At 44.1% G+C, this 72,089-nt stretch overlaps 1 protein-coding gene and 1 long non-coding RNA gene across 5 annotated transcripts; both read right to left on the bottom strand.

Moving 5' to 3' along the window:
* Positions 1-25,754: 25,754 nt before the first annotated feature.
* On the bottom strand, positions 25,755-59,857 carry LOC148148872 (uncharacterized). 2 transcript variants are annotated; one of them, XR_015758702.1, is made up of 3 exons: positions 57,685-59,857; positions 54,414-54,469; positions 25,755-25,850 (listed from the first exon to the last, which is right to left on the bottom strand). It is a non-coding gene; the product is annotated as an uncharacterized LOC148148872 (long non-coding RNA). The 2 variants fall into 2 exon arrangements; XR_015758703.1 differs by lacking the exon at positions 25,755-25,850 and adding an exon at positions 32,065-33,005 and having other exon boundaries at positions 54,414-54,474.
* A 139-nt stretch (positions 59,858-59,996) lies between these two features.
* Positions 59,997-66,103, bottom strand: LOC122557060 (interferon-gamma-inducible GTPase 10-like). 3 transcript variants are annotated; one of them, XM_043704315.2, is made up of 2 exons: positions 66,052-66,103; positions 59,997-62,041 (listed from the first exon to the last, which is right to left on the bottom strand). In XM_043704315.2, the coding sequence occupies exon 2, from the start codon at positions 62,032-62,034 to the stop codon at positions 60,826-60,828; it is 1,209 nt and encodes a 402-aa protein (XP_043560250.2). In that variant the 5' UTR covers positions 62,035-62,041; positions 66,052-66,103; the 3' UTR covers positions 59,997-60,825. The 3 variants fall into 3 exon arrangements, with proteins under 3 accessions (XP_043560250.2, XP_087848402.1, XP_087848400.1); XM_087992276.1 differs by lacking the exon at positions 66,052-66,103 and adding an exon at positions 65,712-66,010; XM_087992274.1 differs by lacking the exon at positions 66,052-66,103 and adding an exon at positions 63,952-64,841.
* Between the last annotated feature and the right edge of the window lie 5,986 nt (positions 66,104-72,089).

Here is a 72,089-nt window from a genome sequence, read left to right as displayed (position 1 = left end):
CCCTCTAATTTTAAGGCTGTGCCCATGGGTCCTAGTCTCCTCGCCTAATGGAAACAATTTCTTAGCGTCCACCCTTTCCAAGCCATGTATTATCTTGTAAGTTTCTATTAGATCTCCCCTTAACCTTCTAAACTCCAATGAGTACAATCACAGGATCCTCAGCCGTTCCTCGTATGTTAGACCTACTATTCCAGGGATCATCCGTGTGAATCTCCGCTGGACACGCTCCAGTGCCAGTATGTCCCTCCTGAGGTGTGGGGCTCAAAACTGGACACAGTACTCCAAATGGGGCCTAACCAGAGTTTTATAAAGTCTCAGTAGCACATCGCTGCTTTTATATTCCAACCCTCTTGAGATAAATGACAACATTGGATTTGCTTTCTTAATCACGGACTCAACCTGCATGTTTACCTTTACAGAATCCTCGACTAGCACTCCCAGATCACTTTGTAGTTTGGCTTTACAAATTTTCTCATCGTTTAGAAAGTAGTCCATGCTTGTATTCTTTTTTCCAAAGTGCAAGACCTCGCATTTGCTCATATTGAACTTCAACAACCATTTCCTGGACCACTCTCCCAAACTGTCTAGATCCTTCTGCAGCCTCCCCACTTCCTCAGTACTACCTGCCTGTCCACCTATCTTCGTATCATCGGCAAACTTTGCTAGAATGCTCCCAGTCCCTTCATCCAGATCATTAATATATAATGCGAACAGCTGCGGCCCCAACACTGAACCCTGTGGGACACCGATTGTCACCGGCTGCCATTCTGAAAAAGAACCTTTTATCCCAACTCTCTGCCTTCTGTCAGGCAGCCAATCCTCAATCCATGCCAGTAGCTCACCTCAAACACCATAGGCCCTCACCTTACTCAGCAGCCTCCCGTGTGGCACCTTATCAAAGGCCTTTTGGAAGTCTAGATAGACCACATCCACTAGGTTTCCCTGGTCTAACCTACTTGTCACCTCTTCAAAGAACTCTAACAGGCTTGTCAGGCACGACCTCCCCTTACTAAGTCCATGTTGACTTGTTCTAATCGGATCCTGCTCTTCCAAGAATTTAGAAACCTCATCCTTAACGATGGATTCTAGAATTTAACCAACAACCGAGGTTAGGCTAATTGGCCTATAATTTGCCATCTTTTGTCTTGATCCTTTCTTGAACAAGGGGGTTACAACAGCAGTCTTCCAATCATCCAGGACTTTCCCTGACTCCAGTGACTTTTGAAAGATCTCAACCAACGCCTCCGCTATTTCCTCAGCCACCTCCCTCAGAACTCTAGGATGTAGCCCATCGGGGCCAGGAGATTTGTCAATTTTAAGACCTTTTAGCTTTTCGAGCACTATCTCTTTTGTAATGACAACCATACTCAACTCAGCCCTCTAACTCCCTTTAATTGTTGGGATATTACTCATGTCTTCCACTGTGAAAACTGATGCAAAGTACTTATTAAGTTCTCCTGCTATTTCCTTATCTCCCATCACTAGCCTTCCAGCATCAGTTTGAAGTGGCCCAATGTCTACTTTTGCCTGTCGTTTGTTTCTTATGTATTAAAATAAACTTTTACTATCATTTCTAATATTACTGGCTAGCCTACCTTCATATTTGATCCTCTCCTTCCTTATTTCTCTCTTTGTTATCCTCTGTTTGTTTTTGTAGCCTTCCCAATCTTCTGATTTCCCAGTGCTCTTGGCCACTTTATGGGATCTCTCTTTTCCTTTGATACATTTCCTGACTTCCTTTGTCAGCCATGGCTGTCTAATCCCTCCCCGGATAATCTTTCTCTTCTTGGGGATGAACCTCTGTACTGTGTTTTCAATTATACCCACAAACTCCTGCCATTTTTGCTCTACTGTTTTCCCTGCTAGGCTCTGCTTCCAGTCTCTTTTCGTCAGTTCCTCTCTCATGCCCTCATAATTATCTTTATTTAACTATAACACCATTTCATCCGATTTTGCCTTCTCTCTTTCAAACTGCAGACTGAACTCTACCATATTATGATCACTGCTTCCTAAGTGTTCTCTTACTTTAAGACCTTTTATAAAGTCTGGTTCATTACATAGCACTAGTTCCAGAATAGCCTGCTCCCTTGTGGGCTCCATGACAAGCTGTTCCAAAAAGCCATCCTGTAAGCATTCCATGAATTCCCTTTCTTTGGATCCACTGGCAACATTATTTACCCAGTCCACCTGCATATTGAAGTCCCCCATGATCACTGTGACCTTGCCTTTCTGACATGCCTTCTCTATTTCCCGGTACATATTGTGCCTCTGGTCCTGACCACTGTTAGGAGGTCTGTACATCACTTCCATTATGGTTTTTTTGCCTTTGTGGTTCCTCAATTCCACCCACACAGACACCACATCATCCGACCCTATGTCATTGTGTGCCATAGATTGAATTTTGTTCTTAACTAACAAGGAACAGGAGAATCGACGTTTCGGGCATAAGCCCTGAAGAAGGGCTTACGCCCGAAACGTCGATTCTCCTGTTCCTTGGATGCTGCCGGACCTGCTGCGCTTTTCCAGCAACACATTTTCAGTTCTGATCTCCAGTATCTGCAGTCCTCACTTTCTCCTCTTAACTAACAAGGCAACCTCGCCCCCTCTGCCCACCTCCCTGTCTTTTCGATAAGTTGTAAATCCTTGGATGTTTAACTGCCAGTCCTGAACCCCCTGCAACCACGTCTCTATGATGCCTACCACATCATAATCATTCACAATGATCTGTGCCGTTAGTTCATCTACTTTGTTACGAATGCTACGAGCATTCAGGTAAAGTGCCTTAATTCTAACATTCTTATCATTCGAGATATATTGGAAGTCATAAGATGTCCTAAGTTATCCTTCCTTTTTGTTGCATTCCTAGTCTGCCTCAAGCTTAAATCCACCTGCACACATGCTATCCTGCTGCTTATCTTTCCATTTAACTCCATACTCCCTGTCGCTTTCACTTTCCCTTCCTCCCAACTCAGACGTTTAAAGTCCTACTGACCAGCCGATTTATCCTCTTCGCTAGAACATTGGTACCTGATCAGTTCAGGTGGAGACCGTCCCAACGGTACAGATCCCCCCGTTCCAAAAATGATGTCAATGCCCCATGAAATGGAACCCCTCTTTCCCACACCAATCCCTTAGCCACATGTTTACTTCCCTAACTTTCTTATCCCTATGCCAATTGGCACGTGGCTCGGGCAGTAATCCGGAGATTATGACCCTTGAGGACCTGTACTTCAATTTCCTTCCCAGTGCTCGATAATCCCCAAACAGGTCCTCCACCCTAGCTTTGCCTATGTTGTTAGTCCCAATGTGGACCACAACAACTGGATCTTCCCCCTCCCGCTCCAATATCCTTTCAAGCCGGTCAGAGATGTCCCGCACCCTGGCACCGGGTAGGCAACACACCAATGCGAGACTCCCGATGCAGCTTGCAAAGGATACTATCTGTCCCCCTAATTATAGAATCCCCTATAACAACTACTTGTCTTTTTGCTCCCCCCTCTTGAATGGCCTTCTGCACCATGGTGCCGTGGTCAGCTGGCTCATCCTGTCCAGAGCCCTTTTCCTCATCCGTATAGGGAGCAAGAATCTCATATCTGTTGGACAAGGTTAAGGGCTGAGGCTCCTGCACTCCTGAACTCAGGTTCCCCCTACCTGCCTCACTTACAGTCACACTCTGATGTCCCTGATCACTAACTGAATGTGAATTACTTAATCTCCCAGGTGTGACTGCCACCTGAAACAAAGTGTCCAGGTAACTCTCCCCCTCCCGGATGTGCCGCAGTGTTTGAAGCTCAGATTCCAGATCATCAATTCTGATCCGGAGTTCTCCCGCTCCTTCTCCGCTGCTGCTCGCACTTAAAATGGCCGTTGGCGTCGAAGGGTGAGTATTTATACTCACTGCTTACCTTCCCGGCTACCCCTCTGGTCCCCGTCACTTCCTCCACTGCTCCTGCTCCTTCTATGAAAGAGAAAAACACCGCTCCCCACTACCGGTAAGTAACTTTAATAAAAACTGCATTACCTTATCTGCAGTCTTCCGAGTTCGTCCTATCTCCGCTGCTGCTTGCACTTAAAATGTTGATGATGAAGATGTAAACTGTTTTCAGGAGGACTTACACAGGCTTGGTAATGAGGCAAGAAGCGACCATGACAAATGGAAAATAACATAAAGTTATCTACTTTGAGGGGGAGAACAGATGTCGACAGCGTTCCTTAAAAGCTGAGAGTTTGGAATTTTGAAACAAGTTGAATTATTTCAAACCCTCTCTGATTTTAGACTGGTGCTCATTTGAAGATTATGAATAATTATTAATGTTTTGGAGACATATTTTCCCTTCTCGTTAATTGATCACTGGTCCACTCGAGTACCCCCGATGGGTTTCTAAAAAAGAATTTCTCCACTGACCACCGGGAGACCTTGGACCAGTTAAAACACTGATGGTGAGACCATCAATACACAGAACAGGACAGGCCAGGGGGTTGTTTCTGCATGAGCGGCTACATGGAAAATAAAATCCACAGAAGCTTAACGATTGATTAGTCATTTGCAACAATTTCAAAATATACAGAATTGCAGAATAGAAATAAAGAAGATATAACAGAAAGGACTTGCATTTCTGTTGCACCTTTCATGGTTTTTGGCCATATTTAAGTGCATTGGAGTCAATGGAGAGCTTTTGAAGTATATTAGCGTAGAAAACATCAGTGATTATTTTTGTCACTGAATCATCCTGGAGTAGGAGAATCAATGAAATTAATTTCACTTTAATTTTACATTGAATCACATCCTGGTCAGTTTACAGACTATTCAATTGCTCAGTGTTACTTGGTTATCTGACTGGCGTTATACTGACACCCACTGTTCAGAATGTGATCGTACAGATTAAACAAATTTTACTAACATTAATTTTCTCAAGAAACAAATTAACTGTCAGAGTTTCCTGCGGGTACACATTTCTCCCTTTGTCTGATACATCCTCCATATTTTCAGAATGGAACAACCTGATTTCTTTGTCAGTGTCCATTTCAGAGCAGACCTGAGAATTTCAATAGCGACGTCAATTATAAGTTATTTACACTTTTAACTTTCCTCAGCTTTTGTGATAGCTTACCCCGCTGAAACATTAATTTTCACAACATCATAGCACCAGGTACTGATCCATGCTCTAAGTTTATCACTTTTATTCCTGATACTCCTTGCGCTAAAGCAAACACACTAGCTGGTCTACCTCTTGCTATTGCCTCATCTGCATCAACTCTCACCTCTGGTATACAGCTCAGGTTCCCACCCCCCTGCCATACTAGTTTAAACTCTCTCGAACTAGTCGAGCAAACCTTCCACCCAGGACATTGGTCCCTTTCCAGTTCAGGTGCAACCCGTCCTTCTTGTACAGGTCCCACCTTCCCCAGAAGGCATCCCAATTATCTACATATCTGAAGCCCTCCCTCCTACACCAGCTGCGCAGCCATGTATTAATCTGCACCCTCTCCCTGTTCCTCGCCTCGCTATCTCGTGGCACCGGTAGTAAACCCGAGAACAATACTCTGTTCGTCCTGCTTTGCAGCTTCCATCCTAACTCCCTGAAATCACTTTTTATATCCTCGATCCTTTTCCTGGCTATATCATTAGTGCCAATATGTAACACGATTTCTGGCTGTTCGCTCTCCCCTTTTAGAACCTTATACACCCGATCGGAGACGTCCCAGACCCTGGCACCAGGGAGGCAACGTGCCTTCCGGGAATCCCGATCCTGACCACAAAGTCTCCTGTCGATTCCCCTAACTATCGAGTCCCCTACCACGAGTACTTTTCTATTCTGCCCCCTTCCCTTCTTTGCCACAGTATCAGGCTCAGTGCCAGAGAACTGACTGCTATGGCTTTCCTCTGGTAGGTCATCCCCCCCAGCAGTATCCAAAATGGTATACTTACCCAGCAGTATCCAAAATGGTATACTTATTGCTGAGGGGAATGTCCACAGGGGATCTCTGCACTGTCTGTCTGTCCCCTTTCTCCCCCTAACTGTAACCCATCTATCCTTGTCCTGAGCCTTAGGAGTGACCAACTCCCGGTAACTCCTCTCAATTATACCCCCTCAGCCTCCCAAATGATCTCGATTCTGATCTCCAGCATCTGCAGTCCTCACTTTCTCCTAGTCTGCTTCCAGATGTTCAATTTATAATTAACTATACAGAAATTGGCACGTTTAATTGGCAAAGGCTTTGATGTTCAAGGCTAATGTTTATTTGATGTTCAATGAGATTTCCAACTGACTACAAACAAAAACTTGGACTCTTTTATAAACAGACATCTGTGCTTACCATTATTACTGTATTGTAGGATTTGCATCCAGCAGCATCTTTATACCTTTGCAACAATACTCAAGTTGCTCCATAACAAAATAAGCAGAGCTGGGTAATATGATACTGGAAGACTCAACAGACAATAATATATCACAGGCATGTCAGTGTTTGGGGTAACATAGAGATATTTGGAACAGTCTTTTAACAGCAATGTGATCCAAGTTAAGGCTGAGTCTGAGTTAAGGCTGAGTCTGAGACCTTTATACCCTCAGGTAACATGGTATGATTTGTTAGTGATATCATAAGTATGAATTTTTACTTTATCCTGTATTCTAATTGTGAGACATAATAGATCCACATTTGAAAACTTTCATTCTGCCCCCACACTGCTGAGTCAACTATGATAGAAGGTCACTTTGTTCTAAAATATGGTTAGGAACCATTGAAATTTTGGGGTCTTTGATCATTTATTTTACTCTGTTGCAAAGACAGAAGTTGAGAAGCTGATTTGGTTCAGTTGTTTGTCTCCATGTGATAACATTGCACAATTGCAACACAACTTGTTGTACAACTGACTAATTACATTTGAAAGAAAGTGAGGGCTGCAGATGCTGGAGATCAGAGCTGAAAATGTGTTGCTGGAAAAGCGCAGCAGGTCAGGCAACATCCAAGGAACTGGAGAAACGACGTTTCGGGCATAAGTCCTTCTTCAGGAATGAGGAAAGTGTGTCCAGCAGGCACCTTCCCCTGCAACCGCAAGAAATGCAAAACTTGCGCCCACACCTCCCCCCTTACTTCCCTCCTAAGGCCCCAAGGGACACTTCCATATCCGCCACAAATTCACCTGCCCCTCCACACACATCATCTATTGCATCCGCTGCACCCGATGTGGCCTCCTCTATATTGGTGAGACAGGCCGCCTACTTGCGGAACGTTTCAGAGAACACCTCTGGGACACTGAACCAACCAACCCAACCACCCCGTAGCCCAACACTTTAACTCCCCCTCCCACTCCACCAAGGACATGCAGGTCCTTGGACTCCTCCATCGCCAGACCATGGCAACACAACGGTTGGAGGAAGAGCGCCTCATCTTCTGCCTGGGAACCCTCCAACCACAAGGGATGAACTCAGATTTCTCCAGTTTCCTTATTTCCCCTCCCCCCACCTTGTCTCAGTCAAATCCCTCGAACTCAGCACTGCCTTCCTAACCTGCAATCATCTTCCTGACCTCTCGGCCCACTCCGGCCTATCACCCTCACCTTGACCTCCCACCACCTATCGCATTTCCAACGCCCTTCCCCCAAGTCCCTCCTCCCTACCTTTTATCTTAGCCTGCTGGACACACTTTCCTCATTCCTGAAGAAGGGCTTATGCCCGAAACGTCGATCCTCCTGTTCCTTGGATGCTGCCTGACCTGCTGCACTTTTCCAGCAACACATTTTCAGCTAATTACATTTGAAGTGTAGATAAACACAGCAGCTGATTGATACGTAGCAAAACCCCTCAAAAACAACTGAGATGAAACACTAGTTAACAATTTGTTAGTGATGTTGATTGAAGCATGCATGTTTTTCAGGACCTTGAGCGAGCTACCCTGCATCTCTTTGAATCAAGCTAAGGGTATGTTTTGTCCATTCACAAATCAGCATTTTGAAGGGCATTTCCAATAATGCAGCAGTCAGAAAAATAGTAACGTTCCTGTCTAGACTATGTGCAGTAACTCCACTCCTATTGCAATTTGCTTTTCTCTCCATTTCACCCTCTAGAACATTCTGCATTTCTCTGATCAAAGTACTGTATTTATCTCATTTCAGTAATGTGGCAGGTTCCCAAGTGCTTAGGCATTTCCTTTACAAACAGGCCATGACAAGAGAAGTTGTTATATATGTACCTTGTTTGATTGTATCCTGAGTGTTAGTCACCTTTAAGCAGATATACTGACTGCAGACATCCAGCAAATCCGGCAAACCCAGTTGATAATAAATAAACACCAATATAAATAGCTCAATATGTATTTAAGACAATGGCACAATCGCGAAAAACTCAATTGGAGCAACTATCCAGAATGAGATCCAATTCAATTTTAGATGGTCACGTTCGGTCTATTCAAAATTTTCTGTCGATGAATGCAACCAGACTGTTAAAACAGCTATTACAAAACAAACATAATTTTTGATATATTGAGATTCAGAGGGTCCTGAATCTCCAGGAAAATGCCCAATTTAATAGGAATATTTATAGCTATCCACAGATTTAGTCATTCCTTTGTTAAGATGGAAGAGCAAGCAAAAATATCTATAGCATTCTATCCTTTCTGATCCATTGTGGATAAAGGAATCATCAAAATACAATGAAAGTTAGATGAATGTGAATGTTTTCTGATGACCTTTTATTGTACTAAGATGTTTTCACTGATCCAAATATTGACAAGGGACATCATATGGCATCAAATTAAAGCACAGAATGTGTAATCAACATGCCATCTTTTCTTGGGAAAAGCGCTTTGAAAATGTCAAAGTCATATTTACTTTTCTTGCTTACTGTTAAAATGTTGGCAAGAAGCTGTTGTAAAAAGACAGAGTTACACCAGAAAACCATCAGACCAACAGTAAACCATCTGATCTGCAAAGGTAATAAAATCTGATCTGTAAAGGTAATAAACAAAAATATCTTGAAAGTGGAAGAAGGCATCCTCCCAATTTTGTTCCAATATCAAATTCACCTCAGAAACTCCCACATAGGATTTCAAAAATGATTGGTCTTGAACCTTACTGCAAAGCATTTGCTTTGGAAGACCTTCACATTAATATATACACATCTAGGAAACTTACAGGCCTGCACTGAAAGGAACTGAAATAATTGTAACTAGTAATCATATGGTTTCAACCTCACATTCATCAAATATTTTGTCTGATAGGGCCTATGAGACAAGTGAGGGAGATATTGCATTTTAAGAATCATTGATAAGTCCAAATGATCCCATAACACTATTTTAAACATGAAGTAGAGTTGCAGGTAGATAGGATAGTGAAGAAGGTGTTTTGTACGTTTTCCTTTATTGGTCAGAGTATTGAGTACAGGAGTTGGGAGGTCATGTTGTGGCTGTACAGGACGTTGGTTAGGCACTTTTGGAATATTGCGTGCAATTCTGGTCTACTTCCTATCAGAAGGATATTGTGAAACTTGAAAGGATTCAGAAAAGATTTACAAGGATGTTGCCAGGGTTGGAGTATTTGAGCTACAGGGAGAGGTTGAATAGGCTAGGCTGTATTCCCTGGAGCGTCAGAGGCTGAGGGGTGACCTTATAGAGGTTTATGAAGTCATGAGAGGCATGGATAGCATAATAGACAAGGTCTTTTCCCTGGGGTGGGGGAGTCCAGAACTAGAGGGCATAGGTTTAGGGTGAGAGGGGAAAGATATGAAAGGGACCTAAGGGGCAACATTTTCACGCCGAGGGTGATGCATGTATGGAATGAGGTGCCAGAGGAAGTAGTGGAGGCTGGCACAATTACAGCATTTAAAAGGCATCTGGATGGTTATATGAATAGGAAGGGTTTAGAGGAGATATGGGCCAAGTGCTGGCAAATGGGATGAGATTAGGTTAGGTTATCTGGTCAGCATGGATGAGTTGGACTGAAGAGTCTGTTTACATGCTGTACATCACTATGACTCTCAGTAGTTTGAAAATTTAATGGTGGTCCTGGCATGGAGGATGACTTGCTGCTGTTCTTTAGGAATTCTTTGGGAATATTTGCATACACCAGCAGGGGAAGACAGGGCAACATTCCCTCAGTACTGCACTGCAGTGGTAGCATAGATTTTTTTGTGTCATTAACTGGAGTGGTCCAAAAATTCACAACTTCTGCCTCAGGGCACAGTCCTGGCTGAAAGGGGAAACTATAATGAGTGAATCTTGAACTTCCTGGAAGACTAACTGAGTTAAAAATATCCTTCACGACATTTCTGTGACTAATAAATGGGACCAGTTGTCAGGCTCTTGATCTACATTTCCACCCTGTGGAGGTAGCTGAGTAACTTGTTATTCATTTCTTATTGCCTTCTGTGAAGGTCTTATTCGTTGCTGACCATCTGTACACGTGAAAGTTGAAAATTGCAATAGAAAACCACAGATTCACTCAAATCTTCACTGAATGAAAAGCATTAAGAGCTTTAAAAAGATAAAAACACTGGGATGCGAATAAGCTGATTAAAACATAGAGTCTTGTGCATGGTACACACCAATGTCACTGTATGTGGCAGATTGATCTGTTCCCATTAAACATGCTGCTTTGTTCTGATGGTGTTAAGTTTTTAAAGAGATGTTAGTGCTGCAATCCTCCAGGCAAGTGAAGAGTAGTACATCACACAGCAGGTCTGGAAACATCTATGTAAAAAGAATCAGTGGGCAGCACTTTCACCTCCCAAAAGAGAGTTACGAAAAAGTTGGTAAGAAAATGAAATAATTGTGTGACTTGGCCCTATTGAGATACTTAACCCTTCTCAATTCCTCACCAATTAAGTTCTTGCAAGAAGGTCCATTATGGACTTCATTGAGCATCCATCATTTAAGAAGCTTAACTCATCAATTAATGGTCACAAAGTCCTCAATTCACCATCATTCTGATTACCTGCCTTACCCACAACAAAAAGTAGCTATTGGCTCTATCTCACTGAATTACACAGCAATCTATCCTGATGCATTACTGGTTGACTAACAGGAAGCAAAGAGTGGGGATAAATGAGTGCTATTCTGGCTGGCAATCAGTGACTAGTGGTGTGCCTCAGGGATCGGTGTTGGGACCACAATTATTCACAATTTATATAGATGATTTGGAGTTGGGGTCCACGTGTAATGTGTCAAAGTATGCAGATGACACTGTGATGAATGGAGAGCAAAGTGTGCAGCGGACTGTGAAACTTTGCAGAGGAGCATAGATACTTTGCGTGAGTGGGCAAAAGTCTGGCAGATAGAATACAATGTTAATAAACATGAAGTCATCCATTTTGGTAGGAGTAACAGTAAAAAGGACTATTATTTGAATGGTAAAAGGCTGCAGCATGCTGCTATGCAGAGGGATCTGGGTGTCCTTGTGGATGAATCAAAGAAAGTTGGTCTACAGTTACAACAAGTAATTAGGAAGGCAAATGGAATTTTGTCTTTCATTGCTAAAGGGTTGAGTTTAAAAGCAGGGAGGTCATTTTGCAGCTGTACAAGGTGCTGGTGAGGCCACACCTAGAGTACTGTGTGCAGATTTGGTCTCCTTATTTGAGAAAGGATGTACTGGCACTGGAGGGGGTGCAGAGGAGGTTCACAAGGTTGATTCTGGAGTTGAGGGCATTGGCTTATGAGGGGAGACTGAGTAGGCAGGGATTACATTCTTTGGAATTCAGAAGAGTAAAAGGGTAATCTTATAAAAGCATATAAAATTATGAAGGGAATAGATGAGATAGAAGTAGAGAGGATGTTTCCACTGGTGGGTGAAACTGGGACAAGAGGGCATAGCCCTGAAATTAGTGGGAACAGAGTTAGGCCTGAATTGAGAAGGAACCTCTTCACCCAGAGGGTTGTGAATCTATGGAATTCCTTGCCCAAGGAAGTGGTTAACACTATTTAGAACATAGAACATAGAACATAGAAGAATACAGCGCAGTACAGGCCCTTGGGCCCTCGATGTTGCGCCGATCCAAGCCCACCTAAACTACACTAACCCACTATCCTCCATATGCCTATCCAATGCCCTCTTAAATGCCCATAAAGAGGGAGAGTCCACCACTGTTACTGGCAGGGCATTCCATGAACTAACGACTCGCTGAGTGAAGAACCTACCCCTAACATCAGTCCTATATCTACCCCCCCTTAATTTAAAGCTATGCCCCCTTGTAATACCCGACTCAATACGCGGGAAAAGGTTCATACTGTCGACCCTATCTAACCCCCTAATCATCTTGTACACCTCAATCAAGTCACCCCTAAACCTTCTTTTCTCTAGTGAAAACAGCCCCAAGTGCCTCAGTCTTTCCTCATACGATTTTCCTTTCATACCAGGCAACATCCTGGTAAACCTCCTCTGCACCCGTTCCAATGACTCCACATCCTTCCGAAAGTATGGCGACCAAAACTGCACACAATATTCCAGATGCGGCCGTACCAGAGTCTTATACAACTGCATCATGACCTCAGGACTCCGGAACTCAATTCCTCTACCAATAAAAGCCAGTACGCCATATGCCTTCCTCACCGCACTATTTACCTGGGTGGCAACTTTCAGAGATCTGTGTACATAGACACCAAGATCCCTCTGCTCATCCACACTACCAAGTATCCGACCATTAGCCCAGTACCCCATCTTTTTGTTATTCTTCCCAAAGTGAATCACCTCGCACTTAGCTACATTGAATTCCATCTGCCACCTTTCTGCCCAGCTCTGCAGCTTCTCTATATCCTGCTGTAACCTGCCACATGCTTCCTCACTGTCAACAACTCCTCCGACTTTCGTGTCATCCGCAAACTTGCTCACCCAACCTTCTAACCCCTCTTCCAGGTCATTTATAAAAATGACAAACAGCAATGGTCCCAAAACAGATCCTTGCGTAACACCGCTAGTGACGGCACTCCATGAAGAAACTTTGCCATCAACTACTACCCTCTGTCTTCTTCCATCCAGCCAATTCCTAATCCAAACCTCCAACTCACCCTCAATGCCATATCTCCGTATTTTCTGCAGTAGTCTACCATGGGGAACCTTATCGAACGCCTTACTAAAATCCATATATACCACATCTACCGCTTTCCCCTCATCAACCTCCTTCGTCACCTTTTCAAAGAATTCAATAAGGTTTGTGAGGCACGACTTGCCCTTCACAAAACCATGCTGACTATCCTTGATCACATTATTCCTATCTAGATGTGCATAAATCCTATCCCTTACAATTCTCTCTAAGACTTTGCCCACAACAGAAGTGAGACTCACCGGCCTATAGTTACTAGGGCTATCCCTACTCCCCTTTTTGAACAAGGGAACCACATTTGCTATCCTCCAGTCTTCTGGGACTACTCCTGTAGACAAAGAGGACATAAAAATCAAGGCCAATGGCTCTGCAATCTCCTCCCTTGCTTCCCAGAGAATCCTAGGATAAATGCCATCAGGCCCAGGGGACTTATCTATTTTCACCTTTTCCAGGATTTCCAACACCTCTTCTCTACATACCTCAAAGCCATCCATTCTACTTATTTGTGCCTCAGTATTCTCATCGACAACAATGCCCTGTTCCTGAGTGAATACTGAAGAAAAGTATTCATTCAGTGTCTCCCCAATCTCTTCCGCCTCCACACGCAACTTCCCCCGACTATCCTTGACTGGACCTATTCCTACCCTAGTCATTCTTTTATTCCTAACATACCTATAGAAAGCCTTAGGGTTTTCCCTAATCCTATCTACTAAGGACCTTTCGTGTCCCCTCCTTGCTGCTTTTAGCTCTCTCTTCAGGTCCTTCCTGGCTACCCTATAACTCTCAATCGCCCCAATTGAACCTTCACGTCTCATCTTGAGATAGGCCGCCCTCTTCCATTTAACAAGGGATTCCAATTCCTTATTAAACCACGGCTCCCTCGCACGACCCTTTCCTACCTGCCTGACAGGTACATAATTATCAAGGACACTCAATAGTTGCCCCTTGAACAAGTTCCACATATCATTTACACTCTTGCCTTGGAGTCTACTTTTCCAAGCCACACATCCTAAGTCATGCCTCACCGCATCATAATTTCCCTTACCCCAGCTATAATTCTTGCCCTGTAGTACACACTTATCCCTCTCCATCACGAGTGTAAAAATCACCGAATTATGGTCACTATCCCCAAAGTGCTCACCTACCTCTAATTCTAACACCTGGCCTGGTTCGTTACCCAGAACCAAATCCAGTATGGCCTCACCTCTTGTTGGCCTGTCTACATATTGTGTCAGGAAACTCTCCTGCACACATTGAACAAACACTGACCCATCTAACGAACTTGAGCTATAGCTTTCCCAATCAATATCAGGAAAGTTAAAGTCCCCCATAACAACCACCCTATTACTGTCACTCATCTCCTGAATCACCTTCCCAATCCTTTCTTCAATGATTCTAGGACTATTAGGAGGCCTGTAAAAGACTCCTAACAGGGTGACCTCACCTTTCCTATTCCTAACCTCAGCCCAAACTACCTCAGATGGCAAGTCCTCATCCATCGTCCTTTCCACCGCTGTAATACTATCTTTGACAAGCAATGCCACACCTCCCCCTCTTTTACCCCCACCTCTAAACCTACTAAAACATTTAAATCCCGGAACCTGCAACAGCCAATCCTGTCCCTGTTCTAGCCATGTCTCCGTAATAGCCACAACATCGAAGTCCCAGGTACCAACCCACGCTGCAAGTTCACCTACCTTATTTCGTATACTTCTTGCATTGAAGTATACACACTTCAAACAACTTCCCTGTTTACAGGCACCCTCCTTGGAAATTGATGCCATGTTCCTCACCTCCCTACACTCCAGGCCCTGCACCCTGAAGCTACAATCTGGGTTCCCATGCCCCTGCCGAGTTAGTTTAAACCCCCCCCAAGAGCACTAGCAAACCTCCCCCCAAGGATACTGGTTCCCCTCAGGTTCAGGTGTAGACCATCCTGTTTATAGAGGTCCCACCGTCCCCAGAAAGAACCCCAGTTATCCAAAAACTGGAACCCCTCCCTCCTGCACCATCCCTGAAGCCACGCATTTAATTGTTCTCTCTCCCTATTCCTCGAATCTCTATCACGTGGCACGGGTAACAAACCAGAGACAACAACTCTGTTTGTTCTAACTCCAAGCTTCCAACCTAGCTCCCTGAAAGCCTGTCTAACATCCTCAGCACTCCTCCTACCTATGTCGTTGGTGCCAATGTGGACCACGACTTCGGGTTGCTCCCCCTCCCCCTCCAGGACCCGGAAAACACGATCAGAGACATCACGTACCCTTGCACCTGGGAGGCAACATACCAAACGTGAGTCTCTCTCGTTCCCACAAAACCGCCTATCTGTGCCACGAACTATCGAGTCCCCAATTACTACTGCTCTGCTCCTCTTCACCCTTCCCTTCTGAGTAACGGGGACAGGCTCCGTGCCAGAGACCTGAGCCCCGTTACTTACCCCTGGTAAGTCATCCCCCCCACAAGTATCCAAAACGGTATACTTGTTCTTGAGGGGAATGGCCGCAGGAGGTCCCTGCACTGGCTGCTTCCTCCCAGTCCCCCTCACTGTAACCCATCTATCTGCCATCTTTGGAGTTACTACTTCCCTATAACTCTGATCTATGACCCCCTCTGCCTCCTGAATGATCCGAAGTTCATCCAACTCCAGCTCCAGTTCCCTAACACGGTCTTGGAGGAGCTGGAGATGGGTGCACTTCCTGCAAGTGTAATCGGCAGGGATGTCGATGGCATCCCTCACCTCATACATGTTGCAGGAGGAACATTGCACTGCCTTCACTGCCATCCCTCTAAAGCTAACTGTTTAAACAAAAACTGTGTCTAAATAATACAAGCAAAATTCAGCACTTACCTGCTTGCCACAACAGATGTTATTATTAGGTTAGAGGAGGAGGGCGGGTGGGAGGCACTACCCGTGTAGTGCCTCGGGTTCCTCTCCTTCACGCTTTTAAAGGGGGAAAAAAACTAACCCAGCTAAGCTTACACTAACTGCTTCCGGGTCTCGGCTGCCCCTCTGCTTGCCGTCACTTCCTCTGCTGCTCCCGCTCTTTCTGTGAAGGAGAGAGAAAACAAAACACCGATGCCCGCTACAGGTAAGTAATTTTGAAAAAAACTCTTACCTTAGCTGTAGTCTCCCGGGTTCACCTCAACTCAGTAAATAATTTTAAAGCTAAGGTAGACATTCTTTTTGAGCGATAAAGGAATTAAGGGATACGGTCAGAGTACGGGTGCATGGATCTGAGTCCACAAAAAGATCAGCCATGATCATATTGAATGGCAAAGTAGGCTCAAAGGGCCGGATGGCCTACTCCTGCTCCTAGATCGTATGTTCTTATTTACACGACATTTTGGTTACTTTAATCTGAATACAGATTTGGCAAATCAATCAGTAACCATGATTTAGAGCCGGAAATCTTGGAGTGCATACAAAATAGTCTTCTGGATCAAAACATTAAGAAACTAACTAGAGGACTGGCCATACTAGACTAGGTATTGTGTAATGAGAAAAGAATAATTGGCAGTCTGGGGGACCCTTGGGAAAGAGTAGCTACTATATGGCAGAATTCTTCATTAAATGGTGAATGACGTCGTTGATTCTGAGTCCAAGGTGAAGTCAGTTAAATCTAAGTAGAGGAAACAATGATAGTTTTGTTTTATTCATTCACGGGTGAAGGTGTCACAGGCAAGGCAACATTTATTGCCCATCCCTAATTGCCCAAAAAATCTGTCGTCACATGTAGGCCAGACCAGGTAAGGATGGCAGTTTCCTTTCCTAAAGGGCATTAGTGAACCAGATGGCTTTTTCCAATAATTATCAATGGATTCATAGTCATCTATAAACTCTTAATCCCAGATATTTTATTGAATTCAAATTCCACCATCTGCCATGGCAGGATTCAGCTCCATGCCCCCCGGAACATTAACTAGGTCTCTAGGTTAGCAATCGAGCAATAATACCATCAGGCCATTGCTTCAATCTTGGTATGAGGTTTGAGCTGCCTATGACAATTTGGGTCAAATTAGTCCAAACGATAACAGTGGATAGACAATGGCAAACATTTGAAGAGTGAATGGGTGAACTGCAGCAATTGTTCATTCCTGTCTGCTGCAAAAATAAAACGGAAAAGCTGGCCAAACCATGGCTTATAAGGGAAATTAGAAAGCATGTTAGACCCAAGGAAGAAACATCTAAATTGGACAAAAACAAATGACAGATTTGACATGGGAGCAGCTTAGAATTCAGCAAAGGAGGACACAGTGATTACCTAAGAAAAGGAAAATAGTGTATGATGGTAAGCTTGTGCAGTACATGAAAACTGATTGTAAACACTTCTCCAGGAATGTGAAGAGAAAAGGATTATTGAAGACAGATGTGGATCATAGTTAGAAACAGGGAGGCTATAATGGTGAACAGCTACCTCATTAACTATCTATTTGGGTTCTATTCTTACAAAGGACACTGACAATATCCCAAAAATGTTGGGGTACATCTGATCCAATGAGAGAGAGGAACTAAAGGAAATCAATATCAGCAAGGAAATGGAATTGGGAAAATTGATGTCACTGAAAGCAAGCAAGTCCTAGGTAGGGGCCAGTAATCTACATCCTAGAGTACTTAATGAAATGGCCATAGAAATAATAGATGTATTATGTCATATTTTAAGATTTAATAAACTTGGAATAGTTAATGTAAATCCTCTATTTAAAAAAAAGGTTATCATTGACTAGAAACTGGTCAAGTCATATCAACCCTGTGGCTACAACAACAGGTTAGGTTCAGAGTCCTGCAGTGATTAAGTCACCTCGACTCTAGAAGGCACAAGTCAGAAGTGTGATGGAATATTCCCCACTTGCCTGGATGGTTGCAGCTTCAACAACCCTCAAGATCCTTATCACCATCCAGGACAAAGCAATCTACTTAATTGGCACCAATCCACAATCACTCACTCTTTTCCCCTTTAACACACACTCTTATGTACCATCTACAAAATGCATTGTAGCAACTCATCCGAGATCCCGAGTCAGCTCCGTCCAAATCCATAACCACTGCCGTCTAGATGGACAAGGGCAGCAGATATGTGGGATCACCATCCCCTGCAAATTCCTATCCAAGCAACTCACCATCCTGACTTGAAAATATAGAATCACACAGTACAGAAGAGGGCCTTTCGATCAATAAGTCTGCACCCGCAAAGCCAAGTTAAATCTAGATTGCTCACACATTTCAAATGCTCATCCAAATACTTCTCAAAAGTTATGAGATTACCTGCCTCTATTATCCTCCCGGCAAGTGCATTCTGGATCCCCACCAACTTCTGGGTGAAAATACTTTTCTTTAACTACCTCTAAACCTCCGCTCCCTTCAATTAAAGTGGACAGCTGTTTTATTTCCACCCTGTCCATGCCCTTTAGAATTTTATACACCTCTACCAGGTCCAGCTCAACCTTCTCTGCTCCAAAGGAAACAAACCAAGCTTATCCAGCCTCGCTACACAGATAGAATGCTCCATCCAAGGCAAATTCCTGGTGAATCTCCTCTGTGCAAGCGCATCCTTTATATAATGAGGAGACCAGCACTGCACATAGTACTCTGATTATGGCCTAATCAAAGTCCTAGACAGGTTCAACATGACCTCCCTGCTCTTAAAATCCATGCCAAGACTTATAAAAGCTATATAGGGCTTATATTTCTATATCACTGTGTCGAAATCCTGGAAATTTCTCCATAACTCAGTTGCGGATGCATCTATAGCAAAGTGTAATTCTTAGATTTCCTACAGTGTGGAAACAGGCCCTTCAGCCCAACAAGTCCACACCAACCCTCCGAAGAGCAACCCACCCAGACCCATTCCCTTACATTCACCCCTTCACCTAACACTACAGGTAATTTAGCATGGTCAATTCACCTAACCTGCACATCTTTGGATTGTAGGAGGAAACCGGAGCACCTGGAGAAAACCCACACAGACACAGAGAGAATGTGCAAACTCCACACAGAAGTGGGAATTGAACCCGGGTCTCTGGTGCTGTGAGGCAGCAGTGCTAACCACTGAGCCACCATGCCACTGTGCAACATTTCATAAACATACGTACAATTTAATATTATTTGTTGCAAGCTTTGTTTCGAAGTGTTCTAAATTAAATATAAGGTTTGAAGTTAACAATTTATTAAAGTAATAAAATTATCTTTGAAAAAGAAATTCTTATTTTAGTTTCAGACCAAAGTGTGCAAGTATAGTCAGTGGAAAAGAGGTGAAGTTACTTTGTTTTGAAATTTGATTAAAAAGGAATTGAAGATGTAACAGAGATGGCTTAGTGAACAGTAGATCTTTAGACATTGGTGTCAGGAGTGAGTCAATAAGTTGAGTGATTTTTGTCGTATTCATTTTGGACTCAGTTTGAGAAGAATGGTGATTGCACTTTATTTCTGTCCTCTGGCACACAACACAGGCATCTGACAGTGTGGCCCTGTGTCTTCGGAATGGACAGAAATTGTTGTGGGCAAGCAACGGCGAGCACATTGCAGCAGTGGGATGTTGTCTTGCAGTGGATGAGGACAGGCAGTGATCTGATTGTACCGCTGCCTCCGCCAATAGTATGGACAATAATTCCCTCACTTTAGATTCATCTGCAATTCCGAGAGCATGTGATGGTGAAGCTATTGCAGTGGAAGGTTCCCTTAAACCAAAGGTAGATGATGAGTCTGTGGCATGGTCAGCTCAGGATTGACCATCCCACCACGACAGGGTCTCTGCTAGATCCATGGCAACAGTCTTCAGGCTAATGCAGAGCTCCTTCAACCCATGTATGCAAGTTTTGGTCGACGATGCCCTCCACCGCATCTCTTCCACTTCCCGCTCCTCCGCCCTTGAGCCCCGCCCCTCCAACCGCCACCAGGACAGAACCCCACTGGGGCTCACCTACCACCCCACCAATCTCCATGTACAGCGCATCATCCGCCGTCATTTCCGCTACCTCCAAACGGACCCCACCACCAAGGATATATTTCCCTCCCCTCCCCTATCAGCATTCCGTAAAGACCACTCCCTCCGTGACTCCCTCGTCAGATCCACACCCCCCACCAACCCAACCTCCACTCCCGGCACCTTCCCCTGCAACCGCAGGAGATGCAAGACTTGCGCCCATACCTCCCCCCTCACTTCCCTCCAAGGCCCCAAAGGAAACTTCCATATCCGCCACAGATTCACCTGCACCTCCACACATATCATCTATTGCATCCTCTGCACCCAATGTGGCCTCCTCTATATTGGGGAGACAGGCCGGCTACTTGCGGAACGTTTCAGAGAACACCTCTGGGACACCCGGACCAACCAACCCAACCACCCTGTAGCTCAACATTTCAATCCCCCCTCCCACTCCACCAAGGATATGCAGGTCTTTGGACTCCTCCATCGTCAGACCACAACAAAACGACGGTTGGAGGAAGAACGCCTCATCTTCCGGCTAGGAACCCTCCAACCACAAGGGATGAACTCGGATTTCACCAGTTTCCTCATTTCCCCTCCCCCCACCCTGTCTCAGTCAAATCCATCAAATTCAGCACCGCCTTCCTAACCTGAGATCTTCTTCCCGACCTCTCCGCCCCCACCCCAGTCTGACCTATCACCCTCACCTTGACCTCTTTCCAACTATCACATTTCCGACGCCCCTCCCCCAAGTCCCTCCTCCCTACCTTTTATCTTAGCCTGCTGGACAAACTTTCCTCATTCCTGAAGAAGGGCTTATGCCCGAAACGTCGATTCTCCTGTTCCCTGGATGCTGCCTGACCTGCTGCGCTTTTCCAGCAACACATCTCCGGCTCTGATCTCCAGCATCTGCAGACCTCACTTTCTCCTGCAAGTTTTTGATAGCAGGCAAACAACTAGAGATTATTCAGCCTCATTCTAACCAACTGTTCATGAATTGTGAACAGACCTGATGTGGTCTATCCAATCTGTGGCGTAGCACAGTAGCAAAATTGGTTAGCACTGCTGCCTCACTGTGCTAGGGACTCGGGTTCAATTCCACCTTTGGTCAACTGGGTGACATTTGTACATTCTTCCTGTATCTGCATGGGTTCTCTGGTTTCCTCCTACTGTCCAAAGATGTGCAGGCTAGATGAACTGGTCTTGCTACATTGCCTCATAGTATCCAAGGATGTGCAGGCTACATGGATTAACCATGGAAATGCACAATTACAGGGATAGGGTAGCAGGATGACTTTGGATGGAATGCTCTTCCAAGGGACGGTGTGGACTCAATGGGCCGAATTGCCTTCTTCCCCACTGTAGGGATTCTATAACCCCTTACATGGCGACTTCAACAGACGAATAGGCAGTTTCTGCAGAGGCATCAGACTCAGCTTAGGAGTAGGTCCAAGACAGTTTCTGGCTGGAACTTCAACAACTGCACCATCTGATCAAAAGTGAATCCTTGTCGCCTCTAACCAGATATAGCCCAAAGTAGAGATAGACTCATAGAGTCATAGAGATGTACAGCATGGAAACAGACCCTTCGGTCCATGCTGACCAGATATCCCAGCCCAATCTAGTCCCACCTGCTAGCATCTGACCCATATCCCTCCAAACCCTTCCTATTCATATACCCATCCAAATGCGTCTTAAATGTTGCAATTGTACCAGCCTCCACCACTTCCTCCGGCAGCTCATTCCATACCCATACCACCCTCTGTGTGAAATAGTTGTCCCGTAGGTCTCTTTTATATCTTTCCCCTCTCACCCTAAACCTATGTCCTCTAGTTCTGGAAACCCTGACCCCAGGGAAAAGACTTTGCCTATTTACCCTATCCATGACCGTCATAATTTTGTAGACCTCAGCCTCAGCCGCTCCAGAGAAAACAGCCCCAGCCTGTTCAGCCTCTCCCTGTAGCTCAAATCCTCCAACCTTGGCAACATCCTTGTAAATCTTTTCTGAACCCTTTCAAGTTTCACAAAGCGATAGACAGCAATTCTACACAGATATGTCCTGTCCAGTCTGTTTACAGCAAGCTGCATTTCCTGTTGAAACCAACTGTGGTCACCTGTTTTGTGGTTCCTGTATTGACCAGATATCCCAGCCCAATCTAGTCCCACCTGCTAGCATCTGACCCATATCCCTCCAAACCCTTCCTATTCATATACCCATCTAAATGCCTCTTAAATGTTGCAATTGTACCAGCCTCCACCACTTCCCCCGATAGGAAGGAGACCAGAATTGCATGCAATATTCCAACAGTGGCCTAACCAATGTCCTGTACAGCCGCAACATGACCTCCCAACTCCTGTACTTAATACTCTGACCAATAAACAAAAGCATACCAAATGCCTTCTTCACTATCCTATCTACCTGCGACTCCACTTTCAAGGAGCAATGAACCTGCACTCCAAGGTCTCTTTGTTCAGCCACACTCCCTAGGATCTTACCATTAAGTATATAAGTCCTGCTAAGATTTGCTTTCCCAAAATGCAGCACCTCGCATTTATCTGAATTAAACTCCATCTGCCACTTCTCAGCCGATTTGCCAATCTGGGCATGATCCTGTTGTAATCTGAGGTAACCCTCTTCGGTGCCCACAACATCTCCAATTTTGGTGTCATCTGCAAACTTACTAACTGTACCTCTTATGCTCACATCCAAATCATTTACGTAAATGACAAAAAGTAGAGGACCCAACGCCTATCCTTGTGGCACTCCACTGGTCATAGGCCTCCAGTCTGAAAAACAACCCTCCACCACCACCCTCTGTCTTCTACCTTTGAGCCAGTTCTGTATCCAAATGGCTAGTTCTCCCTGTATTCCATGAGATCCACACCCCCCACCGACCCAACCACCACTCCCGGCACCTTCCCTTGCAACCGCAGGAGGTGCAACACTTGCGCCCACACCTCCCCCCTCACTTCTCTCCAAGGCCCCAAAGGAAACTTCCATATCCGCCACAGATTCACCTGCACCTCCACCCACATCATCTACTGCATCCGCTGCAGCCGGTGTGGCCTCCTCTATATTGGGGAGACAGGCCGCCTACTTGCGGAGCGATTCAGAGAGCACCTCTGGGCCACCCGGACGAACCAACCAAACCACCCTGTAGCACAGCATTTCAACTCCCCCTCCCACTCCACCGAGGATATGCAGGTCATTGGACTCATCCACCGCCAAACCACAACAACGCGACGGTCGGAGGAGGAGCGTCTTATCTTCCGACTGGGAACCCTCCAACCACAGGGGATGAACTTGGACTTCACCAGTTTCTTCATCCCCCCTCCCCCCACCTTGTCTCAGCTGAATCCCTCCAGCCCGGCACCGCCTTCCTGACCTGCAGTCTTCTTCTTGACCTCTCCGCCTCCATCCTACTCCGACCTATCACCCTCACCTTGACCTCTTTCCACCTATCACATTTCCAACGCCCCTCCTCCAAGTCCCTCCTCCCTACCTTTTATCTTCTCCTGCTGAACACTCTCTGCTCATTCCTGAAGAAGGGCCTGTGCCCGAAACGTCGAATCTCCTGTTCCCTGGATGCTGCCTGACCTGCTGTGCTGTTCCAGCAATAAAGTTTCAACATGAGATCTAACCTTGCTAATCAGTCTCCCATGGGAACCTTGTCGAACGCCTTACTGAAGTCCATATAGATCACATCTACTGCTCTGCCCTCATCAATCCTCTTTCTTACTTCCTCAAGAAACTCAATCAAGTTTGTGAGACATGATTTCCCATGCACAAAACCATGTTGACTATTCTAAATCAGTCCTTGCCTTTCCAAAACCATTAAATCCTGTCCCTCAGGATTCCCTCCAACAACTTGCCCACCACCGATGTCAGGCTCACTGGTATATTGTTCCCTGGCTTGTCCTTACCACCCTTCTTAAACAGTGGCACCACGTTTGCCAACCTCCAGTCTTCCGGCACTTCACCTGTGACTATCAATGATACAAATATCTCAGCAAGAGGCACAGCAATCACTTCTCCAGCTTCTCACAGCGTACTAGGGTACATCTGGTCAGGTCCTGGGGATTTATCCACCTTTATGGGTTTCAAGACATACAGCACTTCCTCCTCTGTAATATGGACATTTTGCAAGATGTCACCATCTATTTCCCTACAGTCTATATCTTCCATATCCTTTTCCACAGTAAATACTGGTGCAAAATACTCATTTAGTATCTCCCCCATTTTCTGCGGCTCCACACAAAGACCGCCTTGCTGATCTTTGAGGGGCCCTATTCTCTCCCTAGTCACCCTTTTGTCCTTAATGCATTTGTAAAAACTCTTTTGATTCTCCTTAATTCTATTTGCCAAAGCTATCTCATGTCCCCTTTTTGCCCTCCTGATTTCCCTTTTCAGTATTCTCCTACTGTCTTTATACTCTTCTAAGGATTCACTCGATCTATCCTGTCTATACCTTACATATGCTTCCTTCTTTTTCTTAACCATACCCTCAATTTCTTTTGTCATCCAGCTTTCCCTATAGCTACCAGCCTTTTCTTTCACCCTGACAGTAATATACTTTATCTGGATTCTCGTTATCATGTCTAATCCTGAGCTTGCATTCAGGACTGAGGAGGTCTCTTCACAAAAAAAAAGAGAAAGATGTTGGGAGATCAAGGCTTCATGTCAATTATAACATCCCACAGCATAATGCTGCTGCAGCCCACTCCCCTGTTGACTATTGTTACAAGAGGAGAAAGTGAGGACTGCAGATGCTGGAGATCAGAGCTTGAAGGAGGAAGAGAGCTTCTTCAAGGAAGGCATCCTGAAGAAGGGCTCATGCCCGAACCGTCGATTCTCCTGCTCCTTGGATGCTGCCTGACCTGCTGCGCTTTTCCAGTAACACATTTTCAGCTATTGTTACAAGAGGGATATTTTATCTATTTCCATGTCTTTACCTTTTATTTTGAAGCCAGCATTTGACTGTAGGTTTAGTGTTAGGTAAAAACAATGACTGCAGATGCTGGAAACCAGATTCTGGATTCGTGGTGCTGGAAGAGCACAGCAGTTCAGGCAGCATCCAAGGAGCTTTGAAATCGACGTTTCGGGCAAGTGTTGTACTTTTTGGTCTCAGGATTCATTCCCCTGAAGGTATTATTCATCAAGGAATGTTTCAAAGATTTGCATTATGCCACATTATTCCCATTTATTGTTCTGTGTTATCAGATGTAGCTGTAAAATAATTCTACATTTCTGTATTTAGATCATGACAGTTCAAATGTTAATGACCCACTTCTGCATTGCTTTGTAAAGTCTAATCAATATTTTTATTTAACATCAGTATTGACAAAGATGGGAATCTGTTAACTCAGTTGGCTGGACAGCTGGCTTGCGCCACAGATGCCAATAGTGCAGGTTCAATTCCCACACCAGCCGAGATTATTGTGAAAGTTCCTCCTCTCTAGTTAAACCAACACCAGTTATCTTTCTTTCTAATGAGAGTGCAGCTCTATGGTATGATAGGACTATTGTCTTCCCACTTTATTGTCAAAGTATCACAAATAAATTACAGAGAGTTGTGAACACAGCCCAATCCATGATGCAAACCATCCTTTGACTTCATCTATACTTCCTACTGCATCAGGGGAGCAACCAACATAATCAAAGATCCCTCCCACCCTGGTTATATTCCTTTCCACCCCTCAGACAGAAGATATAAAAGTTTGTAGACACATACGAACAGATTCAAGAACAACTTCTTCCCCGCTGTTATCAGATTTTGGAATGGAACTCTTTCATGTTACTATTTATCTCTTTCTGCACTTTCTTGGCTGCTGTAACATTGAATCCCATGCTCTGTTCTGTTATCCTGATGCACTTGTATTGTATCGTATGTTCTGCCTGTAAACACATAAGACAACACATTTCCTTGTACCTCGGTAAACATGACAGTAATAAATCATCAAATCAAATAAACAATATGGGTAAGACATGACATACAACATGACTACCTCTGATAATGTTTCTATTTCTAACAGATGTTCAAATATTTATCAGCTGGCTCCTATTCATTCTGGGAAAGAGAGTGATGTTCACAGGGATAAGGGACAAAGGGAGGGAGGGAGGGAGGGAGGCAGCGAGATACACAGAGCTGGAGAGAGGGCAATACACAGCAAAAAGCACAGAGAGAGAGGGAGGGACATACACAGAGAGGTTGGGACAGAGTTAGAGAGGGATGGAGATACAACATTCTGGCAGATTCAAGGCGCACACACTGTAGTAACCAGGCAACCTTCAGTGGCAGAAGCTTGTTCCAGCAAGGGGCATCAATGCATCGATGACCATGTGCTGTTCATGTACTTTGTCAATTTGCTCTTTCAGTTTCTCATCAGGGTTAAGAATGGAGTCAGTGTTGGAACAGTAAAGGTGTGCAATGTACAACATACAACCACAGTCCTGGACACTGTACTATGGTGAGGACTATAAGGTATCTCCTGACCTTTTCAAACAACAGAAGTGTGACCGGAACAACCCAATTCTCCTCTGCACCACTTGGGGCATTGCTGTATGAATGATGTTGTTACACTCCTGCCGCTCAAATGATCTTGGAGTGTTGCTCTAATTTGTAAGTAAAACAGAAGCAGAAATTCTGATAAAACCATTGATTGCAGCGCAAGCTACAGAGTTTGTGAGACCCAGGAGATACAAGCGATGAAACTACAACTCGGTTTTGCAATGTGATTGACACCAAGAATATTCTGGAAGAATGTTGCATGTTATCCTTATGATATGGAATATGTAAAAAATGATATTTTGAGATGTATATGGCAAAGAGCCTCTTTTTTATAAACATTTTTATTGAATAGTTTTTAAAAACCATTTACAAAACACTTATATATAAAGAAGAAAAAATAACACCGTCAAAACAGAAAAAACAGTACAAAGACCAAGGCCAAAGCATAGAATCAATGTTAATAAATAACCCAATATTCTACCAAAACAAACATATCTACTTAACTAAAACTAAACTAATAACATATTAAATAAATACTAGCTTAAGCTACATTCAAGTAATTTAAATTAAATAATATCTCATTACTTAATTCTATCTTACTCACCACATCTCTACTGAGACTCCCATCCCTGGGAGTACTCACTACAGTACCCATATTCTTTTCCTTCCAGTCCCCTCCTTCCGGGGCCCCATGGGCGCCCATAAAGATTCCTATGGCTATACCACGGCCCTGATTAATATTGCCGACAAGTCAGTTTCAATATAATTTAAAAAGGCCCATCACATCCGATAAAACTTTTCCGTTTTGTGGTGCACCATATTTGTGAGGTAATTTGGGGGAGATGCTCCATCACCAGCTTATGCCACCCCATAGGACCTAGTGGTTTTTCTGACATCCAGTTCAGTAGAAAGGATATTACATAGTCTCTTCCCATGTTCCTCCAGAGAGAGCAAATTTGGCAACCCCAAAAGAAGAATTACTGGATCCACATTAGTTTCAATCCCCAGTATGTCCTTTAACTCCCTTACTATAGCACCCCAATATATTTGGATCTTGCAACAAAATAAAAATGTGTGAGAGTGCCCATATTAATTTTACATTTGGAACATTCTGGTTACACTCCTCTCTTAAACTTAGCTAGCCTCTTTGGTGCTATATGAGCCCTGTGAAAGATCTTCAATTGCATAGTCTGTGCTCTGTTACATACGGAAATTTTCCTGACATTCCCCCAGATATCTTCCCATATCTCTGGTGAAATGTCCCCTCCTGACTCTCTGTTCCATGTCTTACAGAGTCCTTCCATATCCTCCAGAACATGGCTTTTCTGTAAATGATATAAAGTACTAAGTGAAGGATTATCTGTACACCGCAGTACTTTTTTCTCCACATCTGATTTATAACATTGGGCCAGGAGTGTGGTCTTCCTCTGTATATAGTCCATTATCTGCAATATTGGAAAAGGTCCTAATTGTACAATTTCTGACTTAACTGACTGAATGACATCAGCTCCTCTCCCTCGAATAAATCTCCCAAACATAGAATTCCTTTGTTCTCTCATGTCTTAAAGCCAGAGTCCATTGTCCCAGGATTAAATCCTTGTGCTCCCACCAACAGGGTAAATGGCAAAGTCTTATTCCAATTGTCTTCATCTTGCCTCATTATCCTCCAGGCTTTCACCGTATTCAAGATAATTGGGCTATTGCATTGCTGGGTCATAGATTTCGTCTTGTTCATAAAAAATAAATTAATTAGAGGACATTTCGACTGTGAGGCTTCAATATCAAGCCATATCGACTCTGAATTCCCACATACCCAGTCACCAACATATGTTAGTGAATTTAATTAGACGACCCCTATGGCACCAAATAAAGGATCCTAGCCAACCATTAATCCTCCGTAATACTTGTCTAGGTAACAATAATGGGAGCAATCTCATTAGATATAGCCGTCGGGGAAGGACATTCATCTTAATCAGGGCTATTTGGCCCAGCCATGATAACGGTAACCCCTCCCATCACTGCAAATCCCGTTTTACCCTCTCTAGTAGTTGTACAAAATTAGCCTTATGCAGCTGGTGGAAGGAAGGGGTAATAAAAATTCCCAAATACAGAAAACCTTTTGGTGACCATCTAAATGGGAATTGCACTTTATCCTTCAAGTTAGGCACCTCCACTAATCCCCCTACCGGCATGGCTTCCGATTTTGTGAAATTGATCCTATAACCTAGAAAGACTACCTTATGATTTAATTGTTTGGATCAGTCGGGGAACAGACTTCTCCGGATCGGCCAAGAGTAAAAGGATGTCATCAGCATATAGGGCGATCTTATGTTCCCCCATTCCCACCTTTGGTGCTACTATTTCAGAGTCCCTTCTGATAGTTTTGGCTAACCGTTCAATCGCCAAGGGAAATAGCAGCGGTGATAAAGGACAACCCTGTCAACTACCTCTTCTAATATTAAAATTATTTGACTTAACACCATTTGTAATGACTGCCACCTTAGGATCCTTAATACAGTACTGCTACCCATCTGGCAAAGGAACCCCAAATCAAAACGCTCTATAACCTCAAATACGTATGGCCATTCTATCCGACCAAAGGCTTTTTCTGCATCTAAGGGGACCACCAACCCCAGAATCAATCTTGCTGGCATACCTGTACTGTATTTGGTCCTCTCCTGATATTGTTAGAGGAGATATGGCCCTTAATAAAACCTGTCTGGTCTTCTTTTATATAAGGGGCAGGACCTTCTCCAACCTCAGAGCTCGCATCTTCGATAAAATTTTAAAATCTACATTCAGTAGCAAGATTGGTCTATATGAAGTACATTCTTCGAAGTCTTTCCCTTTCTTTAAAATGAGGGAGATATTAGCCTCACTAAGAGTGGGCGGAAGACAATCCTCTGTATAAGAGTATTTGTACATCCCCAGAAGTGGCTCCACTAACATGCTTATGAATTCCTTATAGAATTCAGTTGGGAATCCATCTGGTCCTGGTGCTTTGCCACCCTGGAGATGTCTTATTGTTTCCTGCACTTCCTATACCGTTATAGGCACACACAAAAAGGAAGCCTGCTTCTTACTTACATTGGGGAGGTCGAGATTTTCAAAGAAGGACTGCAATCCCAATGTACTATGTTCGCTCCCCTCCGACCGATATAGCTATTCAAAATATTCCTTAAACCGAACATTGATCTTTTTCAATTCACGGGTAATCGTACTAGACTTCTCCCTAATAGAGGTAATAGATTGGGAGGCTTTTTTTCTCTGAGTTAAATAAGCCAGATATTTGCCAGGCTTATCTCTGAAATCAAACAGTCTTTGTTTGGCAAAGGAGACCTCTTTTTTAGCATAACCCTTTTTAGCAACCTTCGCATAAACCAAATCATCCGCTAACATTTCCGTTACCTCCAAACGGACCCCACCACCAGGGATATATTTCCCTCCCCACCCCTTTCCACCTTCCGCAAAGACCGTTCCCTCTGTGACTACCTGGTCAGGTCCACGCCCCCCTACAACCCACCCTCCCATCCTGGCACCTTCCCCTGCCACCGCAGGAACTGTAAAACCTGCGCCCACACCTTCTCCCTCACCTCTATCCAAGGCCCTAAAGGAGCCTTCCACATCCATCAAAGTTTTACTTGCACATCCACTAATATCATTTATTGTATCCGTTGCTCCCGATGCAGTCTCCTCTACATTGGGGAGACTGGGCGCCTCCTAGCAGAACGCTTTAGGGAACATCTCTGGGACACCTGCACAAATCAACCACACCACCCCGTGGCCCAACATTTCAACTCCCCCTCCCACTCTGCCAAGGACATGGAGGTCCTGGGCCTCCTTCACCGCCACTCCCTCACCACCAGACGCCTGGAGGACCGCCTCGGAACAATTCAACCCCAGGGCATCAATGTGGACTTCAACAGTTTCCTCATTTCCCCTTCCCCCACCTCACCCTAGTTCTAAACTTCCAGCTCAGCACTGTCCCCATGACTTGTCCAGACTTGTCCTACCTGCCTATCTCCTTTTCCACCTATCTACTCCACCCTCTCCTCCCCGATCTAACACCTTCATCCCCTTCCCCACTCACCCATTGTACTCTATGCTACTTTCTCCCCACCCCCACCCTCCTTTAGCTTATCTTTCCACGCTTCAGGCTCACTGCCTTTATTCCTGATGAAGGGCTTTTGTCCGAAACGTCGATTTCAAAGCTCTTTGGATGCTGCCTGAACTGCTGTGCTCTTCCAGCACCACTAATCCAGAATCTGGTTTCCAGCATCTGCAGTCATTGTTTTTACCTCTTTTTTAGCCACTTCTATGTGTATTGAGTTGAGGGCAGGCCGGAAAGCTATGACCCGTTGAAGTTTAACCAATGACGGCTTATTAGAATGTACTTTCTCAGCTACCTTCAGCTGGGCCTCCAGCAACCCCTGCTGCTCTTCCCTCTGCCTTTTTCTAGTCATCAAATATGAAATAATCAGACCTTGTAAATATGCCTCAGTGGTCTCCCAATGTACTGCCGGATTATTAGCCGTACCCTGAATTAAAATCCCGAAAAGGTCCTGAATCCTCTTGTAATATATTCAATAAATTTACTATCCCCTAACAAAAATGAATCCATGCTCCATCATCCTGGGCTTTAATATCTAAATATACTGGCGCACGATCTGAAACAGCTATATTCCTTATTTTACATGCAAATATTCTGTCCAGACCATCAGTTGGCATAAAAACATATCAATTCGTGTATGGCACTTGTGTGGGTTGGAATAGAACATGAAGTCTCTTCTATTAGGGTGGAGATACCTCCACACTTCGGCCCAACCAGTCCAGACAGACCCTCCGAAGAGTAACCCACCCAGACCTATTTCCCTCTGACTAACGCACCTAACACTATGGGCAATTTAGCATGGCCATAAGCCCCCCTGCTGCAGTTTCAGATGTTCCTTATCAGTTAGATGCGTCTCCTGCAGCAGGGCAATGTCCATCCTTTCCTTCCTGAGACTCGACCAGACTTTCTTTCTTTTAATAGGAGAATGGCCCCCTTTTATATTCCAGGTGCACCACCTGAACAAATCACTAGCCATGGTCACCTAGGGCAGCCCGTGGTTTCACAGGAGGAAGGAAATCGGAGGTGTGACAAGTTACAAAGATACTAACTCTATGAAATCTAAAAGCTATTCCTATAAAAACAACTACATCTAAAAAAAACACTACATTTACCTGAAACAAACACCCAAACAATCCCCAATTCGCTCAAGATCTTCCCCTTGCCCATAATAATGCTTATTACCATTTTAACTCCCTCTAGCTGAGGCCATGCCCTAGTCCCAGGTAATTCATAAATAATAAAAAAAACTTGTTATTTACATTCTGAAACAGTGGATACTCATCCCCCCAGCCATCTTACTCACAAGTATAGTCACCCCAAATGCAGGATCAAAGAGACAGCAGTAAAAGAGCATCCTCGATAATACCCAACTGACCGATATATAAAATAGTTCCAATTTTACAACTGTACAACAAAACCACGCATGTACCAACCAATAACCACAAAAAAAGGGGAGAGGGAAAGGGGGAGAGGGAAATAAAGAGGGGGGGTAATTAAAAAAAACCCAAACCATTGTCTGCAATATTGCCCCCTCCCCTCCCATCCCAACTCAAGTCCTTCATTTCAGAGACTTCACAAAGTCCTTTGCCTTTTCTGCAGAGACAAAATTATATACCGTGCCCCCGTGGGCAAAACGCAACACGGATGGTACTGGATGTTTAGGTTCCTTAATTCTTTTTTAACATCATCAAATATCCTTTTCTTCTTGACCAGGGCTCCTGAAAAATCTTGAAAAAACATTGTCTCTGAACCTTTATACATTTAGGCTTGTGAATTCCTTCCCAATCTTCTTGCTGCTTCCACCACTAACTGTTTTTCTTTATAATACAGGAGCTGCACTAGGACCACATGGGGGCGCTGGTCCAGCCCAGACCTGTGCATTGCGATCCAATGGGCCTGTTCCACGCTTACCAGGCCCAACTCCATCTCTAACCGCAGGAACTTCAGGAGCCATCCCTGCAGGAAGCCAGTGAGGTCTTCGCCTTCTTCGCATTCCGGGAGGCCCACGACCCATAAGTTTTTCCTTCTATTTTTATTTTCTAGACCATCTGTTGATCCTGAAGAATCCAAACCTGGTGTTCCAGCGCTCGGGTCCTTCCTCCCGAGACTTCCGCCATGGTCTCCGATGCCAAGGTCCTTTCCTCCACTGCCTCCACTCTTCGTTCCAGGAGCTGAATTTCCTGCTCATGTTTTTTTTAGCATGGCAGACAGTGGCTCCACTGCTACTTGGATCCACTCTCAGAGTTTGGTAAACTCCGAGAGTAAGTACTGCTGTCCTGCTGGATCCGGAGGGGTTGTCTCGGGAGGCTGAGTAGTGGCTGCAGGCACCCCCCATGCAATAGGGGAGTGCCCTGTCTGCTGTCCTCCTTTAGTCCCCTTTCCTTTGCCGGTCTTCATCCTTGCCTGAAGGTGTCTCAGGTGATTTCAACAGCTAAAAATAATCAGTAAGTTTAAATTAATACTTTTTTTCTCCTTGGGTTGGTTGAAAAGGTGAGGTAAAGGTTCACCTTGCCCAGGGTATGGCAGAGAGCCCAGCACAGCAGACCACTCAGACTGCTGCCATCTTGGACCTCCCAGCAAAGAGCCTCTTAACTGGACTCTTCTGCATATGTGTGGTTCAAGCTTGAATAGATTTGCCTTGTTATGATCTACTCAGACCTGAAGACCTGATACTTGCAAAAGCCTCCATTAGTCACTGTGTCTGCACCTCAACCTCAAGCAGAATGACTCTTGAGTGAAGGCTACATGAACCAGCAACACTTACTGCACTTAGCCCGGGCATCTAACAAAGCTCACATGCTGCAGCTGTGACACATCGTCTGTCTTGCATGAATGTGTTGTAAATGATGACTTGATCACTTTACTCAATTATTTATTTTCCTACTTTTCGCCATTTATATAAATGATTGGATATGAACATAGTATATTTAGTAAGTTTGCAGATAACACCAAATTTGGAGGTTTGGGGACAGTGAGAAGCTTACCTCAGATTACAGCAGGATCTTGATCAGATGGGCCAATGGGCTGAGGAGTGGCAGATAGAGTTTTATTTAGATAAATGCGAGATACTGCATTTTGAGAAAGCAAATCTTAGCAGGACTTATATACTTAATGGTAAGGTCCTGGGAGTGTTGCAGAACAAAGAGAGTTTGGAGAGCCAGTTCATAGCTCCTTGAAAGTGGAGTCGCAGGTAGATAGGACAGTGAAGAAGGTGTTTGGTATGCTTTCGTTTATTGGTCAGAGTATTGAGTACAGGAGTTGGGAGGTCATGTTGCGGTTGTGCAGGACATTTATTAGGCCACTTTTGGAATATTGCGTGAAATTCTGGTCTCCTTCCTATTAGAAAGATGTAAAACTTGAAAGGATTCAGAAAAGATTTACTAGAATGTTGCCAGGGTTGGAGGATTTGAGCTGTAGGGAGAGGTTGAGTAGGCTGGGGCTGTTTTCCCTGGAGCATCGAAGGCTGAGGGGTGACCTCAGAGAATCATGAGGGACATGGATAGGATAAATAGACAATGTATTTTCCCTGGTTTGGGGGAGTCCAGAACTAGAGGGCATAGGTTTAGGGTGAGAGGGAAAAGATATAAAAGAGACCTAAGGGGCAACTTTTTCATGCAGAGGGTGGTACGTGTTTGGAATGAACTGCCAGAGAAAATGGTGGAGGTTGGTACAATTGCAACATTTAAAAGGCACCTGGATGGGTATATAATGATAGGAAGGGTTTGGGGGGATATGGGCCAAGTGCTGGCAAATGGAACGAGATTAGGTTAGGATATCTGGTCAACATGGAGTTGGGCCAAAGGGTCTGTTTCCATGCTGTGCATCCCTGTGACTCTATATATGTCACTAACCTGATGACCAGTTCCTACACTATGTTGAATGTTAAACTTTAGAAATAGAATAGACCTTAGCCACTTACCGATACTGACCGAACAACTAGCTTCTTTCTTTGCCGTAAAAAAAGAGGTCAATTCCAATAGTGTGAAAAAGTCAGAAAAAAACAAAGAATCACCTCCTTCCCTTCTTTACCAGCTCCTTTATTTACATTGGTCCAAATATTCTGCTCAATCATATAGTGCTAAAACACACTGGGGTCAACTTATCAAGCTCTGAATTAGTTTGCATCTCGGAATCAGAAAAACAATTCCCTGAATGAACCAACTTTACCTTTTTACAGGAGTGCTTGTACATCCTTACTTAAGCATGGATGAAACTTAAACAGCAAATTGCAGATTGACGTTAAATGGAAAATACAACTAGAACATAAAACATAGAACAATACAGCACAGAACAGGCTGGCACGGTGGCACAGTGGTTAGCACTACTGCCTCACAGCGCCAGAGACCCAGGTTCAATTCCCGCCTCAGGTGACTGTCTGTGTGGAGTTTGCACGTTCTCCCCGTGTCTGCGTGGGCGCCCTCCGGGTGCTGCGGTTTCCTCCCACAGTCCAAAGATGTGCAGGTCAGGTGAATTGGCCATGCTAAATTGCCCGTAGTGTTAGGTAAGGGGTAAATGTAGGGGTATGGGTGGGTTGCGCTTCGGCGGGTCAGAGTGGACTTGTTGGGCTGAAGGGCCTGTTTCCACACTGTAATCTAATCTAATCAAAAACAGGCCCTTCAGTCCACGATGTTGTGCCAAACATTTGTCCTAGCTTAAGTACCTATCCAATTGCCACTTAAAGGTCACCAATGATTCTGACTCTGCCACTCCCACAGGCAGCGCATTCCATGCCCCCACCACTCTCTGGGTAAAGAACCTACCCCTGACATCCCCCCTATACCTTCCACACTTCACCTTAAATTTATGTCCCCTTGTAACATTCTGTTGTACCCGGGGGAAAAATCTCTGACTGTCTACTCTATCTATTCCCCTGATCATCTTATAAACCTCTATCAAGTCACCCCTCATCCTTCGCCGTTCCAACGAGAAAAGGCCTAGCACTCTCAACCTATCCTCGTACGACCTATTCTCCATTCCAGGCAACATCTTGGTAAATCTTCTCTGCACCCTCTCCAAAGCTTCCACATCTTTTCTAAAATGAGCCATACAGAACTGCACGCGGTACTCCAAATGTGGCCTTACCAAGATCCTATACAGCTGCAACATCACCTCACGACTCTTGAATTCAATCCCTCTGCTAATGAACGCTAATACACCATAGGCCTTCTTACAAGCTCTATCCACCTGAGTGGCAACTTTCAAAGATCTATGAACATAGACCTCAAGATCCCTCTGCTCCTCCACCTCACTAAGAACCCTACCGTTAACCCTGCATTCCACATTCTTATTTGTCCTTCCAAGGTGGACAACCTCACACTTGACAGGGTTGAACTCCATCTGCCACTCCTCAGCCCAGCTCTGCATCATATCTAAGTCCCTTTGCAGCCGACAACAGCCCTCCTCACTATCCACAACTCCACCAATTTTCGTATGATCTGCAAATTTACTGACCCACCCTTCGACACCCTCTTCCAAGTCATTAATAAAAATTACAAACAGCAGAGGACCCAGAACTGATCCCTGCGGAACTCCACTTGTAACTGGGCTCCAGGCTGAATATTTACCATCTACCACCACTCTCTAACTTCGACCGGTTAGCCAGTTCTCTATCCAATTGGCCAATCTTCCCACTATCCCATGCCTCCTGACTTTCTGCATAAGCCTACCATGGGAAACCTTATCAAATGCCTTACTAAAATCCATGTACACTACATCCACTGCTCTACCCTCATCCACATGCTTGGTCATCTCCTCAAAGAATTCAATAAGACTTGTAAGGCAAGACCTACCCTTCACAAATCTGTGCTGGCTGTCCCTAATCAAGCAGTGTCTTTCCAGATACTCATAAATCCTATCCCTCAGTACCCTTTCCATTACTTTGCCTACCACCAAAGTAAGACTAACTGGCCTATAATTCCCGGGGTTATCCCTATTCCCTTTTTTGAACAGGGGCACAACATTCGCCACTCTCCAGTCCCCTGGCACCACCCCCATTGACAGTGAAGACGAAAAGATCATTGCCAACGGTTCTGCAATTTCCTCTCTTGCTTCCCACATAATCCTAGGATATATCCCGTTAGGCCCGGGGGACCTGTCTATCCTCAAGTTTTTCAAAATGCCCAACACATCTTCCTTCCTAACAAGTATCTCCTCTAGCTTACCAGTCTGTTTCATACTCTCCTCTTCAACAATATGTTCCCTCTCATTTGTAAATACTGAAGAAAAGTACTCATTCAAGACCTCTCCTATCTCTTCTGACTCAATACACAGTCTCCCACTACTATCCTTAATCGGACCTACCCTCGTTCTTGTCATTCTCATGTTTCTCACATTCACATAAAAGGCCTTGGGGTTATCCTTGATCCTACCCGCCAAAGACTTTTCATGCCCTCTCTTCACTCTTCTAATCCCTTTCTTCAGCTCCCTCCTGGCTATCCTGTATCCCTCCAACGCTCTGTCTGAACCTTGTTTCCTCAACTTTATGTAAGCCTCCTTCTTCCTCCTTACAAGACATTCAATGTCCCTCGTCAACCAAGGTTCCCTCACACGACCATCTCTTTCCTGCCTGACAGGTACATACATATCAAAGACACGTCATGTCTGTTCCTTGAAAAAGTTCCACATTTCAACCACATCCTTCCCTGACAGCCTGTGCTCCCAATTTATGCTCCTCAGATCCTGTCTTGCAGTATCGTATTTACTCTTCCCCCAATTGTAAAACCTGCCCTGTTGCATGCACTTATCTCTGTCCATAACCAAGGTGAAAGTCACAGAATTGTGGTCACCATCACCAAAATGTTCACCCACTAACAAGCCCATCACTTGTCCTGGTTCGTTACCAAGTACCAAATCCAATATGGCCTCCCCTCTGGTCGGACAATCTACATACTGAGTTAGAAAAGCTTCCTGGACACACTGCACAAACACCGCCCCGTCCAATCTACTTGATCTAAAGAGCTTCCAATCAATATTTGGGAAGTTGAAATCGCCCATGACTACTATCCTGTGGCTTCTGCACCTTTCCAAAATCTGTTTCCCAATCTGTTTCTCCACATCTCTGCTGCTATTCGGGGGCCTATGGTAAACACCCAACAAGGTAACTGCTCCTTTCCTATTTCTGACTTCAGCCCATACTACCTCCAAAGGCAAATCCCCCTCAAACTGCCTTTCTGCAGCCGTTATACCATTTCTAATTAGCAACGCTACCCCCCCTCCTTTATTACCCCCCCACCCCAATCTTACTGAAACATCTGTAACCAGGAACCTCCAACAACCATTCCTGCCCCTCTTCTATCCACGTTTCCGTGATGGCCACAACATCGTAGTCCCAAGTACCGATCCACGCCTTAAGCTCACCCACCTTATTTCTGATACTCCTTGCGTTGAAGTATACACACTTGAGCCCATCTCTGTGTCCGCAAGTATTCCCTGTCAGTGCTACCTTCTCCACAGCCTCCCTACATTCTTGGACATCCTGAAAAACAGCTAACCTACTTGCTGGACTAACAAATTAGATTAAAGTCCTTCGAAGTGTGCTAGCAAACCTACCTCCCAGGATATTGGTGCCCTTCTGGTTCAGATGCAACCCATCCTGCTTGTACAGGTCCCACCTTCCCCAGAATGCAGTCCAATTGTCCAAATACCTGAAGCCCTCCCTCCTACACCATCCTTGCAGCCATGTGTTCAACTGCACTCTCTCCCTATTCCTTGCCTCACTGTCACGTGGCACCGGCAACAACCCAGAGATGACGACTCTGCCCGTCCTAGTTTTTAGCTTCCAGCCTAGCTCCCTGAGCTCCTGAATGACCTCGCCACCCCTCTTCCTATCTATGTCAGGATTTTCAGAAAGAGATCGCTGTCTTTCGCCACACATTTTCCAACACTCTGCTCAATATCCACACTCAATTAAATAAACAAGATGTCATTACAAGAGATGAGCTGAGGTGACCATGAGGAAGAGAGAAGACTCACTTTGAGCACTTAATGTCTACATAAGTGAATGGGTCAATTGAATTGAACAAATGATTAGCACACAGTATCCAGTAGTCCACAAAACATGAAATATATGAACTAGTAGCTGAAGAGGAAAGGATCCCATTGTTTAATGTATACATACTGCCTAGAGATGGATCCATACTGAATGCAATACAATTCCTGCAGCCAAGAGTGAATTGAAGTGGAGAGATTATTACCACAACCTACAGAAATCAAAACTCACCTTGTTTGCCTGTTTGTCTATTTGACCTGTGGCTGATGAACACTCTGCAACTGTTACGTGCCATATGTCTGCTTTGTCTACTTTTCACCAATCAATAAAGCAATTGTTTATTTTCTCAATTTTCTTTTCAGTAGTTTCTGCCTCCAAGCCCAAATTGAGCACTTTATGAATGCAGCCATCACTCCTCGTCTCTGCACTTACAAAAAAATCCCGTGTCTTCTTGTAGGAACTCTGCTGTGGCCATGCCTTAGACTCCTGTAGTCAGATCAACGGATTCAGCTGCTTCCATAAACTCTTGCCTGCCTGGTTGTGCCTTTATACATTTTATTTTCTCTTGGCTCCTTTGGGCACTGAGTGTCTACTCGAGAATGAGACTGCGCAGTCTTGCTGCATTGCTGCCTTTCTGAGTCCCTTGGATCCCTAGCTTGCTCTGAACTTAGAATAATTCTCTCCTACTCTCTGAAATAATGTAAGCTTTGTGTTTGCACAATGCCATGCAATGCACTGATTACAGGGAGTGTTCTCCTAAGTTCTGCCTTGAGTCTCAATCGCATAATTTTCTCTGCCGAACTCTGCTAATAGCAGACGAGCATCATTTACACCATCATTAAAATATTAATTTCCCAACATACTACATCCTCTGCAGCCTCACCCATAATGTAATCTTACATCTCTTGCTTATAATTACTCTCAGAAAAATCCTCTGTATCTAGAGGGTGGAAACATACCATTTTACTCACTCCTCACACATAGGCTTCATTTTTGCAGTACAGTGCAGAATGTCAGGAGAAGGCAAAAAAAGTCAGGGTGAATGCTAGTCATCTCAATGTTAACACATGGAGAGGAGGAGGCATTGAACAGTGGAGATGTACGTGGACCTCATGATTCTATGCGACAGCAGTAGGTATCAGATAGAAGCATGGTATTCAACTCTCAGCCATGTTGACTTGATTTCAATAGTGAATGAAATATAACCATATACATCATGATAACACAGATTCATCAGAAAAATAACAGGTTGTTGTGGATTAAATTAGCAACATAAGCTACAGAAACTAGAGTTGCATTTAGGCGGTGATCAGAACATGTTGTTTGGAGTGATACAAATATGTGAGAAGACAGAAATGGAGAAAGTCTGACTTCTGGTGGACAGAGTGGCTAGGGTCTGAACTCAGGCACTTTCATAACATATATCAGGTTGTGTCATGATGTTAAGGATGATGTTTTCACATTGGGGATGCAATGAGGTTGGAGTGATGGAGGAGAGCCTGACAAAAGCTTTTGACAAGATTCTACACAAGACATTAGTAAGCAAAATTAAAGCTGATGGTATCGGAGATAATGTATTGATGTGGATAGAGAACTGGTTGTCAGGCAGGAGCAAAGAGTTGGAATCAACAGATCTTTTCAGAAGGGCAGGCAGTGATGAGTGGGATGCCACATGGTTTGGTGCTGGGACCCCAGCTGTTCACAATATATATTAATGATTTGGACATGGAATTGAATGCCATATCTCCAATCGCACAGATGACACTAAACTGGGTGGCAATGTGTGCTGTGAGGAGGATGTTCAGGCTGGTAGATTGGACAAAACTTGTCAAATACAATATAATGTGAATAAATGTGAGGTTATCCAGTTTGGTCACAGAAACAGGAAGTCAGATTATTACCTGAATGATGGCAGTTTAGGAAGAGGTGAGGTGCAATGACCTGGCTGTCATGCTGGAACAGTCGCTGAAGGTTGGCATGTAGGGGCAGTGAGGAAAGTTGGTAGCATGCTGGCTGGCCTTTAGAGCAAGAGGATTTGAGCATTAGAGTAGGATGCCTTGCTACAGTTGTACAGAGCTTTGGTGAGGCCCTACCTTGGGTATTGTGTGCAGTTTTGGCCTCCAGGTCTAAGGAAGGGCATTCTTGCTACTGACGGAGTCCAGTGAAGCTTCACCAGATTGTTTCCCGTGATGGCAGGACCCTGACATATGAAGAAACTCTGGATCGACTGATTTTGTACTCACTGGAAGTTAAAAATGGCGGAGAATCTCATTGAAACATAACATGTCCTGGACTGGACAGGCTAGATGTGGGAAGATTGATTGCAGTGTTGGGGAAGTCCAGAACAAAGCGGTCACAGTCTAAGCCATTCAGGGCTGAGATGAGGAAGAATTTCTTCACTCAGAGAGATGAGGATTCTCTCCCGCAGAAAACTGTTGGGGGCGACTTCATTAAATATATTCAAGAGGGAGCTGGACTTGGCCCTTGCGACTAAAGAGATCAATGGGTATGGAGAGAAAGCAGGAGTGGGATACTGAGATTGCATGATCAGCCATGATCATATTGAATGGTCAAACGGTCAAATGGCCTACTCTTGCACCTATTTTCAAGGTTTCTCTGTATCCCTCCCATATCTGCTGCCAGCATTGTAAGCAATGAGTACAGGACTTTCGTCAGAGCTTTGGTAAAGTAAGTGGACCAAGGGTTAAAATATTGATGTTAAGCTATCTTACAGCAGTCAGTGATGGACCCAGGGACTGGGATAGGAAAGGGCCAGGTGGGGATTATCTTACAACAGGCCCATTTAACTGGGAGCTGGGCCACTAGGGAGCCCACTGTCCCTGGAGGAGACTCAAAAATAAAACGCAAGGGCGTAAGATATTAAAGTTAGAACCAGGATGAAAAAAAACAGAAAATATTGTTTAAAAAAAAGTCATAGAAACTTTGCTCTCCCAAAATGCTGAGGGTAATTGGAGATTTTGAGGTGGATCAGTTTGTGTTCAGTGAAGATATCTGGGGAGTAAGGATATCTGGGGATATGAAGCAATGTTGGTGATATGAAGACTCAATCCAAACAAAAAACTGGAAATACAACCACAAGATTCTAAAACTCCTTAATTCACTGAATGATCTGCATGGCAGACAATAACACAGATAATCGGAATTCAATATTTCCAGGCCTGACCGGACCAGTTCAGTTTCAGTAACATATCTCAAGCTGTGCCCAGGAATAATGTTCTAGAATGGTGTGTACAATTATTTGTTCTGATCTGTAAATCCAAGGTAATTTTGTACTTCCTGCCCTGTAGCGACAAAGCATTCCCATTTCCCAGAAATGGTCTGCCTTGGAGTTCCATTAAATTTGACTTTCAGTTCTGAGTTTCATTTCCCTGCAGGCTTCTTTCTCACAAAGTCATTCAAACAATAAGTTTGCAATTCAGATACTGTATATTCAGGGCCTTTGGAGAAACAGGAATTACAGTGAACAATGTCAGCTGCTCACTCTCTACCATTGCCTCACTGCTATAGATTGCTGTGTGTTGAATGTCTGTGCAGTTTAATTCCTCTTATGTTTGTTATTGTTACGTTAACTGAATCCTTTGTTCCAGAGGTAGTACAGTTTACAGGCTTTGTGCTGCCTAACACAGTAGGTGAAGGAGACAGGATGTCACTTGGTCAGTGTGAGAGATTATCTCTGGGAATCTGGTGTATAGGGCATTAAATAAGGTTTACTGCAAGAAGTCGAGTGTGTTGTGTGGGGAAGGAGAGGTTTTGTCAAGGGCCAGGAGGACAAATGTTCACAATTATTCTTTTTTGTTTAGCTCACTAATAGGTACGAAACTGTATTTTTGGGCTGTCTTTAAATTGATAGAATCCCTACAGTGTGGAAACAAGCCATTTGGCCCAACATGTCCACACCAACCCTCCAAAGAGTAACTCACCCAGACCCATTCCCCTACCCTATTACTCTACATTTACCCCTGACTAATGCACCTATACATCACTGAACTTTATGGGCAATTTAGCATGGCCAATTCACCTAACCTGCACATCTTTTGGATTGTGGAAGGAAGCTGGAGCACCTAGCAGGAATCCACACAGACACAGGGAGCATGTGCAAACTCCACACAGACAGTTGCCCGTGGCTGGAATCAAACTGGGTCCCTGGCACTGTGAGATAACATTGCTAACCACCGAGCAACCGTGCAATTGCTGTAACTTAGAAAAATATTATTTTTAATGACATAGCTATACTAGTATGTATTAGGAATATTAATTTAATTACCAACCAGGAATAAGGGAAAGTCAGTATGGAAACGTGATATAGGTAATGCAAAGCAGAATAAAGTTAAAACAAGTTAATGCAGTCAGTTGAATGGAATGTATGGCCTGTGATATGTGGGAGGTCATTGATCTGACCATGTGCAGGAAGTGCTCCCAACTGCAGAGACCTGACCTCCAGGCCTTTGACCTTGAGTGGTACATGGAGACACTGAGAGGCTGAGAGGTGGCCACACCTCTGCTTAATCACCTGGAGGAAGGCTCCATCTGGCTCACTAATGGCCTTCAGGGAAGGAAATCTGCCATCCTTGTCTGGTCTGACCTACATGCAACTCCAGACCCACAGCAATGTGTCTTAGCTTCCCTCTGAAATGGCCTGGTTCACTGGGTGATTCAAACTCACATCCTCCTCTCTCCCAGCAGCCTCACCTCTCTGACCCAGAGTTCCTAGTCTCTGAGCCATTCACACTGGCTTTGAGACAGGTGCTGAAGAAGGGTTACACCCGAAACGTTGACTTCTTCACCTCCTGATGTTGCCTGGTTTGCTGTGTTCTTCCAGCCTCCCACCTGTCTAGTTTGGATTCCAGCATGTGCAGTTTCTCTGAAATGGTCCAGCAATTGCTATAGAATCTAAGCAAAGAAATGAAATCAGATGGACCACTTGGCATCGACCAAGACACTGGAAAAGACAATGGCAAAATCAGCCTTGTTGACCCCGCAAGGTCGTCCTTACCAATATCTAGGGGCTAGTGCCAAAACTGGGAGAGGTGTCTCACAGACTAATCAGGCAACAAGCTGACATAGTCATACTCATGGAATCATGCCGTACAGTCAATTTCCCAGACACCACTATCACTGTACTGGGATATATCCTGTCTCTCTGGCAGAACAAACCCAGCAGGTGGTGGCACATCGGTGTCCAATTGGAAGGGAATTACCCCAGGAGTCCTCACCATTGATGTGAAGTCTCAGCGCTTCAGGTTAAACATGGACAAGGAAACCACCTGCTAATTATCCCTCAGCTGATGAATCTCCATGTTGAAGAAAACTTGGAGGAAGCACTGAGAGTGGAAAGGACACAAAGTTTAATCTGTGTGAGGGATTTCAGTGTCCACCACCAAGTGTGGCTCAGCAGGAACACAATGAGAAAGTGAGGACTGCAGATGCTGGAGAGTCAGCATCAAAGAGCGCATTGCTGGGAAAGCACAGTCAGTCAGGCAGCATCGAGGAGCAGGAAAGTCAACGTTTCGGGCATAAGTACTTCATCAGGAATGTGGAAATGTTCAGGGGCTGAGAAATAAATAAGGGGTAGGGTGGGGCTGGGGGCGGGTAGGTGGGAAGGCGATAGGTGGAGGAAGGTAGGGGGTGATTGTGATAGGTCGGTGGGAAGGGTGGAGTGGATAGGTGGGAAAGGAGATGGGCAGGTAGGTCAGGTCAAGAGGGTGGTGTCAAGTTGGAGGGGTGGACCTGGGATGAGGTGGGGAGTGGTGGGGAGATTTGGAAACAGTTGAAGTCAATGTTGATGCCATGTGGCTGCGGGAACCTGAAGCAGAAGATGAGGCATTCTTCCTCCAGTCGGCAGATGGCTTTGACTTGGCGGTGGAGAAGGTCCAGGATTTGCATGTCCTTGGGTGAGTGGGAGGGGGAGCTGAAGTGGTTGTGCCCACTTACATCCATGATCCCTCCGATGTTTTATGTCAGTTTCAGATTTTCCAGTTCGCAGGCTTCAGCTGCCTCCTCTTTACCATGGACTTGCAATCGCTTTACATGTCCATTCCCCACCAGGATGGTCACTTCTTCCTTGAACAAAGGCCTGGATTGTTCCCATCCACTGCCAGCCTCCTCTGCCTGGCCAAGCTCAACCTCACACTGAACAACTTCTCTTTTAACTCCTCTCATTTGCTTCAGGTCAGAAGGATGGCCATGGGTACCTGCATGAGGCCTGGTTTTGCCTGTTTCTCTGTTAATCCTTGTTCCAGTCTTATTCTGGCTCCCAACCACAATTCTTTCTCCAGTATATCAATGATATCATCGGTGCTGCCCCCCTCTCTTGTCCTAAATTGGAGAAGTTTATTGATTTTTGCGCCACTTTCACTTTCACCTGGTCCATCTCTGACTCCTCCTTCCCCTTCCTCAACATGTCTGATTCCTAGGGATAGACTGGCCACCAATATCTTCTATAAATCCACTAAGTCCCACAATTATCTTGTCTGCACATCCACGCATCCTGCTTCCTGTAAAGACTCTATTCCATTCTGCCGGTTCTTCCATCTCCATTACATTTGTTCCGCTGATGCCAAATTTGGAAAGGGAGTCTCCGAAATGTCCACTTTCTTCCTCAGCCGAGGATTCCCCAGCACTGCTGTTGGCAGGGCCCTCAGCTGAGTTCGACCAATCTTCGGCCCTCACCCCCTATTCTGATAGGATCCCTCTTGTCCTTACCTACCATCCCACCAGTAATCCACAACCAGAGGATCATTAGCTGTCATTTCCACCACCTCTAGCGAGATACCACCAACAGACATGTATTCCCCTCCCCTCTGGGATACCTTGGTCCATTCTTCCTTCACCCCCAACAACCACCTCCACAGCCTCAGGGCACCTTCCCCTGTAACCTGCAACTGTCTATTTACTTTTTCCCTCCTCAGTTTCTAAGGTCTCAAACACTCCTTCTAGGTGAAGCAGTGCTTTATCTGCACTTCACACAATCCAGTCTACTGCATTCGCTGCTCACGATATGGTTTCAATCACGTTGGGGGAACAAAAAATAGAGTGGGTGACAACTTTGCAGAACACGTTTGGTCTGTCTGCAAAAATGACACTGAGCTTCCCTTTGCCTGCCACTTCAACAGAAGCTGGAAGAACAGAACCTCATTTTCCACCTGGCGTCTTTGCAACCTTCTGGACTCAATATCGAGTTCAACAACTTTAGGGCTTGAGTTTTCCAATGTCCTTATTCCAACCCCCCATATGCCAGGCCTTGTTATCACATAGATTACACACCATCATTGTTAGCCACTAACTGTACCCACTAATAGGTATTCACCCTCCTAAGCAGATTGTTGTTGACTCCTTTGTCTGTCCAACTTCTTCTCTCTCTTTGGGCTGTATTCCCATCCATCATTTACTCCTTACTCCTCCCCCCAGCCTATCTTCTGCAAATAAACCAACATTTTCTCACTACCGTCAGTTCTGAGGAAGGGTCACTCAACTTGAAACATTAACCCTGATTTCTCTCCACTGACATACTGAGATTTTCCGCAATTTCTGTTTTAGTTTCTGATTTACAGCATCCGCAGTTCTTTCGCTTCTTACAGCAGATAATGCATTTTTTTTGTTAATTAATGTGTGTGCAGCACGTCCTCAGTAAATGCACAGCACTGTTTATGTGCTCCAATTTCTGAAGCAAATGGCAATATCACAGTTTGATTTCTGTCCACTCTACCATCTTGAATCCCCTTGTTCACAAGCTCATACGATCATAAGAAATAGGAAAGAGACTAGACCCATCAGTCCTGGCCTGTCATTGAAGGCATTATGAATGATCTCATTGTGGTCTGAATGACACTGTCTGCCACCCTTGGCTTCTCTGTGGATCAAAACTGTGCCCAAATCAGCTTTGAATATACTCCAGCCTCCACTGCTCTGTGAGATGGAAAATTCCATTCATTACCTTCTGAGTCAAGAAATTCCCCCTCAAGATGAACTTAAATGACTGACTCTTTTTGCTAAAACATTGCTCCCTTTTTCTAACTTCTTCTCCAAGTGAAAGCATTTTCCCATCATCCACCATGACAAGATCATGAAGAATCTTGTTTCATTCAATAAATCGCACCTTTTTCTATCTCCTGCATCCATAGGTTAAAACTGATGGAATCTTTTCCATGTAGGAAAAGCCCAAGAATCAGCCCTATGAAATGTTTTTTGAACTGCTTTTAAGGTAAGTATATCCCTTTTTAAATGAGGGGTACAAGACTATACACTATGTAATATAACTCATTATATCTTATTGACTGGAACAAATTGGGATCTCCTGGGGTACATGGTTGAAGTCATGTCGACAAAACATTCTTTCTTTAAGGTTTAATTGTGTCCATCATTCCTGACTTGTGCATTAAAGATGGAGAGGGAGTAATGATGTGAGTTACTCACTGTTCTTATAGCCAGAGTATTTGTACAGCTAGTCCATTACAGTTTCTGGTCAATGGTAACACCCAAGGTGTTGATAGTGAGGGATTCAGTCATGGTAATGCTATTGAATTTTAAGGGTTATTGATTAGACTCTGTAATGTTGGAAATGGTCATTGCCTGTCATTTATGTGGCATGAATGTCACTTGTTAGTTGTCAGCCCAAACCTGGATATTGTCTGGATCTTGTTGCATTTGAACATGGACTGCCTCAGTATCTCAGTAACCACAAATGTTGCTGAACATTGTGTAATCGTCAGTGAACATCTCGCTTCTGACCTTATAATGGAGGGAGGGTCATTGATGAAGCAGCTGAATATGGTTGGGCTAGGACGCTACCCTGAAGAGTTCTTGTAAAGTTGTCCTGGAGCTGAGATGACTTACTGAGATGATCTCTTCAACTCTTCAAACACTTCAGTTAAATAAAAGGGGCAGCACAGTGGCTCAGTGGTTAGCATTGCTGCCTCACAGCAGCAGGGTTCGAGGTTTGATTCCAGCCTCGGGCGACTGTCTGTGTGGAGTTTGCACATTCTCCCCGTGTCTGCGTGGGTTTCCTCCCACAATCCAAAGATGTGCAGGTTAGGGTGGATAAATTGCCCATCATGTTCAGGGATGTATAGGTTAGGTGCATGAGTCAGGGGTAAATGTAGGGGAATAGGTCTGCGTGGGATACTCTTTGGAGGGCCAGTGTGGACTTGTTGGGTCAAATGGCCTGTTTCCACATAGTAGGGGTTCTAAATCTAAAAACATCTAACAACCACAACCACCTTCCTTTGTGCCAGATTTGACTTCAACCAGTGGGGAGTTTTGCACCCTAATATCCATTGATTCTAATTTTTCTAGCTTCCTTGATGCAACACTTTGATGTCATGGGCAGTCACTCATGCCTCATCTCTGGAGTTCATTTTTTTTGCCTCTATTTGACCATAATGAGGTCAAGAGCTGAGTGGCCCTGGCAGAACCCATACTGGAGTTCATTGAGCAGGTTATTGCTGAGCAAGTACTGCTTGATAGCACCTTCCAAACTTTACTAACGATCAAGGGTAAACAGATAGGACAGTCTCAATGATGTGGTGGCTCAGTGGTTAGCATTGCTGCCTTATAGTGTCAAGAATCCAGGTTCGATTCCAGCCTCAGATGACTGTCTGTGTGGAGTTTGCACATTCTCCCTGTGACTGCGTGGGTTTCCTCCAGGTGTAAATTAGGTGGATTAGTCATGGGAAATGCAAGGATACAGGGATAGGGTGTGGACTTGTTGGGCTGAATAGCCTGTTTCCACACTGTAGGGATTCTGAATAACTGATTGGTTGGATTTGTCCTGTCTTTTGAGTACAGGACATACCTGGGCATTTTTCCACATTGTCTGGAAATGCCAGTGTTGTAGTTGTTTTGGAATAACTTGGTGATGGGCATGACAAGTTCTGAAACGCAAATCTTCAGTTCTACTTATAATAAGTCATTAAGGGTATATCCTTTGCAGTATTTCATGCCTTCAGCCAATTCTAGAATTAATCAATTTGGATGACAACTGGCATCTAGAATACTCAAGACATTTGGAGGAATCGAAAATGGATCAATGACTTGGCCCTTCTGATTGAAATAGTTGTAAATGCTTCAGCCTAATTGTTTGCATTGACAAATAAGATGTGCAGTGCTCCCCCATCATTGAAGATGGGTTTATTTGTGGAGTCTCCTGCTCCAGTGAGTTGTTTTAATTGTGCACCAGCATTCACAGCTGGATGTGGCAAGATTATGGAGCTTAGGTCTGATCTATTGTTTGGGGGATCGCTTCACTGCGTCTATCACTTGTTGCTTATGCTATTTGGCATGTACGTTGCCCTGTTTGGTAGCCTCACCGTGTTGCCTCCTCAGTATGCTTAGTGCTGCTCTTGGCATGCCCTCCTGCACTCTCCCGGTTGATGGTAATGGTCTGAGTGGATCATGAAATGACAGATTTTGTTCGAGTATGATTTTGCAGCTGTCAGTGGCCCAAAGACCCTCATGCACCCTGGACCATTCAGAAGTTGAAACTCCTACTATCTAGTTAGCTGATTCTGAAATACTGGGGCAGCTGGACACTATATTTGCATAATTAGTGTTCAACGGGCGGTTACTGATGGATCTTAAGAACATCTGTAGAGATAAACCAGGGAGTACACAGTTAGCCAAGCATGATATGGATGTTGGGGATTTATGGACAAATAGAACAATATCCTTATTATTTAGCTCTGGGAAAATGCTGAAAACAGATATTCAAGCATATTTTTGGCTAAACGTCAATTGTATCAAGTTTTTGAGAAGCTGAGTGATTTTGTTTCCTGTTTTATCATACCAGAATTGATTAATTAACCTCATAGCCCCACCTGTACAGTTTCCCTCTCATCCGGTTCTATCCTGATTTTACCATGCATCATTCCTGGAACAACTTGTCACTTCCGTTTATCCTGGAGTTGACCAGCACCCCTAGTGCTGGTGCAAATATTAAACCATGCATTTGTTTCAGTTCTGTTTACATGAAGTCAAGTGTCTTTAGAGAAAAATAGTCAAGCAAAGCTTTCAAGAAGCTAAAAGCTGGGGTTAGTTGCTTTCATATCTTTACAAATCTGGCTTTGAAAGATTAGGAGGCCTCTGTGTTAACGGTTGCCTCTAAAACGTTTTGGACGTGGAATTCTGCCTTACAAACAGGAGTCAGTAAAAAGGACAATCGAAAAGCTTTGATTTTGTTCATGTTGTATTGCTGGTGGACCCAAAATGCCAAGGTGCTATGCAGGAACATTATCAAACAGGATTTGACACTGGGCTGTGTAAGAAGCTGAAAGAGCGAGTTTAATCCTTTACTGACCAGACGAAACTCATGTTCCTTCATTCAAGTGTTTATTCATGCTGCTTGGGAAATGTACATCAAAGTGGAAAATGGCTTAAATCTTTATTATAAGAATAAAGGTTTGATACTATTTTTACAGATAACGCACTTCTAATTGATTATTCCTACAGATAATATTTTCCAATCAAAAGGTTGCATATTTACTACCCATATTGCTACTTAACCATATGTGATTGATTAACATTCCAAGTTCATGCACATGACTATGTCATCCAATCATATTCAAGCTAACACCCATGATTATGTTAGCCAAATGTACCATTACATGCTCACATCTCTGAGCTGCAAAATGTACATACAATTACAGGAAATCTACACTGTTTAGTCTGCCTCTCCTATCAATCTTCATTGACGGTTGGTAAATGCCCAACTAGACCAAATATTGCATTGTTCTTCAGATGGCCAGTCATCCAGATTGGAGTCCTAAACTTCTGAACGCTCTATATTACTTCCCATATATATATCCATTTTTCTGAGTGTATGCAGTTTCTTGTCTGCACTTCCTTAACACCCTTTTCTGGTGGCAACAAATGCAAATTGTCCATACTAACATAATCAGCTGCAGATTATCACTGCTGTGCAAAGAATCTCCCTCCTGCATGGTATACTGCGGCTGATTTGGTTAACTTGGTTGCTGTTTAGATGGCAAGATTCACCAAACACGTTCTTGACTAATTTGTTCCTTGGTAGCATCTGCATATTGGTATTCCAATGCTATGGATTGGCACATGACCCTTCATGCAATCTGGCCTGGGGTTTCTGAAAATGGTCCTATTATGATTGTGATGTACCTTCTGTCATTCTGCTCCACATAGTTCTCCCTGACACATTCTCGTTCCCAACTAGCTCTCCCTGACGTGTTCCCATCATCACCTGGTGCTCTCCAACATGGTCCAGCTTCAATCTAGCACTCTCCAACATATTCTTGCTACCACCCCCCACCCCCCCCCCCCCCCCCCCCCCCCCCCGCCTCCCCTGCTTCCTGACATGTTCCCACTCTCACCCAGCACTCTCCAAAATGTTCCCATCCCTATCTGGCTCTCCCAGACACTCCCACTCTCACCGGGCACTCCCAACACATTCCTGTATCACTTGGTGTTCGCCCAACATGATCCTGCTCCCATCTGGCACCTGTTTGGATCGCAAAGATTGCCAAATGGAGAGCAATCAAAAACATGATTGTCTCCAGATTATTGAAGACTAACTGCAGGCTCCCATTGTGCAAGAGTCTTTCTGATTCTCACATTGGCTTTTGGTCCATGAACCTAGTCAAACAATCATACAAGAAGCATTTGGTCTGTTTTCCTTTATTGGTCAGAGTATTGAGTACAAGAATTGGGAGGTCATGTTGCAGCTGACCATGATGTTGGTTAGGCCACTGTTGGAATATTGTGTACAATTCTGGTCTCCTTCCTATTGGAAAGACGTTGCGAAACTTGAAAGGGTTCAGAAAAAATTTACAAGGATGTTGCCAGGGTTGGAGGATTTGAGTTATAGGGAGAGGTTGAATAAGCTGGGGCTGTTTTCCTTTGAGTGTTGGACACTGAGGGGTGACTTTATAGAGGTTTATAAAATCATGAGGGGCATGGATAGGACAAATAGACAAAGTTTTTTCCCTGGGGTGGGTGAATCCAGAACTAGAGGGCATAGGTTTGGGGTGAGAGGGGAAAGTTATAAATGGGACCTAAGGTCAACGTTTTCACTCAGAGGGTGGTACGTGCATGGAATGAGCTGCTACAGGAAGTGGTGGAGGCTGGTACATTTAAAAGGCATCTGGTTGATATTTGAATAGGAAGGGTTTGTATGGATATGGACCATGTGCTGGCAGGTGGGACTAGATTGGGTTGGGATATCCAGTCAGCATAGATGAGTGGGACCAAAGGGTCTGTTTCCATGCTGTATATTTCTATGACTCTATGACTCTACTTCACATACATTCCAGTCGGAACCATTGGGTGTTTATGCCTTGCCACTTTTGAAATGTATGAAAAACAAGGTGTTTGTCAAAATCAGAATTTAAAGTTTCAGAATTCGAATAATGTACTGTCTATGTGACTTACAATGTATAAGTATATGATGAATTCTCATGGAGTTAGAGTGTTTTCTCAGAATCTTTTCTGATAGACTCATCTTATCTTGGCTAAATAAATGATCATTGTACAGTACCTTGGTCTCCTGAGATTATTTTATGAAATCATATGGCATTATCATTGCTGGCTAGGCCAGCATTTATTGAATGAAGGGCAGTTTGGTGTCAACCACATTGCTGTGGGTCTGGAGTCACATGTAGACCAGACCAGGTAGTTGCAGGAACTTCTTTCTCTCATGGATAGAGGGTCTTTGGAGTTCAGTGCATGGTTTTCTGAAAGTACAGTCACAGGTAGACAGGCAGTGAAGAAGGCTTTTGGCACACTGACCTTCATCAGTCAGGGCATTGAATATCCAAGTTGGGAAGTTATGTTGCAGTTGTACAGGGCCTTGGGTAGGCCACATTTGGAGCATTGTGTTCAGTTTTGGTCACCTTGCTATTGTTATTAAACTGGAAATAGTGCAAAACAAATGTACAAGGATGTCACCAGGACTCAAGGGTCTGAGCTATAGGCAGAGGTAGGATAAGTTAGAACTTTTTCTTTTGGAGACTGAGGGGCGACCTTATAGAAGTGTATAGTATCAGGAGAGGCATAAATAGGGTGATTGCATTCAGTCTTTTTCCCAAGGTTGGGGAATCAAGGATTGGAGGGCATCAGTTTAAGATTAAAAGGAACAGAATAAAAGGGAAATCTTTTACACAAAGGGTGGTACGCACATGGAATGAGCTGCCAGAGGAAGTGGTTGAGGCAGGCACAGTAACATCATTTAAAAGGAATTTGGACAAAAACATAGATAGGAAAGGTTTAAATGGAAATGGGCCAAGTGCAGGGAAATGGGGTTATTGTTGATGGATATTTTGGTCAGCATGGACCAGTTTGATCCAAAGGCCTGTCTCAGTGCTGTAGGACTCTATGACTCTATTTGTGGGCGGCACGGTGGCACAGTGGTTAGCACTGCTGCCTCACAGCGCCTGAGACCCGGGTTCAATTCCTGCCTCAGGCGACTGACTGTGTGGAGTTTGCACGTTCTCCCCGTGTCTGCGTGGGTTTCCTCCGGGTGCTCCGGTTTCCTCCCACAGTCCAAAGATGTGCAGGGCCAGGTGAATTGGCCATACTAAATTGCCCGTAGTGTTAGGTAAGGGGTCAATGTAGGGGTATGGGTGGGTTGCGCTTCGGCAGGTCGGTGTGGACTTGTTGGGCCGAAGGGCCTGTTTCCACACTGTAATCTAATCTAATCTAATTTTAATTCCCAATGATTATTGAATTCATTTTCCACCATCTGCCATGGCAGAATTTGAACCAAGGTTCCCTAAATATGACTTCGGTCTTAGGCTTAATAGTCTCTCAATAATACCACTAAGCCATGGCCTCTCCTGAGGGAATTAGAATTGATGATACAAGTGTTAGATTGTTACATTAATTTTTAAAGTGGTAGTGTTCAAATGTTCACAATGGGACAGTGGAGTATTTGAGACAGGTTAGTGGTGTAGATTAGAGAAAGTGTGTTGATTTGAGTGATAAAGTTAGATACTGGAGTTACAGATTGACATTAATTTATGGAATGATAAAGCGTAAAGAATCTATTCATCACTGCTCTGCATGGTTTCTGAAATGATGATACAATTAGTCCCCTTCCTTTTCTTTCTCTATCCTTGCACCTTATACCTTTCCAGTGTTTACCCAACTTCATTCTATAGGAAATTATTGAACCTGTTTTCCACATCCTTTCAAGCAATGTGCTTACCACACTGAAATAATAAAGTTCTGAATGAAATTTTCTTTTTTGATCAGTTTCTTTTCTTGCTAATTTGCATTTGTATCCTTTGGTTACCAGTGTGATGTTTTATTCAAACATTGGATGTGGGCATCACTGTCAGACCAACATTTACTCCGCAGCCCCAACTACCTTGGAGAGGTTGGTGCTGAGCTACCTTCTTCAATTGTTGCAGTCCAAGCACTGCAGGGGCATTCACAGCACTGTTAAGGAGGGAGCTCTAGGATTATGAACAGCAACAGTGAATAAACAGTGATGTAGGTCTGAGTCAGGGTTTGGAAGGGAACTTGCAAGTTATTGTGCTGCTCTTGTGGGTCTGGAGAGGTTGCTGTTTGGAGATTCGATGGGCCAAATGGCCTGCTTCCACACTGTAAGAATTCTATCATTCTGATTCTATGAAGTAGCTAAAGATAGTTGGGGTTAGAACACTACCTTGAGGAACCCGTCAAAACATGTCATGGGGCTGAGATGATTGGTATCCAACATCCCAACCATCTATCCTGTGAGCTGGTTTGACTCCAAACAGTAAACAGTTTACCCCTTGATACCCAGTGGGTGTAATTTTACAAATCACCATTGATTACATACTCAGTCAAATGCGGTTCTGGTGTCAAGAGCAATCACATTTATCTCACCTCTTGAATTTATGATTGGACCAAGTAAATCTGGATAGGAGTGGTCCTGGTGGAACCTAAACTGAGCAAAAAAAAACAGATTATTGATGAGTGATGATGATTGATCGCACCAATAAAGACAATCTCCTTCAGTTTGCTGATAATTGAGATGAGGCAGATGGGGTGGTCAGGTTGGCTTTGTCCTACCTTTGTGTATAGGATATACCCGGGCAATTTTCCACATTATCGGGTAGATGTGAATGCTGTGGCCAGTCTGGAACAGTCTGACATGGGTGATCAATTCTGGACCTCAAAATATCAGCAGTACATCCATGATATTGTCTGTTTGGTCTTCTATCGATATTATTTAAAACCAAGATGAGGAGGAATTACTTCAGCCAGAGGGTGGTCATTGCCACAGAGGGCTGTGGTTACCAAGTCATTGGAGTGTATTTAAGACAAAGATAGGTTCTTGATTATAATGTGAATCAATGGTGACAGGGAGAAGGCAGATGAATGGGGTTGAGAGATATATCATCCTTGATTGAGGGACAGAGCGGACTCAATGGGCTGAACGGCCCAATTCTGCTCCTCTTGTTTTTTTTAGATTAGATTACTTGCAGTGTGGAAACAGGCCCTTCGGCCCAACAAGTCCACACCGACCGGCCGAAGCGCAACCTACCCATACCCCTACATTTACCCCTTCACCTAACACTACGGGCAATTTAGCGTGGCCAATTCACCTGACCTGCACATCTTTGGACTGTGGGAGGAAACCGGAGCACCCGGAGGAAACCCATACAGACACGGGGAGAACGTGCAAACTCCACACAGTCAGTTGCCTGAGGCGGGAATTGAACCTGGGTCTCTGGCGCTGTGAGGCAGCAGTGCTAACCACTGTGCCATCGTGCCGCCCACGGCTTATTTGAGTTGAATTGATGATGCAGGTGAGTTGCATTTTCCATCATTCCCTGCAAAACTCATTCCGAACTCCTTCCAAATTCTCATCCAAACACTGTCTCACAGTATCATTATTGACAATTATGGGATCTATTTCTGCATGTACACAAACTAATTCCAGTTCTATTTCATCGCTTCCTAACTTCTCCATTGTCTCTGAATGAATTAAATTTAAACAATGAGTAGACATTTTCTCCAAATAAACATTGAAAATGTAAGAGTCATTGTCTTCGATCACTGACACAAATCCCATTCCTGATCTCTGACTCCAGTCCCTTCCCAGCTGCCTTCTTCAGAACAGGACTGTTTGTCACTTTGTTGTTAAATTTGACCAAGATGATTTTCCAAACACATATCTGTGCCATCACTCGATCTACCTATTTGTATCTCTGCACCATTCTTGACTCAGCTTCAGTTTATCTGTAGCTGGAACCCTGATCCATGTCTTTGTTACCTGTGAACATGACATTCCATCGCGCTCCTGGCTAATCTCTACATTCCAACTTTTGTAAACTCGAAATCATCCAACTATCATCCCTGTGTACAATCTTAAAATTCTAATCCTTGGTCTCACATCCTTCGACCCTCCCTCTCTCTGTAAACCTTTCCAATTACATGATCTTCTGAGAACGCTTCATGCCTCCAATTCTGACCTTTGAGCATCATCAACTTTAAACAGACAACCATTTCTATGCCCCTCACTCTCGCAAGCCCTCTATCACTATCGAGAATGTTCATTCTGAAGATGTCCTGCTCATTGTCAGACAGAGCCTCAATGTGTTTGAGAATTGGAAAATGGCACTGCAACATTCTGAAAGGATTTGGAAGTCCTGGTTGAGGGAGTGGTGTAGAGGAGAGGAGTCCTCTCCCCAAAGGACCACCAGAAGAGGCCATGCCACCAGACCCTGGCAGTCTGGTCCCCGGCCAGCCAAGATATGGGATACCACAATGGGAAAGTTGAGATTCAAGAGTATGGGAGTACACTCTGTGAGCATCTCACAGCGATACAGCTTCACTGAGGAACAGCCGCCCAGGCCAGTGGCACTCAGAGGACTATCAGAGACCAGGCACCTGGTCAGCCCCTGGCAGGAGAGGACCCTGTGGTGTTGCGATCAGACACTTCATCTACATGCACAGGGAGGGAAAGGTTGCTTTTCTATTTTCACAGATTTTGGCGAGTTTCTGCCTCCACTGGTTCTGGTAAACCTCTCCCTCTCCCTGTCTCCTCCATGTGACTGCTTCCAAGTCATGTGAAGACACACACAAACACACACACACTCTTAAACCTCTTGAACCACTCAGCCGAATTCTATGACAATGTGCATTCTTTACGATGGTACAAATAGAGACGTTAACCAATTACTTTAACTTCAAAACAAAACTGAGCCACAGGAATAATTCAGCACTCCAATGTATATAATTGTCCTTTTCTCTGAGAAGACAGATGCAACAAAAGCTTCTCATTTTCATAAAGCTCCTCTCAGCCTCCTTTGAGTCTGTATGGATAAATTAAATCCAATATTTTAGATATCCTGTCTCCACCAAAAATAACATCCATTGTTATTTTCTCATGAATATTTATGACTATAACATTAACACAGGTTGCCAATAAATCAAGTTTATTTGATTTACATTCATATTGCTAATTTTTAACCAATTTGATTTTTTATTTGGATGGCATAATGGCTCAGTAGTTAGCACTGCTGCGTCAGTGTCAGAGACCCTAGTTCTATTCCAATATCCAAACTCCAGACTGTCTGTGTGGAGTTAGCACATTCTCCCCCCTGTCTGTGTGGGTTTCCTCCCACAATCCAAAGATGTGCAGGCTAGGTGGATCGGCCATGCTAAATTGCTCCATAGTGTGCAGGCTCAGTTGGTTAGCCATGATACATGCAGGGTTATGGGGATAGGGTAGGGAGGTGGGTTTGTGTGGGGTGCTCTTTGTAGGGTCGGTACAGACTCACTGGGCTGAATGGCCTCTTTCCACTGTAGGGGGTCTACAAGTTGATCTACATATGATGATTGAAAATACCATCTGTCAATCCACATTAAGAATAATCAACTGATGCAGAGCAGGAGTTAAAGGAGCAAGAAGGGAACTGAGTGGCTAGATAAGAGGCAATGGTTGGCAAGAGAAAAAAAAGCTGTACTATGGACTACCCTCAAAGAAATAACTCAGGTCATCACTCAACAGTAAACGAAACCAAAAGCTCCTGGGTGGCAAAGGTGCTTATAAATTAAGAAAAAGTACAGGTAATTCTGGGATAACACATGTCCCAACAGCGCAATTTGGCTGTAACATTGCTGAAGAAGTATTTTTGAGAACACTTACCTCCTTTGGCAACAGTGCGATTCCAGCAGGGATCGGTTCTTGCGCTCCGTTCTGCGCATACGCTGATGCCCACACTGAAATCTCTGTGCCATTCTGTGCATGCACCAGTTTTTGAGCCATTCCACGCACATACAACCTTGGTGCCGTCCAGCGCATGCGTGATATCAGTGCCAGTCTTCGTGCCAAACTGCGTATGCACCAATGTCAGTGCCGACAGAGCAGCTTTCTGTGAGAGGTACTGTACAGAGAGCAGCTTTCTTACATTTTTTTAAATGTACTGTGTTAAATTTACTTTTTGCTTTGTTAATAAATATGACTTCAAACTTCATTTAGGATATGCCAAACTTTGTGTTAGACGTTTGGAGATTTTTGAGCGATATTTTTTGCTGATTTTCCCCGAACCCCACTTTTCACCTAGGCCCTGTTCTTTCTATGAAGCGATATTCCACTAAGTGAGGTCTTGCTGGAATGCAACTACAGCACAATAGGAGAAGTATCTGTATGCTTAATGACAGGTGTTTGGTTGTAAATACAACTGAGCGACAGGTTCAATACAAAAGACTCAGAGAAAGCAATAAAGAAAAGAAAAGGATTATGCAAAAAGACTGGCGACTAACAAAAAAGAAAAAAAAAATTTCTATACGTGAACCAATAAAATGGAGGTAGATCTGAGTAGGGACCAGAAAAGGCATTTGCACATGAAGGTAAGTGGCATGGCTGATGTGTTAAATAAATACTTTATATCTGTCCTTGCTGATTAGGTAAATGTTGCCCAGGCGATGGTTACAGAGGAAGGAACTCAGTTACTAGAAGGATTCACAATTGGTAAGGAGGCATTAACAAGCATTTGGTACAGTTGATAGGGCTCTGGATCGGATTACTTCTATCCAAGGGTACTGAAAGAAGTGTCAGTGGAGATTGCAGATGCACTGGCAATAATCTGGGGATGGTACTGGAGGACAGGAGAATACCAATCATTGTAGCCTTTTTCATAAAAGGTTGTAAAGATTGATCAACCAATTACAGACCAGTCAGTTTAACTTCAGTGGTGAGGAATCATCAAAAAACAATTGTTCAGACAACAGCACGCATTTATTAAGGCAAAATTATATTTAACTAACTTGCTGCATCTTGGAAATGAAAACACAGAGGGTTGATGAAGGCAAGAGTGTTGATGTGGTTTGTATGGACTTGCAAAAGGTGTTCAATACAATGCCATACAACAGACTTATGGTCATGGAATAAAAGGGACTGTAGTAACGTGGGTGCAGCATTAGCTGAGGGATAGGAAACAGCACACGATGGTGAATGCGCAATTTTCAGATTGGAAGAATGTCTGTAGTGGAGTTTCACAGGGGTCGGGATTGCAACCCTTGCTTTTCCTGATATGTATCTTAATGACTTTGATCTTGATGTGCAGGGAACAATTTCAAAGTCTTCAGACAGCACAAAACTTAAGAAATTGACAAATGATGGAGTGAATAGATATCTGGCACATCAAGTTCAATGTAGAGAACTAAGAGGTGAAACACATTGGTACAAATAACAAGGAGGGGATTGTAGAAAATGAAGGGTTGTGTTCTAAAGGGAGTGCAAGAGCAGAGAGACCTAGGTGATTCAGTAAATGTGGAAGGATAGGTAGTGAGAGCAGTGAATAAAACAGATAGTGTTTTGGATTTCATTAATAGGGCATAGAGTGTAAGATCAGGGGAGTTATGCCACACCTATATAAGGCACTGGTTAGATTTTAGCTGGAGTATTGTAAAAAGTATGAACTGCATGCAGTGTTATAGGAAGAGGTATGAGACACTTCATTTTTGAGGACACGTTGGCAAAGTTGAGACTATTTACTAGGAGAAGCAAAGACTCAGTGCAGACATAATAAAAGTTTCAAAATCCTGAGGGGTTTGCCCACTCTACAAAGCTGCAGGAGAATCATTTCCTGCTGCAACAGGATCATAAATAAAGGGCGCTATTTTAAAATACTTAGCAAAAGAAACAGATGTGAGGTGAGAAAAATGTGTTCACACAGTTTAAGGTATGGAGTGTAGCGCCTAGAAATGTGGTGGAGGCAAATTTAATTGAGACATTCAAGAGCACATTAGATTATTTCTATTGAAATAACTATCCACAAGGACCTGGGGAAAAGGCAGTAGATTGTGGCACCAAGTTAAAATACTCAAGAGAGCCTGTGCAAACAGGACTGCCTGACTGGGCTCCTTCACACCGTACCATTTCTGTGCTTCTATGATATAAAAAAACATTCAAATTCCCAAAGTTATTTTTTCCTGTGTATAATTTACAAACTGAAATATTGGCACATCAAGATTTATTGTAAGAGAATTCGAACAATGACCACGAGAAACTTTTTCACAACGAGATAAAAGCAAAATATTGCAAATGCTAGAAATCTGTATTAAAAGCAGAAGCTGCTGGAAATGCTAAAGCTCAGCTGGTCTGGCAGCATCTACTGAGAGAGAAATCAAATTCATATTTTGAGCTGGATCTGCTCCTTCATCAGGTAAAGGGAGCTGTGAAGCTGGGGGACTCAGTTCTAGAGTCAGTGTTTCGGTTTTGATTGTGACAAGTAGCCCTCAGGTTTTTTTTATCCAGATCAGACTCAATCTCGTTATTCATTCTAAATATTAGTGGAATGGTTCACATTAAGGAATAAAAACAAAAGCCAGGATATGGGGTGACGCACTGGTTCCTCAGAGTGCCAGGACTCCACCTTTGGGTGACTGACTGTGTGGAGTTTGCACATTCTCCCTGTGTCTGTGTGGGTTTCCTCCAGGTGCTCCAGTTTCCTCCCATAGTCCAAAGATGTGCAGGTTAGATGGATTGGCCATGCTAAATTGCCCATAGTATCCTGTGATGTGCAGGGTGGGTAGATTAGCCATGGGAAAGACAGAATTGTAGTGTAGGGTTTGGGTCTGTGTAGGATGCTGTTCAAAGGATCATTGTGGTCATGATGGTCCTGCTTCTGCACTCTAGGGATTCTATGATTCTCTGAATTAATCCCAGAACAGAAGATGATTTTGACCTCGGACCTGGTCAGATTAATCTGTCTCATTCTATGTTAAACATCACTCCAATCCAAACAATCTAAGCAGTAATGTTGATTGTTGTAATGTGCCGATGTCACTCTCTGCTCAGTGCACATTTCACTAGCTGTTGTACAGTTTCCAAACGCTGTCTCAGTGAATCATTTAGCAACTTGTAGACAAAAGCAAAGGATGACACTGCTCCGAAGATAGACTGGGTCATCGGACTGAAGCTACGTCTTGTCCCAGTTATCATGCATGCGATGAGGATGATTCCTAACAGGATGTGGATAACAGTTGGTAGTAACTTGCGTGTCAATTGGCGATTCATTTCAGCTTTCAGACTGGAACTGGACTTGTAGATTTTGCTGGCCAAACATTCCAGAAACGTTTCACTGATTCCCAGCTGTTTCCGAAGGTACAGCCACCCAGCAATTGTCAACCCAATACAAGCAGTGAAAAGCAATACTGGCACTGGCACTGATTCTGACACTGACACTGGCACTGTACCTACTGCTCCAGCAAGAATGTCCAACATCCAGACTCTCTTCTCTAACATCCTAGTTTTGGATTCTGTAATTTCCATCATAATCTTTGGGATTGACAGCGTGAAGATGTTTGATTTAATACTGGGGAGATCCCTGGCGAGCATGTTCTTTAATTCAGGAAGGTCATATTCCTCTCGATCAAAACTGGAGATCAGAAAAATAGCAGGTGGTGTCACCCCTACACTTTGGAAGTTACTGATACAGTCCCTGTGGATTCTGACCCAGCCTTCATTAAGGTCAGCGCCTTGTCTCTCCAGTGACCGGGCATCATTGTCTATTTTGGCCCGTACATAGTAAAACTCTTTGCCTTGTTCTCGAATCTTTTTGGCAAGTTTGGCGTCGTTCTCTCTGAATCGAGCCTGAGAAATAATAATGAAAAAGTCATAGCTTTCAAAATTCACCTTCTTTAGATAATGATTTAGTTCAAACCCAAAGGAATTTGTTCCTGGAAGATCCCAGAGTAGGACATTAGGCAGATCTTGATAAGGATACCCGGTTGGCTCAATCCTGGTTTCTTCATTCCCTGTTGGAGCAGCTCCTTGGTCATCACTCCGAAGTCCTCTCATTGCATTAATGAAGGTGGACTTCCCTGACCCCACATCCCCCATCACTGCAATGTTCAGCTGCACGTTGGTTAAATTGTGAGACTTACTCTTCATCTGAAGAATCATAGTTTCCAAATCCCCCGTGTTGTACAGACATTGTAGGTTCCTGCTCTCCTGAGGAGTGAAGAACTTGGAGAGGGTAGACTGGGCCATTTGATCTCTGCAAAGAACATCAAAACATAAATGTCACAGATATGAATTCAGGAATATTTGACAAGTTTTGCCTGTTTAGGAAATTGCTACCTGGCTCCAAGTGACTGATTCTGCAACAACATTTAGTCTAAGAGATGTTCAGCACGGAAACAGACCTTTTGATCCAACTTGTCCATGCCGATCAGATATCCCAACCTAATCTAGTCCCATTTGCCAGCACTTGGCCCATATCCCTCTAAACCCTTCCTATCCATAAACCCATTCAGATGACTTTTCAATGTTGTAATTATATCGACCTCCGCCACTTCCTCTGGCAGCACATTCCATACATGCACCATCCTCTGTGTAAAAGGGTTGCCCCCTTAGTTCCCTTTATATTTTTCCCCTCTCACCTTAAACCTATGCCCTCTCGTTCTGGACTCCACAACCCCAGAGAAAAGACCTTGTCTATTTACCCTATCCATGCCCCTAATAATTTTATATTTAAAAGAATGATCATTGTAATTTAAGTTATCAATCTGAAATAGATCTGAAATTTTGCACCCTAACCCTACTCTTCCCACCCTCCACAAATTCCCCAGGAATGCGATAGCAAATCGAGCTGGTGTAAAATCAAGTGAGGTAGTGATACTCTCCTCATTGCACTTCTGCCCTCATAGACTTTTCCCAGGTGTCGACAGCACACCCACCTTTCAGCTAATTACGACCCTATAAGTGGCACATTAATGGTCACGCCATGGCTACTGGCTGTCAAGTTGACAGCTCTTAGAGGCAGAGGGTGGAGTTACACATCAGACAACAAATAGGTGGAGCCACCCAAAATGGCAACATGCCTTTCAGGGCTGGTGGAGAGAGCTCACCCTGACTTTGCAAACCGGAAGCCAACAGCTCCACATTAAATTCCCTCAGCCTCTTACACTGTTCCTCTCTCAGCAAAGAATCAGCCTAATCTGCTCAGTTCTTCCAGCATTCTACACCTTCATTTCAGTTATACAGCATCTTCAGCACCATGCTTTTGCATTGTCAAGAAGCTAGATTGATTCAATAGTTGGATAAGACTGGTACAAAACATAGTTAAGCTTCCATTTTTCTGACCACACGGCCTTACCCTCATGTTAAACTGTGCTGGTTAAACTTAGTCCACCTACTAAGAGTGTTTCATTGTTTGTTACAAGCCAAATTTGACAAAAAAAATCATGCCAGCCAAGGGTATTTACACAGGCTGAAATCACTGTTCACAATCATGTCCGAGAGGAGGCTCTATTGAATGCATGAAAAGTTTTTGCGGCACGGTGGCACAAGTGGGCGGCACAGTGGTTAGCACTGCTGCCTCACAGCGCCAGAGACCCGGGTTCAATTCCCGCCTTAGGCGACTGACTGTGTGGAGTTTGCACATTCTCCCCGTGTCTGCGTGGGTTTCCTCCGGGTGCTCCAGTTTCCTCCCACATTCCAAAAATGTGCAGGTTAGGTGAATTGGCCACGCTAAATTGCCTGTAGCGTTGGGTGCAGGGGTAAGTGTGGGGGTATGGGTGGGTTGTGCTTCGGCGGGTCGGTGTGGACTTGTTGGGCCGAAGGGCCTGTTTCCACACTGTAATGTAATCTAATCTAATCTTTTCAAGATTGTCTCAAAACACAGATAGAAGCAGAAGTGAATTTAGGGGTAGAGTTGGTACAGAGAGCCCTCAAACCATAAATGGACCCAACCCACTGACAGCTCACATCTTCTTAAACGAAAGAATCTGTATACAGGTAAAATAAGGAATGGCAAAGATGAATGAAATAGAACAATCACTAACTGAACTGGTTCCCTGGTGCTGGAGCTGAACACTCTTAACTCCCTATTAATTCAGTGACACATTTATTTCTTAACAATAAACCAGTATTTTCTTTATTCCTAAATATCATTGTCAGGCTTACCAGATGAACAGTCACAATCTGATTTTGTAAACTGAGAGAGAAGGCTCTGCAGCAGTATAACATTGTCCGCAATTAAATCACACAGGAGGAGGCCATTTGATCCACCAAACATGTGATGGCTCTTTGGAAGATGTATCCAGTCAGGTTCACTCTCCTGTTTATCTTGCATAGTTCTGCCTTTGTGCGTTTTCTCATTTAAAGCGTATTTCTAAATCCTTTCTGAAAATGAATACTGAATCTGGTTCCACTACATTTTCAGACAGTGAACTCCAGATTAGGACAATTTGCCACATGAAGACGAATCCCCTTTTTTTTTCCCAATTATTTTAAATCTATTTGCTCTGATTCCTGATTTTTCTACAGTGGAAGCTGTTTTTTCTGTCTACTCTTTTAGCATTCTTCACAGTTTTGAATAAATCTATTAAATCATCTCTTAACCTGGTTATCTAAAAGGAGAATTATTACAGTATCTCCAGTTTGTTGACATAAAACCTTCATCCCTAATCCCATTGCATTAAATCTACTGTAGACTCTCTCCAAGACTCCATGTTGCTATTTAATTGTACTAATTATTTAGTCAGGGACTGCAAAATACTGCCTTGAGCCATCCCTGATTGACTTTTACAATGATACTATGGCCCGTAGCAGTTCCAGAATATCAGTGTTTTGCTCTGTTCATGGCTGTGGTATGCAAGACCATAAGATATAAGGTAATGGAGCAGAATTAGGCTGTTTGGACCATTGAGTCTGCTCCACTATTTGATCATGGCTGATATGTTTCTCAACCCTATTCTCCTGCCTTCTCCTCTTAACCTTAACTAATCATGAACCTATCTATCTCTGTCTTAAATATACTCAACAAATTCACCTCCACAACTGTCTGTGGTTGTGAATTCCACAGATTCACCACCCTCTGGCTGAAGAATTTCCTCCTCATCTCAGTTCTAAAGCTCATTCTGAAGCTATGGCCTCAAGTCCTCATATCTTCTACAGCTTCTCCATGTTCACTCTATCCAGCACTCTCAGTATTCTCTAAGTTTCAATGAGATATCCTCCTCCTCATCTTCCTAAACTCCATCAAGTACAAACCCAGAGTCCTCAACTGCTCCTCATCCCTTCATCCCTGGGATCATTCTTGTACACCTCCTCTGGATCCTGTCCAATTCCAGCACATTCTTCCTTTGTTGCAGGCCTCAAAACAGCTGACAATATTCCAAATGCAGTTTGACCAGAGCCTTATACATCCTCCGTAGTACATCTCTGTTCTTGTATTCTAGCCCTCTTGAAATGAATGCTTGCATTACATTCGTCTTCCTCACTGCTAAATGAATCTGCATGTTAACCTAAAGAGTTAGGACTCCCAAGTCCATTTGTGCCTCACATTTTCAAAGCCTTTCCCCATTTAGAAAATAGACTATGCCTCCATCCTTCCTACCAAAGTGTATTAACTCACAATGTCTCATATTGTTTCACATCTGCCACTTCTTTGCCCACTCACCTACCCTGTCTCAGTCCTTCTGCAGCCTGCCCCCTTCCTTAATGTTACCCCATCCCTTCTACTATCTTTCTATCTTCTGCAAACTTAGCAACAATGCTCCACTGATTGCTGTGGATCTCCATGTGTCACCAGCGACCATTGTGAAAAAGACCCCTTTGTCCCCACTCTCTGCCTTCTGCCAGTCAGTCAATCCTCTATCCTTGACAGTACCTTACCCCTGCACCATTAGCTCTTATTTTATTTAGCAGCCTCTATGTGGCACCTTGTCAAAGGCCGACTTTATGCTTGAAAACGAGGTCATCCTCTTCAGCTTCACAGGCGACATTTTCCTTTCCAAATGTCAACATTAGTTCAGCTATGACAGCCCCTCCTCTCAGTCAGAGGGTCACCACTCACTCCAGACGCTTAATCCAAAGTGACAGTGCAGCGCGATGAGCTCCCAGCTTATTTTTTTCAACCTCAGAACGAGTTTACCGCACTCTCCTGTGGGCTGGCCTCCACGATTGTGGTCACAGCAGCTATCAAAACAGAGTAAAGCAGCACACAGGGACTTTGTACCTCATCTACGTCGGGAGGTGGATGAACTTATATTGTTCAATTACCTGCAGTTTCTATTTCTCTCCAGATCCGAAGGTCTTTGAACGCCTGAAGAAATGAGAGGTCTTCCGATGGGGTTTGACAGTGACGAGCCGTTACAAGTGAAAGAGAAAGTCAGTGCAGTGGAAAGGGAGGAGGGTTTGATTACAGGGCAGGAAGTGAAAATCCCTCCTCCTTGATCTGCAGCTCCAGTTATTTCACAAGCTCATTGTAAACACTGCCCACAATTTAAACCCTGAGTGTCTGTTCCTAAAACAGAATAAATCTAGCAGCGACTGTGAATCTTGAACTCAGTTTTTCTCTGTTTATCATCCAGGGACATTTCAGTGATTCGAAACATGCTGATCTGTTATAAACTGATGATTTGGAGATGCCGGTGTTGGACTGGGGTGTACAAAGTTAAAAATCACACAACACCAGGTTATAGTCCAACAGGTTTAATTGGAAGCACTAGCTTTCGGAGCGCTGCTCCTTCATCAGGTGGTAGTGGAGCTCAATCCTAACGCAGAATATATAGCAAAAATTTACAGTGTGATGTAACTGAAATTATACATTGAAAAATTGATTAAGTCTTTCATCTGTTTGAATATCATGATTGCTATTCAAACAGATGAAAGACTTAATCATTTTTTCAATGTATAATTTCAGTTACATCACACTGTAAATTTTTGCTATATATTCTGCGTTAGGATTGAGCTCCACTACCACCTGATGAAGGAGCGACGCTCCGAAAGCTAGTGTGCTTCCAATTAAACCTGTTGGACTATAACCTGGTGTTGTGTTATACAGTGTTCGGACTGTGCACTTCTCACTGCATTTCACGACCATTGCTCCATATTCTTGCAGACTCTCTGTGAAGGAAAAAATCCCAACGATTTCATACATAACCTTAAAGTATCCACTGTGTTTCCTTTGCCCTTTGATTTAAATAGTGTTCCTAATTTTACTGCTGAATGAACAGGCTGCACTTTCAATGTCCCATCTCCTTGTTTTCGATTACGCGATTGGAGGAACTGGTTCCTTCATAGTCACTCTTTCAAATCCTCATAGAATCCCTACACAGTGGTAGTAGGCCAGTCAGCCCATCGAGTCCACACTGACTCTCTGAAGAGCATCCCACACAGACCCAGCCTCATACGTTATTCGTGTAACTCTGCATTTCCCATGGGTAATCCATCAAGCCTGCATATCCATGGGCACTATGAACAATTTAGTATGGCTAATGCACCAAACCTGCACATCTTTGGACTGCGGGAGGACACTGGAGCACCTAAAGGAAAAACATGCAGACAGTCCGCCAATGTTGGACTCAAGCCCAGGTTCGTGGTGTTGTGAGGCTACACTGTGTCACCGTGCTGCCCTTTCCCTCACTTTATACAGCTGGCTCAGATAGTTTCCCATTCTACTATAGACAGAGAAATGTGTACAGTGGAGAATCCTCCTACCCCAACAACATGGGCTTGGTGAGAAAGTTTGGAATCTCAGTGGGATTGGCAGTAATGAGATTCCCAACGCATTGAGCCAAAATTCGCATCCTCTAAGCAAGAGTTGAACAGAGTCAATAATCTGATAACGAGTGGCAAGAAACCTACTTGTGTCAATTAGCATGCATTAATATCCCACTATTAGCTAATCTTGCTTCATTGACATACAATTGACATAAGGCAGCATGGTGGCTCAGTGGTTAGCACTGCAGCCTTACGGCGCCAGCAACCCGGGTCCAATTCCAGCCTTGGGTGACTTTATGTGTGGAGTTTGCACATTCTCTCCGTGTTTGCATGGGCTTCCTTTGGGTGCTTCTGTTTCCTTCCACAATCCAAAGATTGGCAGGTCAGGTAAATTGGTCATGCTAAATTGCTCATAGTGTTAGGTGCATTAGTCAGGGGTAAGTATTGGGTAGGGGAATGGATCTGGGTTGGTGTGGACTTGTTGGGCCAAATGACCTGTTTCCATACTGTAGGGAATCTAATTTAATTTCCCAATCTCCCACCTGCCAAAGAGAAACGAAACAACAACAATTCCCAGCACAGAAACCAGAGCAGGTACCTGGCTAATCCAATTCACCACTCGCTCCTCTAGATCTCCATCTTGGACAGCAGTCACCAATATCTCAGAGCATACTCCATGGGTAGTGGCCTCCTGCAATTCCTGCTCATGAATGTTGTCATTGGACATATACTGCCTTGTATATGTATATGTATACTTGTATACTGCCACAATGATACATCCCCAATACATTACAATTTAGTTCTGCACTTCAATGCTTCACTTTGAATATGTTGACACCGTTCAATACAATGACAATGCAGGGATAGTGTTCCAGGTAGAATCCATCTGAGGATTCCTCGCTTGCTCTCTTAGTGCTCTTGCATTTTGTGTCTGCTTGAATGCTCACAGCATTTCTACCTCAATGTGCCTATCTGTGCTTTACCACTTACTAAGAGCTTAAAGGCTCACAATGCTTCTGTCTTGATTTGTCTTTTAGTGTAGACGCAGAGCCAGGCAGGTTGTCATGGTTTTAGCAGTGATCAAGCAAGAGAGAGGACATGTTGCTGTGGGGCATTATACAATGTCGATCACACAATTGGGCTATGTTAGATTTATATTTAGATTTATTTAATATTGTTTACATGCCCCTAAATACAAAGAAAAGTGTTGTTTTGCATATTATATGCAATATGTCACCATGCTCGGACACCATGTTGGAACACTGATTATATTGCACATTATTGCAATAGTTTTGCTGTTTTTGGTTCAAAAGCTCATCTTTTCCAATTACTTCTCAGATGGCTTCTCCCTCTCTGTACTTGCAGTTGCCGCTGCTTGACATCAGCAATGCAGGTGTCTTGCTAATAGACCGCTTACATGGCAAACACACTGAATGAGACATGGCCATTTGCTTGAAGAACAAAGTTAAAGGGAATTAGTTCACAGCCAAGTCAAGGGATACAGCCTTCACTCCTGACACAGTAAGTCAATGGCAGCATCCATTATCAGTCTAGAGCCTTGACAAGATCAGTCAACTACTTGGGCTGGTCAGGGTCAGGGGATCAGTATCACCGCAGTCAGGGTAGTAGGCCCAAGGTCAGTCCTGCAATTCCAGTGCAAGCCCTTTAGGGACTCACAGTAAGTCAGTTAGGGAGCTGGTTGTGCGCACATCAGTAAGGGATTTGCACACACATCAGACAGGGCTGGTGTTATTGGTCAGTCGGGGGGATGAGGGGGGAGGTGGTGCTGGCCAATCCTGGGCTCAGCTCAATGAAAGCTAGTTGTGCTTATTGGGGATTACCTGCATGGATCAGATTTGGGAAAACTCTATTGGAATCAGCAAGCTGGGATGCAGATGGGGACAATAATTATGGAAGGAGGAAACACAGAATTATAGTGCAAAGGAGGGCAGGGCATGGGTGACTGGGGGAGGGAGGGTCATCAATGATCACTACCATTAACAGGGAGATGGTGTAGCAGGGTGGCTGGCATTACCAACCAGATCTTAGGGGTGATGATGAGAAATGACAGTGTGTAAGTCTCAGTGTGTGGGAACGTGTGGAAGCTTAGCATGTCAGGAAGGAAGGACCATGGAATGTATGTAAGGGATGGGGAGAGGACTCACTGAGATATTTCTTCCAATCTCAAATACTTGTGCTCTTACAAACAAGCTCATTCATCCCATTAATAATAAGGAAAAAGGGTATTTTTTTGAAGTGTTTACTTGTAATTATAGTGCTTTACAAATGAGTGGGCATTAGACAGGGTATTTAAAAAAGCTGCCTCTAGTGAGTACAAGACATGTTGATAATTCTGAACAGGGGCACATGATAAAGAAAGTCTGGGAAGCACTATCTTTGGTGAACCTAATACTGGGCAAAACTATCGTGTGTCATAGAGTCATAGAGATGTACAGAACAGAAATAGACCCTTTGGTCCAACTCGTCCATGTAGAACGGATACCCTAAACTGATCTAAACCTTTTCCTAAACCATTTGACAGCATTTGGCCCATATCCATCTAACCCCTGCCTATTCATATACCCATCCAGATGCCTTTAAATGTAATTGTACCAGGTTCCATCACTTCCTCTGGCAGATCATTCCATGCACGTACCACCCTCTGCATGAAAAGGTAAGCCCTTAGGTTCCTTTTAAATCTTTCCCCACTGACCTTAAACCTATGCACTCTAGTTTTGGACTCCCCTACCCTGGAGAAAAGACATTGACTATTTAGTCTATCTATGCCCCTCTTGATTTTCCAAATTTCTCTAAGGTTACCCCTCAACCTCCAACGCTCCAGGAAAAATAGCCCCAGTGTCATGCCTATTGCTCAAACCCTCCAACCCATTTTTCCTATAGCAGGGAGACCAGAATTGAACACAGCATTCCAAAGGACATAACTAATCTCCTGTACTGCCCAACATGACATCCCAACTCGATGCACTGACTTATATATGAAGCAGAGCACGATAGTGGTCCAAGACACATCCCTCCTTGGTGCTCTCAATCCTTTCTGTGCTTGGTTTGTGCAGAATGCCAATGGTGTGGTAATGCCCACCCTGGCAGTCCTGGACACACCTGTTCCCTCAATCACTGCTGCAGACATCAGATCGGTCATCCTGGGAGTCAATCCAAGGAAACTAACAGGCCGGAATGGTGTCCCTGGCTGGGCAATATCTCCTGTGCAGATCAAATGGTGGAGCTATTCACTGACATCTTTAACCTCTCCCCCCAACAAACCGAAGTCCCCACTTGCTACAAGACGATCACCATCATCCCTATATACCTGACCTCAAAAATCATAAAGTGCTTCAAGAGGCTCATCATGGCCCACATCAACTCCTGTTCCCAGCGTGCCTCGATCCATTACAACTTGCCTGCTGACAAAACAGTTCCACAGTATATGCCATATCCCTGGACCTGCACTCATCCCTGGAACATCTGGACCACAAGGACACCTCCGTCAGACTCTTGCTCATTAACGACAGCTCTGCCATCAACACCATTATCCCCTTCAGACTGATCTCAAAACTCCATGACATTGGTCTTAGCTCCGCCCTCTGCAACTGGATCTTCAGCTTTCTGACCCACAGACTGCAATCAGTGAAGATAGACAACTGCACCTACACCACAATAACACTTAACACTGGAGTCCCCCAAGGATGTGTTCTCAGCCCCTACTGTACACCCTGTACACCCACAAGTGTGTTGCCAAATTCCAAACGAATGCCAAATACAAATTTGCTGATGACATCAGGATAGTGGAACAGATATCTAACAATGATGAGTCAAAATACAGATGGGAGATAGAAGGCTTGGTGACATGGTTAAATGACACAACCTCTCTCCTGTCAGCAAAACTAAACAACTGATCATTGGCTTCATCCCCATCTGAATCAATGGAACTCAGATTGAGAGGTTGGAGAGCATTAAATTCCTCAGAATGACAATATCCGACAACCCTCTTGGAGTTCCCAAGTCGATGCGACGGTGAAGAAGGCACAACAATGCCACTTCTTCCGCAGGCAGCTCAGGAAATTTGGCATGTCCACAAGAACCCTCACAAACTTTCATAAATGCACCAATGAAAGCGCACTGTCCAGGTGCATAATGGCCTGGTATGCCAACTGCTCTGCTCAGGACCACAAGAAACTACAAGATGGTGTGCACAGCCTAGATCGGCCGTGGGCGGCACGGTGGCACAGTGGTTAGCACTGCTGCCTCACAGCGCCTGAGACCCGGGTTCAATTCCCGCCTCAGGCGACTGACTGTGTGGAGTTTGCACGTTCTCCCCGTGTCTGCGTGGGTTTCCTCCGGGTGCTCCGGTTTCCTCCCACAGTCCAAAAGATGTGCAGGGTCAGGTGAATTGGCCATGCTAAATTGCCCCGTAGTGTTAGGTAAGGGGTAAATGTAGGGGTATGGGTGGGTTTCGCTTCGGCGGGTCGGTGTGGACTTGTTGGGCCGAAGGGCCTGTTTCCACACTGTAATGTAATCTAATCTAATCATTTCAGAAGCCAGCTTTCATCCATGGATTCCATTTACACAGCTTGCTG

The sequence above is a fragment of the Chiloscyllium plagiosum genome, unplaced genomic scaffold (assembly GCF_037043375.1).
Source record: "Chiloscyllium plagiosum isolate Xiang-an unplaced genomic scaffold, Cpla_swu_hap1 HiC_scaffold_11, whole genome shotgun sequence".
NCBI lineage: Eukaryota > Metazoa > Chordata > Chondrichthyes > Orectolobiformes > Hemiscylliidae > Chiloscyllium > Chiloscyllium plagiosum.
The sequence above is the reverse complement of the archived record's forward strand: the minus strand, read 5'-3'. Positions and strand labels throughout refer to the sequence as shown.

Coding starts and splice junctions, on each gene's coding strand:
- LOC122557060 (XM_043704315.2), bottom strand. CDS start 62,034: ATGGCCCAGTCTACCCTCTCCAAGTTCTTCACTCCTCAGGAGAGCAGG.